Here is a 72,089-nt window from a genome sequence, read left to right on the forward strand (position 1 = left end):
CTCCTAGAGCATGGTATGAGAAGATAAACACATACTTGGTTGTAAATAGTTTTTGCAACATTCTAACTGAGAGTACCCTCTATGTATACATTGATTTTGGTCTTTTCATACGTTGATGCATGTTGATGACATGCTGCTCACACAAGCCTTAATGAGGAGAAGATTTCAACTTTTATCAAGTTTTGAGATGATAGATTTGGGCTCCTTACATTATTATATAGGCATACATTTTATGTAGTGTGATGATGGTATGGTGATGTTGCCGTCAAAGTTACATAAAGAGGCTTCTTGCATAGTTTGGTCTTGGAGACCATAAGCATGTTGCTACACTAGTAGGGAGGTGCTAGGCATAGTATCCAAGATATAGGCAAACCATTTGATGCACAGTTTATTAGCAGGCTTTTGGGTGCCTTATCTATCTATGTAATATGAGGCTAAAAATTCAATGTGGGGTCTCTCACTTGAGCAGGTTTATGCATAGTCTTGGAAGTAATCATTAGCAGGCTGCCAAGCAAGTATCCAGATACTTATAGGCACTTAATCCCTTATCCTATTCTACATTAAGGGGGGGGAATGTTCAACTACATGCTTTCAGTGATCTTGATTGGGTTGGATGTTATGACACGTGAGTGTCCACCACTAGTGGCCTTTGCTCTTATCCTGGTGACTCATGTGTATCATGGCTTAACACAAGAAGCAGTAAAAAATGGGCACTTCGAGCTGTGAAGTTGAGTACATGATAGCTTTTACAATGATTGTGAAGTGTGTATGGCTTAGACGTCTTTTGGTAGATCTTGGTGTGGATAGTAGTTCCCCACCATCTTCTAACAGCCGGAGTGCATTAGCCACTTGCAAGGAACCGAAAGTTTTATGCTCGCACAAAGCATATTGAGGTGTATTATCATTATGTCATAGAAAGGCTCATTGTAAGAGCGATTAGCTTGGCTTATGTCTCTACGCACGATAATACAACATATATGTTCATGAAGGCTCTCTCATGAGAGAACTTCGAAGCTTTTTGCAAAGCTTTGGGCTTATTACAATTTGGGGATTGATCAACCACATGATCGCTGTACATATTTACATCACTATAGGAGGGATTTGTAGCTATTTATATGGTAGTGATGTATGGACATAGGCTAATAATGGGTTGGGACACTTTTTTTCCTCTTTCTTCTAAAGTATATGTACACACACTTATGAGTGCGTGTAAGTAACCTTATTATGCTTCACTCATTCTCATCAATCTACTTTGAGTATTGTGCTTGTATCTATCTCTCCTTGCTTGTTGCATCTATGTGTGTGTTGCTATTGTGATCTCCACTACAACAACCAAGTGATGCTATGCATAATGCACATACCATGAAACAGGTAGAAGTAGAAAGTGAACAATTTGACCAAGCAAAAAGAGAAACACAAATGCTAGCCTCATAGGGTAGGCCACCATTCCTTAAAAAACTGAGTCCACTTGGACTTACGTTACTTGTTGTATTTCCTCACCCCTTCCCTTATTGCATGCAGAAGAAGGCAGAAAACCCCTTGATCCCTTGGTCATGTTAGTAATTCTAATTTTGCCCAATTGTTCCTTACTAACATGACCTTTAGATATATTAAATTTGTCTCATCAGTGATCAAAGGCCTATGTGTCACATAGACTAGCATGGTTTGGAAACAAAAGAGATGCTAGAAAGCTCATCTCTTATATTAGTTAGTCCTTGCAATACTTGACATTCTCCAAATCTTCACCCTTAATTTCAAAGCCAGCACAAGTTTTTACCCTTTTTTTTTTCTAAATCGAACGGTGAAAAATACACGAAAGGACTATTGGAAAAGGAAGACCGTAGTCTATTCTATTAAGCACAGGTTTTCCCCTTGCCATGTGTCACTCTCTCCGGCATCTCCTCTAGCCATCTGACGAGGCAGACTAGACGGGTGGAGGCGGTGCCGCAACAATGCCGTGGTTGGAGAAGTAGTAATACTTAAGCAAGTTAAAATATGGGCAGTGGGACCATGCTGAGTTGGTTGTTGGATTCATATCATCTATGTATTTTAGTAGGAACCGAAATCTACATTCTATATACACACCCACCCACCAACATACACACACCCACGCACACACACAGTCGCTCTTCTTCTCACAGAATGTTACGAGCGACCAACAGTCGGATGAGGGGGCTACACTTTCCTGGTAGCAGACTCTACTCAAATGCGTCCTCTGCATTCCAGGTTCGTTTAAACAACATTCCGATCATCATACCTAATGCTTACCGAGAGCTTCAGTAAACCAAAATTACGTACCTCTACAAAATAATTAGTATCAAAATAATCTGTATGCATGTAAATAATGATTTTGCATATGTATGCATGCGTGCACGTACGTATGTGCGCACTTTGCATGTATATATTGCATGCATGTATTTGAGTACTTATTTTGCATGGAATACCGTTGCCAAGGAAGTATAGAAGGTGGCCTCTGTAGAACAACGCTTGAAATCTTCTTGGACTCTGACGGATCAGAGAAGGCCACGACATCACAACTACCCATGTGTCCCAAGAAATGGCAATCGCCTTAAGAGCTGTGGAGGTGCTTTTTTTTTGATCTCCTTGTCAAGTGTTGAGGCACTAGGTGATCGGGTGGGGAGCTTTGACTCTCTTTTTTGTATACATGGGCCTATTTTATTTGGTAGATGTTTATTTTTTTCATGTTTCTGACATCCAATTATTCAATTATTCATGGATCATATGTACTCATTTTCAGTCTCATAGATCCTTTGGGTTTTTTGTAGAGGTTGAATAGAGTCTTTCGTTCACACACATCAAAACACAAAGAAGGAGAGAAAGATTATGCTCTAAATCCACTTAATCCTATCCGGATTAGTTCTAATTGGAAGCATCATTGCCTTGTTGTTACCGTGAAATGTTCTAATTCAACCTTAGTTAAATAACTAAGATATTTAAAACTTAATTTAAGAGAGGCTTAGCAAGATAATCAAGTCAACAAGCACCCCACCATCAAATTCTCTTGAAATGAAAGCACCCAACTACATTCTTTTATAACTCAAAGAGCATTGATTGCACACACACTCCATGCGGTTGGCACAACCCACGTGACTGGATTACATCATCCATGACCTATGGAATCTCTACATCGCTTCCTTTTTTCTCATCCATTTACATTCACCAAACTTTTAACACCCATTGTGTGCTCACCCCTTTATTCCAAACACATGGTTAGGGCAATCTCGACGAGTTGCCTGCAGTTTCAAACCTTTCTTGGGTCTTGATCACCACCCTCATGGACAATGGGACACCCTTACACCCGAGGTATGAGACACTTGGGTACAGGGAGTCTAAGCTATGCCCTCAGGACATTCACTTGCTCATGGCAAGCATGGGAACATGTGTCCGCTTCCCACACACGTTCACATCTTTGTTACATCCTTTTTTGACACATAATCAAGGCAAGGCACTCGTGAAACATGCCTCTTTTCCTCAACAGGAGATAATGATAAATTCATAATGATTAGAAATTTGATTATGTATAATGCTTGCCAAGGGAGCCATTGACTAGTGGCATGGGTGCCCGTCCAAAATGTGGAGTTGGATGGCACCATGGGAAAGGATTTATTGGACCTTGAAGGACCCTCCCCAACTTAGAACTATTTTTTTGGCCCATTTGAGGTAGCGTGCTTGGTACACTAGAACCACCTTCTACTCGGGTATGGCGTCCTGTTCGTGCCTGGATACAACACAACACACTTCATCAACCTTGTCAGCATGGCCGCATCAGGGTCCTTCCTCTTCTACTCCGGCCTCCCCATCTGTTTCTGCGAGTGCTTCACAAGACTGCACCATCATTTACCTCATTACCTCGTTGAATTTATAGAAACACCTAGTCTTTCATATGGACTTCGCAATAATTGTAGATAAAAGAAGATGACGTACTTGACATAGTGATCATTTGGAATATCGAGTAAAGTGGACAGACAGGCCTCAGAAAAGCTCAACTTGGGAGAAGGTAAGAAGTCAAAAGAAGAGATTCCCTAATTTTGTTTTCGAGGATGCAAACCTTTCTTAGGGAAGGAAGTGTTACATACCTTATATTGAGAGGGTTTTTCTTAGGACTGCAACCGCATTAGGGAGTGTGCTTGGACATGCTATCTTATGTGTACCGTAGGTTTAGGTGTGTCATAGGAACATCTCGGCTTGCCTTCGAGCATAGAACGTCCCAACTCTTAAAGGTGGCCATCAATATGGTTATACACATGATAGCATGTTAGATCTTGGAGTGTCCCCCCAAACCGATGCTTTCACAGGTGGACTATGCCCATATCCACATTCAAGACCTAAGACCCTCTCCATGGGCAAGCACAGGTGCGGCATGGCAATGATGATGTGGCGATGAGGACTTGTGGCAAGTCATGGGCATGCAATAAAACGAACCAACCAGTAGCATTGGTGCATATATATATGTGGGTAGCCAAATCGTCATATTCTTCAACTGTTGGATGAAGTTTTAGCCAAGAGTGTACATTTGGTTGTCTCACAGGGTTGCAGTTGATTGATGTTTTCACTTAGCCATATCCATTGTGCTAGAGATTGAGTTGTATTACTTCTTTCTTGCACATCATTTTGCCAATTGCCTTGTGTCAATCTTGCCAATTGCCTGTTGTCTCTGTCTCTTGGGTGCACGTCAAGCGTAGTGTCTTGTGAGAGTGGAGTGGGGCAATGTAGCCACATGTCTCCCTAGACAAGTAGCGTGCTCGAGACAACTGCTGGGGACTCTTAATAAACAGGAGTTCCTCAAGTTCTCGGTGAGTTCTAGAGTCTAGTGTGCATGCCCAATACATGCTCTTGGGTTGGATCATCAAGTCCACTAAAAAGTTCCTTGTTCATTCATTGTTACAGTCATAGGAAACCCAATTTCAAGTTTGTGCCTCCCCATAGCACTCCTCCACCCTTAGCCTCACCTTCACTCATGGCCGATACAAATCTGGCCAGAACTGAACCCTTGGTCACCGTGCCTCCACCGACCCATCTCACATATACTTGGTCTTGAAGACCCACTTGACACCAATGACTGACCGTTTTGACGGCCTCGGAACCAACTCCCAAGTTTTATTCTTCTCTATGGCATCTAGTTCCACCTACATGGCTTTCCTCCAAGTATCCTGGGCTTCCTTGACGAAAGCGGGCTCTTTGTCCCGCATGATACGAGACATCAAAGCATAGTTTACTTGTAAGAGATCCGCTGAATGACTTTTGTCACGAACTCTATGTGATCGTGGAGGTTCGTCCTCTGTGGTCCATTTGGAGGGAAGCTCCGTAACACTTTACTCCCGAAGGGTGTTTAACCACCACCTGGGTACTTAAACAGAATGTGGATCCTCCTGTTGCTGCGGGGGCTCATCTCCAGCCGCGGGCTCAACCTCCTCAACTGATTGAGGCTGTCCAGTTGGAACAATTGATTGGGAATCATCATTAGAATCATTTGGGTTTCCAAGAAGTGGCGGCTCATCAACAGTGGAAGCTGGAACATGCTCATCAAAAACCACATCTGTCAAATCCCCACGGATCCCCTCGTGATCGATCTGGGTTCGAAACTCGAATCCTGCAAACAAACGAACAAACAAACAAGCAAGGGGGTGCAGGCCTGACTCACCTCCCAACCATGACAGCCGTGGGCAAGCCCACAGTCTTGGCTGTCCCCATCGAGCCACGAGCTGAGCTAACTAGGTTGACGTACCGACCAATCTCCTCCTCGTGATGTCCCATACCGCCACGAAGCTGCCCTCGCGGGCCTCGAGATTGCTGCCGGCCTCAGCTGCATAAAGCAGGTGCATGTCTGCACTAGATCCAGGCTCCAAGACCATAGAGCTCTCACAAACTCGCGAGACTCTCTATAATATAATAACTAACCTTGGCCACTCTTTTATAGGCTCTTGGCCGGTCATCGGGCATCCACACTTGGGTGCCCGCCCGTCCTTACTTGGGTGCCCGCCCGTTAGTATATCCCTAACTCAGCTCGTCAATCAGCCTGCCTAGTTCCAAGCTTCCCCAAGCCTCGAAACTAGTCTTGCATGCGTATAGCACACGGTAGATACCCACTGTCAATCTCCTCCTCGTGACGTCCCATACCGCCACGAAGCTGCCCTCGCGGGCCTCGAGATTGCTGCCGGCCTCGGCTAAAGCACAAAAGAGAAAAAAAAAAAACACAAAAGCTAAGCCTAGCTTTTCGAGTTTTTTTTGGCTTTTGGGAAACCTTTGTAAATCCCCTCACGTGGGCTTCTTGCCACACATCTCTCGAGTTCTCAAGTTCTCAAGTTTTCAAGCTCTCAAGCTCTCGAGTTCGCTTGCACTTTCATTGTGCAAAGATCGAATTTTCTCTCCACGTACCCTCTTCACGATGTCGACCCAAGAATCAGAGTTGGAGCCCCTCGTGGAATGTGAAGGCTTGCCGGCTACGGAAGGCACTGATGCCGATCTTTTTGACGAGTTTGTGTCAAAATCAGGTTTCCAAGAGTTCAAAGTAGCTCTCGAAGCTTCTTCGACGGAACGTCAGGCACAAATCGCAGCCCAGATGCAGGCTTTGCAGAACTCCATCGCTCTCTTGACCACTACCCTCTCTACTTTCTCGGGAATGGATACCTTGGCTTCTGCTTTAGGCCCCAACATTACTCCGGAACCGTTTGGGGGCGAGCAAAAGCAGAGAACCAAGGAGATCGTGGACACGTGGCTACACAAGTGGCAAGTTCACTTTCAGTTTCATCCATATGATGATGGAAAGAAGATACAGTTAGCAGCAGGTTTTCTGTCCGGCAAAGCTTTGCTTTGGTGGAACGAACTGAACCCTAAGCCAACAACTTGGGCACAATTTGAAGATATTTTCAAGAAAGAATTCCTCAAGAAAGAGGATGACTACGATGTTGTTGCCCGGTTTTCAGCTTTGACCATGACCTCGCAGCACCTCACTTATGAGGTCTACAATCCCCACAGATCCCCTCGTGATCGATCTTGGTTCGAAACTCGAATCCTGCAAACAAACAAACAACAAACAAGCAAGGGGGTGCAGGCCTGCCGTGGGCAAGCCCACAGTCTTGGCTGTCCCCACCGAGCCACGAGCTGAGCTAACTAGGTTGACGTACCGACCAATCTCCTCCTCGTGACGTCCCATACCGCCACGAAGCTGCCCTCGCGGGCCTCGAGACTACTGCCGGCCTCGGCTGCATAAAGCAGGTGCACGTCTGCACTAGATCCAGGCTCCAAGACCATAGAGCTCTCACAAACTCGCGAGACTCTCTATAATCCAATAACTAACCTTGGCCACCCTTTTATAGGCTCTTGGCCGGTCATCGGGCGTCCACACTTGGCCGTCCGCCCGTCCATACTTGGATGCCCGCCCGTTAGTATATCCCTAACTCAGCTCGTTAATCAGCTTGCCTAGTTCCAAGCTTCCCCAAGCCTCGAAACTAGTCTTGCATGCGTATAGCACACGGTAGATACCCACTGTGCACATGACATACTCCCCTTCCTCTAAGAGCTCACTAAAAAGCCAGGGCAGCTTCGTGGCGGTATGGGACGTCACGAGGAGGAGATTGGTCGGTACGTCATCCTAGTTAGCTCAGCTCGTGGCTCGGTGGGGACAGCCAAGACTGTGGGCTTGCCCACGGCTGTCATGGTTGGGAGGTGAGTCAGGCCTGCACCCCCTTGCTTGCTTGTTGTTCGTTTGTTTGCAGGATTCGAGTTTCGAACCAAGATCGATCACGAGGGGATCCGTGGGGATTTGACAGTGGTATCAGAGCATACCTCGTGAACGAGCAGTAGGTAGAGAAGAAGAGGTCGAAGAACGGTATGTGTTAAAAAGCTTGCTGTTTTTTCTGTGCATACTGCAGTTTTCAGATTTTGTATGTGTTTTTCTTCATCAAAGACCCCCATGTTGATGGGAGATGGTAGGTTTAGTAGGGTTGATTGCTTTGCAAAGAAGAGGCCTTGTGTGCAGTCGCATAACTTGCAGGGAGAGAAAACAGAAAAAAAAAAGAGAGCGAAAAAGCATGTTGATTTTTGTTGCTTTTTGGCGCAAGAGAGAGAGAGCGAGAGAACTGCTGGATTGGAGTGTTGCTGGCGGGTGTGCATACTGGTCGAAAGAGCCCCTGCTGGCGGGCGCCCAGGGTCGTGTAGGCAGCTGCGTAACCATGCGGCCTAAGCACTGCATGACTAGGCGGCCCAGCCAGGCTGCGTAGCCAGCTAGGTAACGCCCAGCCAGGCCAAGCGGGCGCCCAGGCCCAGCGAGGCAGGCGCCTAGGCTTATGCCGCTTTGTGGCCACGCCTACGCGGGCTGGCCCAGGCGCAGGCTGGCGCGAAGGACCAGGCAGACACACAGGTGGTGACGGTAACCGTAATCTTGCATTAACTCTGCCCAACGAGCTTTCCTGCCTCTCAAATCATCCGCATCACACACATACTTGATTGACTGATGATCAGTCAATACCACAAACTTGGAGCCATATAAATAATGTCTCCAAACCTTGAGAGCATGAATCACAGCATAAAGCTCCTTCTCAAGGGTTGGCCAACGAGATTGAGTGTCGTCTAGCTTTTTACTTTCAAAAGCAACCGGTCTACCATCTTGAAATAAAGCAGCCCCGATAGCATAGTCACTGGCATCAGTTTTAAGAACATAAGGCCGACTAGGATCAGGCAATGCTAAGATAGGTGCTTCCTTGACTTTATCTTTCAAAAGTCGGAAGGCCATATCCAAATCGTTATTCCAAGTGATAGGCTGATTGGACTTACGTCCACGACCTTTCAATAAGTCGGTTATCGGTAGTGTGAGCTGAGAGTACTCCCGTACAGATTTCCGAAGAAAAACTACAAAACCGAGAAAAGAACGAAGTTGTTTCACTGTTCGCGGTATAGGCCAGTCCAAAACCTTTTGAACTCGATCATAGTCAATGCTCAATCCATCTCTAGTGATCTTGTGTTCCAAGTAAATGATGTCGGTCATAAAGAACTCACATTTACTCAATTTAGCATATAGTCGATTCTGTCTCAAAATAGATAAGACAATCATGAGGTGTCTGACATGATCCTCAAGAGTACGGCTATATATCAAAATATCATCCAGGAACACCACCACAAATTTCCCCAAATGTTCACGAAAAAGATCGTTCATCATTTGCTGGAAAGTGGCTGGAGCATTGGTTAACCCAAAAGGTAATACGAGAAACTCGTAATGGCCATACCTAGTCCGAAAGGCGGTTCTTTCGACATGCCTTTCATGAATACGTATCTGGTGATAGCCAGTACGTAAATCTATCTTCGTGAAATATTTCGCTCCTGCTAACCGGTCAATTAGGTCATCTGATCTAGGGAGAGGATAACTGTTCTTAATTGTCAGCTTGTTCAATCGTTTGTAATCTATACACATTCTCCAAGTATTGTCCTTCTTCCTCCTAAGCAACACAGGTGCACCCCAAGGTGATTTACTTGGACGGATCTGGCCCATCCTCAAATAATCTACGAGTTGTTTAGCCAACTCATCTTCCTCAGCTTGGCTCATCCTATAAGGTGGAATACTCACAGGATGAGCACCAGGGATCAAGTCAATACGATGATCTACTGCCCGTTCAGGTGGTAAACCCGATGGCAGTTCCTTAGGAAATACATCTTGAAAAGAATCAAGTATCTTCTGTAATTCTTTGCTTTCAAACACACTTAATTCATTCACATCTATGGAAGGGATGAGAAAAGAAGAAAGTGGAATCAATACACAATGGAAAGCGGTGTACAAAGAAGAATCCATTATATTTCCAAAATCAATAGTATTTACAAGAGGTCCCTGAGAGGAATGAATACAATCACCTAAAATACTATACTTGGTGTCCCTATGCTGAAAAGAAAATATATGACTAGACCAATCTATCTGGACGTCAAGAGTCTTAAACCACTCAATCCCTAATAACAAGTCTACATTTTCCAGATGCATGACATAGCATTCCAGAGTATCTTTGTAGTCCTGAATCTGGATTGGAAGCATCTCCACCTTGCGATCCCAAACTTGTCTTCCCGCAGGTAGACGTACCTCATAGGTATGGTCGCTGAGTGTCGTATCAAGACTCAATTTCTGCACAAGTTTGTAGTTAACAAAGTTATGCGAACTGCCAGGGTCTAAAAGAATGTGAATTTTATGGCCATTCACTTCTCCATAAACGCGGAGAAGATCATGCAAGCCAAATACTTTAGAATTGAACAGACAATCAGAACAAGTACTAGGGCGAGAGTACAGTAATTGACGTACCTGTCAAAGACAACTGGTTAGCTGCCTTTGGCTTGGGTCCTGCGTTTGACTTGGTACCCTTTTTGCTTTGGGCACTCATTACGCATGTGTCCTTTTTCTTCGCAGATAAAACAACGTCCTTCCTTCTTGAGCTTCAAAGCCCGAAGGACTCGTTTTTTCTTCGCTGGTGTCGAACTGGAATTCTTCGAAGGTTGGTCCGAAGACTTGCCTTCAGGCGTGTTAGCCTTAGATGCGGAGAACTTTCTTTTATGCTTGTTCTCCTGCTCGGTAACGGGTTTCGATTTGGAAGAGACCATCGTATCATCATAGATACGAGCTGAATGAATGGCCTCGTCCAAAGTTTTACATTTGTTATTTTTAACCTGTAATCGGTACGAGTCGGGTAAACCAGCTACAAAAAACCCCAAAAGAGTAGCGGGATCCATCTTTGTAGCTTTCATCTGCAAGTCACGAAACTTCTGGAGGTAGATCTCATAAGTGAGGTGCTGCGAGGTCATGGTCAAAGCTGAAAACCGGGCAACAACATCGTAGTCATCCTCTTTCTTGAGGAATTCTTTCTTGAAGATATCTTCAAATTGTGCCCAAGTCGTTGGCTTAGGATTCAGTTCCTTCCACCAAAGCAAAGCTTTGCCGGACAGGAAACCTGCTGCTAACTGTATCTTCTTTCCATCATCATATGGATGAAACTGAAAGTGAACTTGCCACTTGTGTAGTCACGTGTCCACGATCTCCTTGGTTCGCTGCTTTTGCTCGCCCCCGAACGGTTCCGGAGTAATATTGGGGCCTAAAGCAGAAGCCAAGGTATCCATTCCCGCTAAAGTAGAGAGGGTAGTAGTCAATAGAGTGATGGAGTTCTGCAAAGCCTGCATCTGGGCTGCGATTTGTGCCTGACGTTCTGTCGAAGAAGCTTCGAGAGCTACTTTGAACTCTTGGAAATCGGATTTTGACACAAACTCGTCAAAAAGATCGGCATCAGTGCCTTCCGTAGCCGGCAAGCCTTCGCCTTCCACGAGGGGCTCCAACTCTGATTCTTGGGTCGACATCGTGAAGAGGGTACGCGGAGAGAAAATTCGATCTTTGCACAAGGAAAGTGCGAGTGAACTCGAGAGCTTGAGAGCTTGAAAACTTGAGAGCTTGAGAACTCGAGAGATGTGTGGCAAGAAGCCCGCTAGAGGGGGCACCTGCTTTATGCAGCCGAGGCCGGCAGTAATCTCGAGGCCCGCGAGGGCAGCTTCGTGGCGGTATGGGACGTCACGAGGAGGAGATTGGTCGGTACGTCAACCTAGTTAGCTCAGCTCGTGGCTCGGTGGGGACAGCCAAGACTGTGGGCTTGCCCACGGCTGTCATGGTTGGGAGGTGAGTCAGGCCTGCACCCCCTTGCTTGCTTGTTTGTTCGTTTGTTTGCAGGATTCGAGTTTCGAACCAAGATCGATCACGAGGGGATCCGTGGGGATTTGACAACATCTCTGTTGACGACAACCTTGTTCCACTCCGGGTCATACAACCTATATCCTTTGGAAAGAGAGTTATATCCCACAAAAACAAGCTTCTGGGACTTTGAGTCAAGCTTTCCCCTCTGCTTCTTTGGAATGTGAACATATGCATCACTCCCAAACACACATAAATGCATCACTCCCAAACATACATAAATGGGAGACATCTGGTTTCTTGCCAAAATACATCTCAAAGGGAGTCATGTTCGGTACTGAAGTTGTTAGAGAACGGTTGAGGATATGGACAGCCGTAGCCATAGCCTCTTCCCAAAGTGGACGAGGAAGATCACGATGCTCCAACATCGTCCTCGCGATCTTCACCACAGTCTTGTTCTTACGCTCAACTACTCCATTCTCTGAAGGCGAACCTGAATTGGCCAGCTCCTGCTTGATGCCATGTTCCGCACAAAACCACACAAATGCATTGGAAGAAAACTCTCCTCCTTTGTCAGCTCAAAGTGTCTTTATCTGCAAGCCAGACCCTTTCTCCACCATCACATGCCACTCCTTGAACCGAGCAAAAGCTTGGTCCCTCTGGGAAAGGAAATAAACCCAAGTGAATTTGCTACAATCATCAACAAGTAACATAAAATACAAAGAACCTCCCAAGGATGGCGTTTGTATAGGTCCACACAAGTTAGTGTGTACCAACTCCAAAGGTTTCGAAGCCCACCTGGAAGCCTGCTTTGGAAAAGATTCCCTGTGTTGGTTAACCACGAATGCAAGAACTACAACGTCCTTGCCTGCTGCCAACATCGGGCAAGCCAACCACCATTTGGTCTTGGAAAGCTCGCCGTAGCGCATCCACATTCAAGTGGCCAAACCGAAAGTGCCACAAGTCACCAATCTGAGAGCCTATAAGAGAGGAGAGTGCTGAGAGTTTGTATATACCGTTCTCCACTCCACCTTCCCAAACAACCTGGCCTGTCTCTCTATCCCGTAGAGCAACAGAATGCTCCTCAAACTCCACTCGAAAGCCAGTCTTGCAAACCTCATGCATTGACAACAGATGAAAACCAAGTGCTGGGACGTAAAGAACACGAGAGGAATGCTTCCCCCCTCTGCCATTGGGAATGATTTCCATCCTGCCCTCACTATGAATTGGTATAGTGGAATTGTCCCCAATGAAAATGCGACCTGACTGCCATTTAAGATCCTGTAAGAAATCACGGGAAGGAGTCATGTGCCTCAAAGCACCACTATCAAGAATCCACTCCCGGGTATCCTTGGCGGTGAAGCCAACTGCCTCCTCGCTCGAAGAAGATGAAGCATCTGTGTCCAAAATCTCCAAGTGCACAAAGGTTGGAGTCTTTGCAGCTGAAGCTGAAGAATCAACACTCTTCCTGTTACTCCGCTTGGGACACTTCCTCCAATACTGGCCTTTCTTGCCACACAATTGTTACAGGACCGCTCGGCCTTCAGTTTCTCACGGTCTGAATCGGGCTTCTTCTCAGAAGACTTCTCCGACGAAGACTTCCCTTTGCCCTTGTTGTTGTTACGGCCTTTCGATCGCTGGCCAGTCAAGGCCTCAGAACCTGCGCCCTGTGGAGGGTTCGTAAATCGCTCTTGCTGGTCCAAGACCTTGTTGACGACTTTGCAAGATTCATCACCCGAATCTGAACTTCCAAGGAGATCCTCTTCATGGGTGATACCCTGTTCTACAGAGAAGCCAAGTGCTGCCAAATCCCTCTGGCCAACGTCATTATAAGGTTTAATAACCTTTGATGACTTAGAAAAAATATATAATATTATTATTGGAGGCATGCGTTTTGTTATTCTGCTTTTGGCTTTTTGGAGAAAATCGGAATCGCCTCTTTATAAAGGGCGAAGGGTGGTAGATTCGAGGCAGGTCGCCGTGTGGATCATCATCGTGTGGATCATCATCGTGTGGCATGGCGCATCCCCTTGATGTGGTCGCCGTGTGGAGTCAGCACCGCTACGCGTGGTATATACGGCTACTAGGCAGCTACCAGGCTGCTGCGCATGGGCTACAGGCGGCGGGTGCTGCGCACATGGGCTACAGGGCGGCGGCTGCGCGCATGGGCTACAGGCAGGCGGGCTACAGTCAGCTAACGGGCGCCAGGTGGGCTGTAGCCAGTCAGGGCAGTCAGGCGGGTATCAGGTGGAGGCTCTCTATGCCAGGTAGTTGCACGTATGGACACGTATGTGCTTTAGCCAGCAATGGGCGCAAGGCGGGAGCCTCTCTACAGCCAGTCGAGCAGCCAGGAGGATTGCAGGCGGCCACATAGGTGCAAGGGCTGAACAACACGCTTGACTCTATCTCTCTCTTGGAAGAAGGCGAGCTGAAGGAGGCACTGAGGGGCTAACATCCAAGGGGTTTCTCTCTCTCTCTCTCTCTCTTCGCAAGTAGGTTTTGTTTACGAGATTAGGATGCAGAGGATCAAGCTACATATGCACAGGATGATGTTCTTCAAAGAGATGTGTTGTTGCTCTTCATCTTGGACTTATGTGCATTCAGGGATGGCTTGACACGTCCTCTATCTTTCTCTCTCTAGGTTTTGGCAACCGTGATTTGATGGTGTATCTGTCAAGGAAACAGGACATTGGTCTTTCGAGAAGAAGCAAGACTTTGGTATCGAGAAAACAGGCCTATGGTTATGGGATACAGGTCTTTGGTTTCATATGGAAAGCATGTCTCTGGATTCATGTGAACAGGTTCTAGTTTTCTTGAGGTTACATGCAAGCTGTGACTATAGGGAAGGACATGTGGTTTGGTACAGCCCTACTGCTGTTTGGGAAGGGTCTGTGGGATCCATGGTAGAGATGGAGAAGACCTTTTCAAGCAGGGAGATATTGTACAGGTGTGCCTTCCCTATGGAATGCTTTGCTGTAGTAACGAGAGTTCTTATTTGGAAGTCCTGAGTGAAAGTTTCGAGGGATCCTATTGATAGAGGATTCGACAAGTTGTACTATGTACTCAATTTTTTTTTTCAAGTAAAGAAATACCGCAAGGGGCGCCACTGCGTTTTGGGGCCAATCGGTGTCCTTGTACTATTTGCAGGAGCATTCTAGCTCCCCCTGTTTGTTTCCTTTTCCAGGGGTGATGAAGTGTTTGGTGTGCGAGTGTTTGTTTCACCGCCCGTCAGATTTTTGAAGGCCGGTTTTAGCAGCACATGCTCACGACCAGCCATGGGGCAGCTCACGACAAGCAAAGGGGCCAGTTGGCCAGGTGCCTGCAGTCGGCCAGGACACCTGACTAGGTTGGGCACCAGAGCAGCAGTCGGCCAGCATCAGAGGACAACCGACAGTCCTCCACACCTTAGGGAAAAATGGGAAAATACATGGAGAGAGAGGAAGAATGGGGAAACACTAAAAACAGGCAGGCACACCCACAACAGAGGCCTTGGTATAGTGTACAGACAGGAGATGATTGCTAACACTTTGATGGGGATCTAGGTAGACTTTGGACAGAGGATGCCATGCACATACAAGGGTGCACTACTACAGCAAAGATAGATCTCAATATCTCCAAGATATGATATACAAGATATGAAAGAGAGGAGCCATTAGTAGACTATACATAGTCTCCTAGTGGTGGTGGTCGGCCATTGTCGGGGCCACCCATGATTGGGTCCAACAAATCGCGACTGATGTAAGCCCAGCGGGCGTGCAGTGTGACAGACTCAACCACGTGTCCAAGAGATAAAAATATAAAGAGAGAGAGGGGAGAGAAAAGGGAATGAGGATCTTGCACAGCACACCACATTGAGCGGGGAACAGGCCCTGCCCCCTTTTAGGAATTTATTCAGGAACAATCCACGGGCACGCTGGCCAGGATCAATACAATCAATGAATACAAAACAAAGAGATATGCTGATGTAGGATATCCAAGTCGATGTCGATGTTGAGCCACGAGATCTCTGATGCCGAGCACACCACGGGGATGACCCACAAGTATCTCTCACCGGGCTAGTACCAAATCTAATATCCAAATCCAAATCCAATGAATCCAAGTCCAAGTCCAAGTCCAAGTCCAAATCCAAGTTCAGATCCAAATCCAAGTCTGGATCCAAATCCAAATCCAAGTTCCATAAGCAAGTTCCATGTTCATGTCCAAGCTTCATGCCCAAGCTATATGTCCAAGTTCTCCATGTTCATGTCCAAGCTCATATCCAAGTTCAAATCCAGATTCAAGTGGTCCAAGTTCCCATGAGTAATCTCCACAACTCCTACAACCTTGTCGATAAAGAAAACCATGGAAAAGCTCTTTTTGGCAAGAAAACTGATAAAAAATCAAATTTTTAGGGTTTTTGAAATTTTTAGGGTTTCTGATTTTTTGGTCCGTACATGCCCGTACAACTCCGTACATGTCTGTTCGTACACGCGTCCGTATCGCCCATGCATATGCCAATACAAGTCTAGGGCTGTCCGTACATGTGAAAAGGAAGTTGGATATGGTGTTGATGGCGAAGAAGAAGCTCTCCAAGATCATAATGATGCCCACACACACTCCACGATCTCCTTCAATCTTCAATGATCTTGTTCACGGTACTACAAGAGAAGTCCAATCCTTTTTATACTTGTAAGAGACCCTGCTTTTTGCCAAAAAGCCTTCATACTTTTGCTTTGCCTTTTTATGCTTTGCTTTTCTCTTTTTGCCTTTGCTTTTGCTCTTTTTAACTTTTATTAATAAAATATTACTCAACTTTTGGTGCTTTGCTTTTCTAGCTTTAAGGCCTTGCTTTTTGGCCTTCGAGCTACTTTTTGAGAAAGCGCCTTTTAGCTTTTTGGTCCGGCTCAGACTCCTCTTTCCAATGGTGCCCTTGGCTCGCGGTCAACCTTGTTTGACTTTTTGCTTTTTATTGCTTTTTGACCAAGAATGGTGCTTTTTCTTAATCAAACCTTATGGATCCTGTTCCCATGTCTTCTTTCACCTGTCTAGTGTCCAGGCATGGATTTCATCATGTGAAATAGAGCTAGGAGGACCAAATAGTTACAACTGACCGTATTGTAGAAGTGCTCATTATATTTGTAATTACCACAAGCACATATGGAAAACATTATGCATTCCCAATCCTGTGGAAGTTGAAAACTTGGCTAATCTTCCTTGATATTTTGGGTTAACAAGTTATGTAAGGGGGCCACAAGTGACCCTCAGAGTCCACCTCTAAGCGGTAATAAGTGGTCCCTTTAAATCCTCCTTTTACATCCCATTCCATCTATCCATCTTATGACCGTCAAGTGTCCCTGCTCTCTAAGTTGCCTTCCCGAGTCTTGCACCTTTTCCATGTCTCGCGGGCTTGGCCACGTCAGTCCATCGGCTTTGCACGTCTTGTTGGCCCATTGGAATGACAATTTGTCTCCCAGCTTCATAGTTTCCATTTCGGTACATTGTTGGCAAGGTGGGGTGTGGCATACCCTGAGGCACCAACAATTTTCAAGAGGCTTGGATGCTATCAAATGCCTTCTTGTCTCATTCTTCATACTTTGTGCTTAAGTGTTGCACTAATCCCTAAATGCAACTAGCAGTAGGCAAGGGTTCAAGATTGCATCAATGGGCATGAAAGGCATACACAATGCATGCACCAGATTGATGGTGTAAGAGCTTCAAGCACGTGCTGAAAATGAATGCAATCGATCTAATGTTCAAGTAGTATACTGATTGAATTAAGTCTTGCATATCCCTAAGTGTTGCACTCTCCCTAAATGCAACTAGCATTAGGCAAGGGTTCAAGATCATCAACGAGCATGAAAGGTATACAATTGATCTAATGTTCAACTAGTATACTGATTGAATTAAGTCTTGCATATGGCAAATTTAAGAGGCTGCTTACATAAACTGCAGTCTATACCCAACTGCATGCAGCCACCGAGGGCTTGCAGTAGCATTTATCATGGCTTGCTTGATCTTCCTGCCCAAAAGCATTACAACTTGTGGCCACTTTAATACCAACGGGGGCCTGCGGGGATTTGAACTCAGGACCTCCCCTCCCCAAGTCACAAGGCACTTTGTTGGGCTATGTGCCCCTTGTGTCTTTCCTATAATGCCTTGTTTCAAATGTAGGTCTATAAATAAGTACTATTGTCATGTTGTGGCTTAAGTATTTCTGGTTCAGAAAGGTGGATTGCTGGTATTTGACTTGGCGTGCCAAGAAGCAAGAATTTGATCCTTTTGGTATCTAATATAGTAAATAATCCTTCAGTATAAGAAAGTAACGATGGGCAGTTTTTGTTCGTTGTTGGGGTTAGACATTTCAACCTCGTGTAGTGATTATTGATGTGATGTTTCAACTTCGTGCAGAAAATCGGCTTCATAGGACTAGGGAATATGGGATCTCACATGGCAAACAATCTAATGAGGGCCGGATATCAACTTGTGGTTCATGACATGCAAGTTTCTAAACTTCTACCTGGTTTGTTTCCAGGCCTCCATACATGTACTATAATTCTTTGTGGTAAGTAGATTTGTTGATATTCTTTGAGGTTATGAGGATGGATTCACAAGAGTCTGCCCGGACACGCCACATTTTCTGTCATATGCATCACATCTGTGAGTGCCACATGGACATGGATCTTACTTGCAGCCGCCTCTTAGATAAGATTAGGGGCAGAAATGAACATGTTTTATGGATTACGCGGCCAACTTGAAGAACGAATTGCATCACATCCCTATATAAAGGAGGTCAAAGGTCATTGTAGGGCATTCAGAGGCATTAAGTCGAGGCACATCCTTCAAGGAGTAATCCAACATATGGATCAAAAAAGATAGCAATTCTCATGTGCATTTTTACATGGAGAGTACCTGGTAACCTTTTGCACATGCATTAGTAGTCATGCACAATTATGCACGAGCAGATCTTAGTTGAGATATGGGAACACCATGTATATTTTCATTGCAATATACAATAGTTCAGGTCTATGGTCTTCTCTACTATGCGTTTGTCGTCTTGATAAGTGTTAATCTGTGCTAATGCTAATCATCGTGTAAGTCTTCCGCCATTAGCAGCACACATTTTACATTGGTATCACAGTGTCAGGAGTGTCTAGATCAATATCCATGGTTAAGGCGAGGTAGGTAATCAACCCATCAAGGTGTGTGTTTTCTTCTCCAAGGTAACATAGTAGACATGGATTATGTTCTCAAGCTGAAACCTAATCCTGGTGTGAGTTACAGGCTTGGGAGCAGATAATCAAAGATGTGCGAAGATATACGGAAGGTGTGGGGGTATAACTATCTCAGAGAGAGATCCAAGTACAATTTGATATCTGCAGAGCCCATGGACAAAGATAAGAAAGTGGAGAGCACACCTGAGGATGAAGCTGAGCAGAGGGAATTTCCATGGGGGTGCTGAGAGCTTCAAGGACCGAAAATGGCACAATTGACTGTTTCCCATGTATGGAGTGTAGAGTGGAGGAGGATCTTGAGGAAGTTCTAATGTTAGTGGCGGTAGAGTCAGAGCCAACATAAGAATCTATCTCTGAACACTGGGAGTTGCCCAAGCTCAAACTAGTTTCCAAGATGTTAGAGCTCGAAGATCTCTCCGAATACCGTACGGAGGAGGAGGATGTCAACATGGGCACCATTTTCTGTGCCAGTTTCCGAGGAGCTACAAGAGAGTCTCTCCGAGGAGCTACAAGAGAGTCTCTCCGAGTCCAGTGAGGAGGATGAGGCTATTGGTGTTGTGGTCACTGGTGGTTCTTCCCGAGGCAGGAGCTCCTGTAGCGTTTCTATTGGTGACTCAGCCCGTGTGTTTGGAGCAAAGCTAGAGCCTACCATTGGACAAGACCCGAGGAGCAAAGGAGCATGGAGCAAGGGTGCATCATGTGCCCTAGTGCTCCAAGTTTAGAGGAGGGAATGTCATGTGCATCACATCTGTGAGTGCCACATGGACATGGATCTAACTTGCAGCCACCTCGTAGGCAAGATTAGGGGCATAATATGGTCTGATTTGGGCAGTTTTGACAGCCCAATAGACGCCCCCAAAGGCGCGGAGGGACGTGGCTCAATGGTTGGGACACAAGTTGGGCAAAATATGAACACGTTTTATAGTTTTTGAAGATGTTTCATGACCTGGAAATGGATGGCCAACCTAAATATGATTTGCCATGACACCCCTATATAAAGGAGGTCAATTGTCATTGTAGGGCTTTCACATGCATTGTTCTGAGGCGCATCTTTCAAGTAGTATTCCAACTTCTGGATTAGGATCAGAGAAGATAACAGTTCTCATGTGCGTTTTCACATGGAGACCAGCTAGTAGCCTTTTGCATATGCATCAATAGTCACACACGATCAAGCATCAGAAGATCTTAGTTGAGGTCTTTGAACATCATTGCATATATTCATCACAAATAGTAGTTTAGGTCTATGGTCTTCTCTAGTGTGTGTTTGCCTTCTCGATTAGTGTCAGTTTGTCTTTTTGCTTAGCGTTAATCATCATTTAAGTCTTCCGCTGCTAGCACACATGTTACATTTTCACATGTTGAAATATGATTTGGCCTTCACTGCTACATGAGAGGAGTTCAATAAGCGATTGCTCTACCATTAGTTCTACCCATGAACTTTGAAAAAGAAGTGAAGAATATTCATTGTATCTCTAAAAAGGGTGTCAAGACAAGGATCAATCAGTGGAGGTCTATTACGTTGCTTGGGGCTTCCTGGAAGGAACACTCAGACGCAGGGGATTTTTTGGGAGTTTGATCAGAGGAGTTTCATGCCTCACAGTAGGGTGTTCGCTTATGGTGACACAGGAAACGGTTCTCATATTTCCAGGTTTGTGTAGTAGGGATGCCCTTTGGTCCCATTTCTTTATGTTTTGGTTGTAGTAGAGGCTATGAGTAATTTTCTTCATTCTAGAGCAGGGGTTTTTGGTCTACAGCTACTATTTGAGGACTCAGGAGGGAGGAGGAGCCTTTGAGTTGGCAGTTGACGGTGCCATGTACCTTTCTTTAGGCCTCACATGCATATTTCGGGTTGCATTAGCAGGTGCACTCATTAATTGGCAAAAATCTGTTGGATTCTGGATCAATGACTTAGGCAGACCCACGTGGGGTATGGAGCTTGGATTTACATGGATTGAGAGAGAAACCCCCTCTAGATACCTTGGCTGTCAGCCTGTCAGGTTGGGATTGATCTCTTCCATGCAGCAATTTGTGCCAGTTTTCTTGAGTACACACAAAAAGCTTCTACATTGGAGCTCTATGAGACTGGACCTTGCCTTGAGTTATTGTTGCGAATCAGGTCTTACTTGCAACAGCCTGGTGTGTTGCATCATATTGGTGCTTTTCACAAGCATGCATTGGTTTGTTGAGGAGATTGATCATGAATTTTTTGTGGTCAAGCTCGAATGGCACAAGAGATACTCGGGCTTGAGTTCCATGGGATACAGTCAGACCGAAGAATTTCTTATCTTTCTCATTGCTAGCTACATGCCTTGCAGTGGAGGAAACTGGATGCACAGCACATGGATCTTTTTTGAGGCAGGTTATAGATCCTGCTTCTTCACTGCTTTTATCTGGTATTGTTTGAGCATGGAGTAGTATGAGACCTCTTTTGCGGTAGAGATTGTAAACGGAAGGGGCAACTGAACACGGAAAATTTAATCAATCATGAAATCTGAAAATACACATATGCATACTAGATAAAACAAGATGACAAAGCTGCACAGTACACCACACTAGGGGCCAGAAGATGGGCTGAACCCCCCCCCCCCCCCCCCCCCCCCCCGCCTCTTTATGGTTAGATTACCAAAAAGGAGTCTGCTTCCAATACAACTGTGCGAGTGCCCAGGGTTCACCACTGGCTGCACCTATTTCTTCCAATACCATATGAAAACAAGAAAAACATCACAATATCTGAATTTGCCGACAATTTCAGCACAAGTGAGAATTCCCGGCATCAAGAACATGCAGGACAACTATGGACAGCCCATAGCACTCCCACATCAACCCGGGACAACTCAACATCATCATCTTCCTCCTGTCTGGCTCATAAAGCAAGTCGACCAACCCTCAAAGGCTGTTTTCAGCAGTCGACCAGCCCTCGGTAGCCACAGAAGAAAGCGACCAGCAGTTGTGCACAAGCCTGCAAACCTCCGGTCGTAGAAGCCCACGACCAGCTCTTCCTCCCTGTTTTTAATCTTTGTCCAGCCTCTATTCAAGTTGTAAATCCACCGGCCATCAGTGGAGAACATGCAGAAGGAGTCGGCCAGCTTCTCCCATGTATCCGGTGAACTTCAGTCGCGATGGATGGCTGTAGAAACTTGCCAATAGGCTGAAAACCAGCCGACCAGTCCTCATGCACTCCTGAAAAGCATGCGCCCCCCCCCTCCAATATGGAGTTTTGTCAATAATAGAGGCTTCCCCGCTGAAAATAGCCCACACGTGTGCTTTTTTGGTCTAGAAAGGGGCGCCTACATGAAGGGAGTCCAAATAATGTCCAGTGCTCGATCTTTGGCCGCCACGTGTATTAAATAAGTCCCGCTCAATGTGTACTCACTTATAATGAGAGATGACATGGGTGGCCTTGGGGAGCCTCTAGCTATATATGCAGGAGTGAGTGTGGGAGACGTGTCATGCCTCATTAGTTAGATCTTGAAAGTACTTCAAAATCTTTTTAGAGGATTTAAGAGATGTCTCACAAATGTTTTGTGTCACAATTATGACTTAAACTCTTCGTTAATTATTGAAAGGACACCAGTGAAAGGTCACACCCTGTCACATGGGTCATCACCCAAGGACACGTCTATTCAAAGAGGCACTTCTATTGTTACATGCACTGAGGTTGATCGTGGTGACGCACAACAGGGCCTTCTTTATACCATTATGTGGTGAGAATCTTTAGCATCCAATTCAGAGAGTAAAGAGAGAAGAGAAAGAGAGTGAAGTAGACGACACCTTACTGGGTCCCAAATACCCACCAACCCCCCCTGCCCCTTCTGCCCCCCTGCAAGCGTGAGTATTTGCTTATATTATTCTTTGGAGAATGTTGTACAATGCTTGAGTAAACAAGCGATATGAATGCCCAAGGCAAGGACGAGGAAGGCCGTACGTCGACTGAGTATCTACCAATCCAAGGCTCTACTGAAGACTCTTCGGGCCACTGATGCAAGTCCCAATAGCTGTAGGACTGCACATATGCTGGCTGAATGTTGAAGAGGATCTTCCTAGATAGCCTGGAGATGTTTGGATGATCTGTCGTTGCTTGATCTTGCTGAATACCTGAATGAATAAATGGTAATGATGCGACTCCTTTTATATGTCAGTAGGCTGCTGGTCGGCCAGTTGGAGGGTGTCTGCCAGTTTTGGTGGACCTGAAAATGCCTAAAATCAGCATTAAACGCTGTGCATAAATCCTTTTGCCCACCATACTGTTGGCCGATTGCTCCATGACTTGATTGGCTGCTTGGGGACAAATAGCAATTGGCCGACAGGGGTCATGAGGCTTCCTCATGCTATCGGCTGCCTCCAGAAGTGGTTCAGGGCTGTAAAACAGCCCTTAACTTGACTGTCTATTGAACCACCAACCATGGGCTGGTCCAATATGATGTTTACATGCCTCTAGTGCAAACCTAGGCTAAGGTTGACTCTACATGCACTTATCTAATGAATTCTCCATGTGGGTTAAGAGGATTGACACTTGATTGACCTCTAAGGCTCGGAGACTGACCTACGTAGCTTGTGCTTGACTGTCCTTGGACTAAGGGCTCACAATGGGGTCACGGCATACGACAAATATTCCTATAAAAAGGTATTACTTTTGTACAAATGTTGCATTGATGATCATGCGAGTGTGTTAGTGTGTACCCCAGTGAAGGGTGCACTTGACATTCCTTCCTGCTTAACTTGGTGATAGGTTCATGGCTTCCAAGTAGTCCGCCAACAAGTGGGGGTACTCTTGAAAGAACTCTTCATCCAGCCATATTGCTTCATGGGTTCCTCGGTCTTTAAACTTCGTGTAAAACTGTCGTATTCTTCGACCGGATCCATGCTTCCATTTGTGGAGGAGAATTTGTTCTTGCGCTATGACTTCAGCTTCATCGATCATATCTGGTTGTTGCTCTTCTGATATATCCTACGATGCTGACCTGCATATGGTTTCAACCAAGAAACATGAAAGACATTGTGGATAGTCCAACTTTCCAGCAACTGTAACTTTAAAGAGACATCACTTAACTTCTGAATGACTGGAAATGGGCTGAAACTTCAAAATGAAAGTTTGGGACAACGCATGCTTTAGCCGTTGTTTCATGATGCAGAGATATACCCAATCCCCTTCCTTAAAGTTGACATCTCGCCTAGATTTGTTGGCTTGCCGGGTATATGCTTCCTAAGCTCTGGCAAGGCGTTCCTTAACTGACTCCATGATTTCCGAGAATGTCTCGGTGGTTTTATTGGCCTCAAGAGATGGTGACACTTATCTCGTCAAAAGAGATGAGAACCGGTGACCAAAGGCTGCCTCATATGGCGTCCGGCCAATACTTGATGAGCGAGTATCGTTTAGGATTGTCTGAATCAATGGAAGGTATTGTTCCCATTTCGACTGTTGGTCATGGCAGTGTGATTTGAGAACGTCAAAGGCCAATTGATTGTATATTCCTATTTGGCCTTCTGTTTGAGGATGGAATGTGCTGGACAACTGCAACTTAGTCCCAAAATTGTCAAACAATGCTCTTAAAAAATGAGACGTAAATTTTGGATCTTTATTTGATGTGATAGTCTGTGACAAACCACCAATCGGGTACCAAAACTGAATGAACAAGCGAGCTATGTCCTTGGCTGTGGCTATCTACTTGCACGGAATGAGCATGCAAAACTTACTCAATTTGTCCACAATTATCATACACTGTGTGTTTCTGAGGCGGGGAGAGGGCCTACGAAGTACATACTGATGTCGTGAAAGAGTCCCTTAGGAATAGGCAAAGACTGAAACAACCTTGCCTGTTTTGTATGAGGAACTTTCACCTTTTGACATATCTGACATAATTGGACGTGTTGGTAGATATCTCGTCGCATCTTAGGTCAATAGAATGACCTCTCTAACTTCTCCAAGTTACTTTGATACCCCTATGACCTCCAACAAGAGAATCATAGGTATCATGGAGGACTTGGCGCTTTTCTTTGAATACACAAAGATGGTTCTTAAAAAGCAACCAAGAATCCTGTATACTGAAGTGGCTTGGTTCTGAATTTGTCATGACTCAATGCAAAATGAAAGAAAGAATTCCTTGTATCCTTCGTAATAATTATACTTTCTTTTATGTTTTTCATGTTTTTCTTTAAATTTAGATAAGCAAGGAAATCCATTCATTTGAATAGATTCGTGCATAGGAGCTGGCTACTGGTGAGTGGCCATAGGTCATGGTGGGTCCACACAGTGGGCTAGAACATGGATAGTGCACACTTCCATCTATATGACCTGATTGGGTGCCTATGGTCAGAACTCAAGCATACCATGGTCAAGCTCGCACACAGAAAGGATTGATGCCTGGGAGTGTGGGCTAGATCCGCCAGAACAGACAGTGACAATCGATAAGATGGCATGACCAATTAAAGTCTATGTTAGAGTGATTGTTTGATTTTCATTTTACATGAGTTAGATGCAATGGATTGAAAAACCATTACTGTTTTGTGAATGTGGACGGAATGAGCTTTCATTTGACTCCCATATTGGGGGGTCTCTAAAATCTAGGGTTGGGCCCTAAAAAATAGGGACCTCGGTTTGCCCTAAGAAGGCTAACCCTAAAAAATAGAGATTTCCTAAAATTTAGGAATCACTTACTATTTTTAATAATTTTTGCATCCTAACTGCACTTGCTAAATTTGGAGGTTTCTATTTTTTTTGGCAGTTGACACCTTACCATAGAAAGTTCTAGAAGAATGGACAAGTGTCCCAACACTTGTCACTTGAGCTCCAAGTGTTTTAGAAGAATGGACAAGTGTCCCAACTGTTACGACCCTGTGTTTTTCTCTCTGGACAACAAGCAGGTGGGGGTGGGCACGGGCACGGGCACGGGATGGACAGTGTGAACAGACATCAGTTTGGATATGAAAAGGAAACCCATATGTGTGGCCAGTCCAAGTGTGAAAGGGGACAAAAGGGATTTTAAAGTTTACAAGGTTTTAAAACCTTAGATGACTTAAAATATTATTATTATTTTTGGGCATGCGTTTTTGCTATTGTTTCTTGCTTTTAGTTTTTGGAGAAAAGCAGGTGGTGACGGCTCTTTATAAAGCGAAGGGTGGCGGAGCTGAAGGAGAGGTGGTCGCCGTGTGGTCAACGACGAGTGCCGGGTGGTGGTCATCGTCGGGCAGGTCACCGTGTGGAGTCGTCGGTTGCGCGTACGCGTGGTATAGGTGGGCGCTACTACGTACGTAGGCTATAGGCAGATGGGCGTTGCTGCGCACATAGGCTACAGGCAAGCGCTGCTGCGCGCATGGGCTACAGCCAGGCAGGCTGCAGCCAGCAAAGGGGCATCAGGTGGCTGGGCTACAGCTAGCAACTGGCGACTAGGCGGGCAGCAACGGGCAGCCAGTCGGGCAACCAGAAGGAGGCGCCAGGTGGGAGGCTCTTTGCGGCGTGGAGCAGTGCCATGTGCGGGTGCTGGCAGCGGCTGCATGTGTGGAAGCAGCCAGCGCAGACATGTCAAGGTAATTGTTGGGCTGGACAGAAGTGCACAGCTGAACAGTGGACTCTATCTCTCTCTTGGAAGGAGGCAAGCTGAAGGAGGCGCCAAGGGGCTGACAGCCAAAGGGTTTCTCTCTCTCTCTCTCTCTTCGCGAGCAGGTGGGGTTGCAAGAAATACACAGCCGAGAGACCTTTTTCTCTCTCTCTCTCTCTCTCTCATCGTGGATTGCAGGCCTTGTTTACGAGATTGGGATACAGAGGATCAAGCTGCATATGCACCGGATGATGTTCTTGGAAGAGATGTGTTGTTGATCTTCGTCTTGGACTTATGTGTATTCAGGGATTGCTTGACACGTCCTCTATCTTTCTCTCTTTGGGTTTTGGCAACCGTGCTTGGATGGTATATCTGTCATGGAAATAGGACATTGGTTTTCGAGAAGAAACAGGACTTTGGTATCGAGGAAATAGGCCTATGGTTTATGGGATACAGGTCTTTGGTTTATCGGATACAGGTCTTCGGATTCATGTGGAAAGCATGTCTCTGGATTCATGTGAACAGGTGGTAGTTTTTCTCGAGGTTACATGCAAGCTGTGGCTACAGGGAAGGACATATGGTTTGGTACAGTCCTAGTGCTGTTTAGGAAAGGGTTTGAGGGATCCATGTTAGCGATGGAGAAGACCTTTTCAAGCAGGGAGGTGTTGTACAGGTGTGCCTTCTCTATGGAACTCTCTGTTGAAATAATGAGAGTTCTTATTTGGAAGTCCTGGGTGAAAGTTTCGAGGGAAGGACATATGGTTTGGTACAGCCCTACTGCTGTTTAGGAAAGCGTTTGAGGGATCCATGTTAGCGATGGAGAAGACCTTTTCAAGCAGGGAGGTGTTGTACAGGTGTGCCTTCTCTATGGAATGCTGTGCTGAAATAACGAGAGTTCTTATTTGGAAGTCCTGGGTGAAAGTTTCGAGGGAATCCTATTGGTAAAGGATTCTACGAGTTGTACTATGTACTCAAATTTTGTTCAAGTAAAGAAATACCGCAAGGGGTGCCACTGCGTTTTGGGGCCAATCGGTGTCCTTGTACTATTTGCAGGAGCATTCTAGCTCCCCCTGTTTGTTTCCTTTTCCAGGTCTCCATGGGTGATGAAGTGTTTTGTGTGTGAGTGTTTGTTTCACCACCCGTCAGATTTCTGAAGGCCGGTTTCATGGTTCCATCGCCGGGATATCGTCGACTTTCTCAAGGAGGCGAGCCCGTGGTTGTCACATCAAAAGCTTCTACATGAGGAAAGTGAAAAGGAAGTACAGGAGACAGTGCAGGATTATGAGAGCAAAAGCTAAAGATGAAGCTCAGGAGAAAAGATACCAAAGGACAGGAAGTAGTCAGCCAGGAACAAGATGCAGTTGAAGTGTTACGGTGCAAAACATGGGTTGAAGGCTATGGTTTTCGACACTTTGTCACCAGTGGTATCTTCACGGAGGCTTCATGGGTTCGGAAGGCAGCTTCTTTCTATGTTTAGTAGTAGTGATCTGCTATGCTTCATTGGGGACTTGTGCTTACCACTTGGGTGGAGTGCAAACAGGTTTTGGGTGCCTGAGGATGTATCAGATGAGGCTCAGATGGAAGTTGAGGATGAGGTTCTTATTTCCGAGCATATACTGGCACATTAAAAAAAAAAAAAGGTAACAAGGTGAAGTTTCCTGTCGCTATCTGCTTGCCAACTACAGCTTTGTGAAGCTCCTCTTTGAGGAACCCGCGCCTCTGCAAGCATTGCGGTCCTCCCAAACCCTGAATGTTACATGAGACAATCCGCATAACTAAGAGCGATGGTAGGCAGGACTGTTGGAACTGCCCTCCACTTGAAGAGTCTTGGGCGTGCGTTTGGCTGGAGAGTAATCACTATTTGTCCTGGGCCAAAGCTGTGTCAGATGGGCATGAATCTTGCCCTGCATGTGAAGCCACTCTGTTTGGGCCTGGAATATGCATACTCTGGGCTCCATCTGTCACAATAAAGGTATCTGTATAAGAAGGAGGAAGAGGTATTGCCACTGAAACATGAAGAAACACTAAGAGGAGCACCTCGAGACTGGAGGGCACTAGCTCCCCTGTGGCCAAAGCCACCCACCTCCATCCGTGCCAACAGTGAGAAGTGAGTGAGCACGTTGGTGATACGCAGATCATGTAGATGATGTGAGAGCTACTCAGAGGGAAAGAGAAGATCATCGCGTGCTGGGGGGAAGGTCTAGAGTGATGCAAAACGACACAGATGCGAATGGGGGGCTACCATCTCCTCAAAAATACCCGCTCCCTCGGTAGGGAGGCACTGGAAGAAGCTGTAGTCAACTGGCTGCCCCAAAATTCGCCGAGGGGGGTGGGTTGTTACCTGGCCACTCTAGAGGGAGAGCATGCACCAGAGAGGCAGCAATGGTCATGACTACCGGCTTTGAGAAACGGTGGATCACGCGGCGAACTGAACTAGCCTGTTGCCTTGTCTCCACAGTGGGCGGCGGGAATGCTTTGGCAAGGCGGAAAGGGGTGGGGGGGACGAGGGCTTAGGAGGGAGGTCAGAGGAAGAAGGTTTGCGTGCGAGGGAAGGGGGGGCAGTGGCTGCGAAGTCAGGCCTGCTGGATGCTCTGAAGGGTCAGAGGGCCTCGCGGGAATTTGGATACCTGGAGAGCGGGATCATGATGAGGCAACGGTCTCTAGAAAAGGGGGGCCGGTGGTGGGTTCCTCAATGGTAAGGAGGAGAGGGGGGGGGGGGGGGGGAGGGGGGGCGCGGGGGCTGGGATGAGTGCTCGTAACAGTTCTATGGCAAAACCGTATCCTCCTGTGGCATGCTAGACTGGTACAACTGGCAGCGCTGGTTTAGAAGTCTGAGATGGTGGTTCCGTCTCGGACCGGCGGTCTGCCACAGTGCCACTCTCGTGTACAGTCCAGGGAGGCGAATGTCGAAGTGAGGAGGTGGAGGTCTGCTTTTGAGAAGGAAAGGCAAGGATGGCGGCCTCGGTTGGGGATGATGGAGTGGCTGCCATGGAGTCCTCCTGGAGGTGCGAAGACCAGAAGACGCCGACAATCGCTGAAGAGAAAGAACAACCCGAAAGCTGAAACACCCGATGAGGGAGAGGATAGGGCTAGGGCGATGAAAAGTCTCAGGCACAGGGGGGTGGGGGGGTGAGCCGGCTGACTGAAGGGGGCCAAAAGGGCAAGGAAGGCAAGGCGGAAGAGGTGCTGGAGGAAAGGAAAGGGGGCCAAACAGGAGGTGGCGGCAGACTGGAAGGAGAGGGAAGGGGGGAGCTCAACAGGATGTGGGAGGAGGTGGGCAGGAGTCTGGTGAAGGCAGAGGCGGGCTGAAGCGCAGGGTAGGAAGGGCCAAGGCAGGGGCTTAACGGGTAGAAGAGGAGAAGGCGGAGGACGGGAGCTGGGGGCGAAACCAGGTGGAGGGCGATGACAAAGGCGGCGAGAGGGAGCATGGCAAAGGCGAAGGCGACAGGTGCACTAATGGGGGAAGCTCCAACGCTCGCTTGGTTACATGACCAGAAATCTAGTCTTCCTCAGGTTAATCTATGCTCATGAAGAGTTACTCCCAAAGATATGCTAATGGGTTAGTTCACAGGTGGGAGTCAAATCTTTTGTAAACATGGTTTCTGGGTATAGCTGCATCCTGTTGTGCATAATAGTCTACAAAATGCTAAAAAAGGACATCAGCGTTCTTAGGTCAATAGAAATTGAATCTTTCCATCACGTTCTTTTCGGATCTTTGCAGTTCGACATGTATTGGAGAGGAATGATTTTCATAAAGACAAGCTACTATGCTTTTATATTTGTCATGTTCAGTAACTTATCTGATGTCTGCTGATTTTTTTTTTGTCAGAAATGATGCAGCTGTAAGTCTTTACTCGGAACGAGGTGCAATTCCTGCAAAAACACCATTTGAAGTAGCCGAATCAACAGATGCTGTTATTACAATGCTTCCGTCGGCTCTCTCTGTAGCTCTCTATCTCTAACCCATGCATAGGTCTAAAGATAATCTAGATTTAAGAAAGAAGAAAACTGATTTTGGCACTATAAGCCACAAAGAATAGCCCATATAGCTAATAAAAACTGAAAGTTGGCATAGCATTCCTAGGTAGGAATGCTGTAGAAGATTAACACCACAATCATGCTGATTTCTTTCATGTTGAATGATTTTTTGAGTCATTTTCAACTTGAATTATTATCAGTTTTTTGAGGGTGACGAAGTATTATCTCATTGTTATTCTCTATTGAAATGATAACATTCATATATAAACCTGCTAAGATAAGGTTTCATTGGTCATCCTTTTAACAAGGTTGGAATATGTCACACTTTTCATAAGACCTTGTGTTGAAATAAAAAATGCATTCCTTATTGGAGTCTCGTTGGAAGCAGTTTTTATGATTCAGACTTAAAGATATGTCACTAATATGGACATAAGAGACATTGCCTTTCATTTGATTATCTCTGGGGTGTGGGGCTGGAGCATGGGTACGGGTGGTGGGCTCTGATGTCGTAGTAGAAAGAAAGAAAGAAAGAAAGATATATTAAGCGTCTACTAAAGACCCAATGGGCCTATGAGACCAAAGTGGTACAATAATGTCCATGGCATATCTCATCATGGAATGGAAAATAAAACAGAATGAAAACATAAATATAGCTATCTCATTGGGGTGATACAAAACTGTCCATGGAAACTCATCATGGAATACTAAGAACATAAAAACATGGGAGCAACATCAGCTCCGAGTAGATGGTATACCACTCTCCAAAATGTCAAGCATGGGGTTGATGAGTATGGCCGAGAGGTCTCCCTCAGCTATGTCACGTGGAAAGGTAGCTCGATGGCAGTGGAACATGTTCTGGATCTGAAGCTGATGAGGTGATCGTGGCCGACGGGGGGGTCGAGGGCGTTGGGCACGTTGGAGTGCAGAGGCTCGGTCTGAGGTAACTTCTCTCGGGCGAGGTAGGTCCAAAGCAGCTCGTGGAGGGTCCACAAGATCCACTATGTGGTGTCCACCTCCTAGGTCCGGAAGAAATTGGTGATGGTTGGCTGCCAAGGGAGGGGGCGGGGTGGCTGGGGCCTGTGTCTCAAGAAGGTGTCCTTGTGTCTGCGGAGCTCAAGCAGGAAGAGGCCCAGGCAACGCTGGTCTTGGAAGTCAATGATCCTAGAGAGTGGACTGAATCCCTCACGAAATAGACAGTGAAACCTACCGCGGATCTCATAGTATACTGGGCAGCGGCATATGTAATGCTCCTCCGTCTCAACCTTTGTGTGGCATAATCGGCAAATCCTCTCCTCTTTGGGTGTACGTACAAGCTTCCCGGCTCTGAAGATGCGCTCAGCTCTACCTGTCTCCACTCTAAGGCGGTGGGAAGAAACCCGTATCTGGCCAATCGCAATCTGCATGGCATGGGACATGTGAACACTCAAGTAGCCCGACTGCTGGATGAATCCATCCTCAGTGAGTGTGAGGAAGTGGTCTCTGTAAAAGTGCATCTTCGTGGGGAGCTCCGGGGGTGTGATCCATGTGCAATGTGTGTAGAGGCTAAGAAGATCTGACCGGATAACCCGGTTGGTATCCTCGTGAGACAGCCAGAAAAAAGGGGAGTCCAAACTGTACTGAAGGGGGGGTAGGCGGTCCATGCAGAGCCCATATATTGAGAACCAAGTGGAAACTAGTGCATACCATACTCCAGAGGGTCCCTCAAGTGCTAGCTGTCTGGAGGACTCCAGGGCAAGGCTCGGGTACCTGTGGGGATCCATGTGATTGATGCGATGAAGGTACGTGACTGTCTGGAAGAGTGCCTCCACTACCATCGGGGCTGCAACAAACTCTGCCTGGATAATCTGGTGTGGGACTGATGGTTTGCTGCGGATCATACGGGAGAACATCATGACCTGGGGCCTCTCAACTCGCTGCCAATCCTCATCGGATAAATCTGGCCCCCAGAAAGCTGCTCCATACATCAAGGCTGGTGTGACGAGGGTGTCAAAAAGCCCGTCCTTCGTCTTGGGCTTTTGGAAATGTGCCTGGAAGCATTGCTGCTCAAGTAAGCTCAAGGCTGCATATCCCTGCGTCACTCTAGCATGTGCTGCGGGAAGCATGGTAAATCGTGGGCCACTGAAAGTGACACCAAGGTAGACATTGGATGAGACAATCTCCACGGGATCCCCTCTATATGTGAAGCTCAATCTGGATGTGATGGGGCGAGAGGTATTGAAGACCATTACCTTGGTTTTACCAAGGTTAACATAGAGGTCCTGCTGAGTGCAAAAGAAAGAAAGAAAGATATATTAAGCGTCTACTAAAGACCCAATGGGCCTATGAGACCAAAGTGATACAATAATGTCCATGGCATATCTCATCATGGAATGGAAAATAAAAATAGAAAGAAAACATAGACATAGCTATCTCACTGGAAACTATCCATGGAAACTCATCATGGAATACTAAGAACATAGAAACATGAGAGCAACATCAGCTCCGAGTAGATGGTATACCACTCTCCAAAATATCAAGCATGGGGCTAATGAGTATGGCTAAGAGGTCTCCCTCAGCTATGTCACGTGGAAAGGTAGCTCGATGGCGGTGGAGCATGTCCTGGATCTGGAGTTGATGAGGTGATCGTGGCCGACGGACGGGGGGCCGGAGGTGTCGGGCACGCTGGAGTGCGGAGGCTTGGCCCGAGGTAACTCCTTTCTGGTGCGGTAGGTCCAGAGCAGCCCGTGGAGGGTCCACAAGATCCACTATATCGGTGTCCTCCACCTCCTAGGTCCAAAAGAAATCGGTGATGGTTGGCTAGCGCGGGAGGGGGTGGGGTGGCTGGGGCTGAAGCTCTCTCAAGAAGGTGTCCCTGTGTCTGCGGAGCTCAAGCAGGATGAGACCTAGGCAATGCTGGTCTTGGAAATCAATGATCTTGGAGAGTGGACCAAATCTCTCACGAAATAGACAGTGAAACCTCCCGCGGATCTCACAGTATATTGGGCAGCGATAGTGGCATATGTAATGCTCCTCCATCTCAACTTTTGTGTGGCATAATTCGTAGATCCTCTCCTCTCTGGGTCTCCATATAAGCTTCCTGGCTCTGAAGGGGGGGTAGGCGGTCCATGCGGAGCCCATATACTGAGAACCAAGTGGAAACTAGTGCATACCATACTCCATTGCTAGCTGTCTCGAGGAGTCCAGGGCAAGCCTCGGGTACCTGTGGGGATCCATGTGACTGATGCGATGGAGGTATGTTCCTATCTGGAAGACTGCATCCACTACCATCGGGGATGTAGCAAACTCTGCCTGGATAATCTGGTGTGGGACTGATGGTTTGCTGCGGATCATATGGGCAAACATGATGACCTGGGGCCTCTCAACTCGTTGCCAATCCTTGTCAGATAAATCTGCCCCCAGAAGCCTGCTCCATACATCAAGGCTGGTGTGATGAGGGTGTCAAAAAGCCAGCCCTTCGTCCTGGGCTCTTGGAAATGTGCTTGGAAGTACTCTCGCTCAAGTAAGCTCAAGGCTGCATATCCCTGTGTCACTTTGGCATGTGCTGTGGGAAGCATGGTGAAGCGTGGGACACTGAAAGTGACACCAAGGTAGACATAGGATGAGACAATCTCCAGAGGATCCCCTCTATATGTGAGGCTCAATATGGATGTGAAGGGGCGAGAGGTATTGAAGACCATTACCTTGGTTTTACCAAGGTTAACAGAGAGGTCCCGCTGAGTGCAAAAGTCCTGTAAGGCATCCAACTGTCTCTGAAGCCCCTAGGCTGAGTCTGAAAGGAGGACGATGTCATCTGCAAAAGTAGTATGGGGATCAATATACCTGCCAGTGTGGGACCAGCCCCACCTAATCTGTCAATGAAACTCAAGATCTCATCAATGTAGAGGTCGAAAAGAGTGGGTGATAGAGGGCAGCCCTGTTTCACCCATAGTCACAGGGAATGGGCATTTTTAGACTTGGGAATGTTGGGGATGGCAGCATCTCCCCATTCCCATCCCCGTCCCATGTCACTCTATAGTCACAGGGAATGGCCATTCTCAATCTTTTCCGTCCCCGTTCCCCGTCCTCATTTTGCGTCCCATGTTGATGTGACTATGGTTTCACCCCAATAGTGCTGGAAATCTCCTGTGATGTACCTCTTGTGATGAGAGAGAGAGAGAGAGAGAGAGAGAGAGAGAAAGAAAGATTTTATTAACGTCTTCCAAAAGACCGAACTCGGCCTATGAGACAAATCGGAGTACCTGTATGGGGTATCCTCTGTCATCCCAACAAAATGAAAAAGTACTGAATAAAAAAGCTGAATCTGGGTGTGCAGGGGATGGAGCTCTATTACTAGGAGAATGCAAAGCTATATGCATGGAGTATACAATCATGATATGCAACCTAGCTAGCTCCATCCTGTACCATACTGGGGGTATAAAATGGTATACATCAATGAAGGGGGTGTCCACAGCTCCCTGAAGAACATGCCTGGGTGTGCTCTGAAGCGAGCCAGTCGCTCTGCACCCTCTCTGTGAAACTGAGCTCTGATCTCTGTCATCTCTCTCTGGTATAGGCGTGGTGTCCGAAAGCCAGGTGTCCTCTGTCTCCTGCGGGCTCTAAGTGTCTCTGCTCTCTGGAGAGTAATTCCCTGCCGTGTAGGGGCTGGGAGGGGTATGGATCTCTGAAAAAATGTAGTAATCTGTGTCTGTCGCCCCCCCTCTGGAGCTGTCTGAGCCTGTAATAATGTCTCTCTGTGGCGCTGTATGTCTAGAATGTATCTCCCCAGTATGCGCTGGTCTGCTGTCTCAAAGATCTGGCGTAGGGAATGTGGCTCTCTGAATAAAATGGGATATCTGTCTCTGATGGCTGTATATGCTCTGCATCTGCATACATAATGCTCCTCACTCTCCACCTCCTCTCTGCACAAAGGAGGGCAGACAGGCAGGAAGGCGGGGGCGGGCTGGGGCTCAGGAGAAGCGGCAGGCGGAAGGGCAGGGCATACAGGTGGCACAGGAGGGCGAAGGGGGGGGGGTGGGGGGTAGTGCGATCTTCTTGTTCTACTGACACAATCTCTTACAACATTTGATTGCTTAGAATTATGTTTCTCTCTTCCCCTTTCTCCTTCCTTGCATGTTAATTTGTGATTAAGCACTTCATTGGTGTTAACAACTCCTCAGCTGTACATGTGTGGTTTACAGTTAGAGTTAAGGCGAGATATCTTTTTCTCCTTTTGGGTCTCACTTTGCTTGTCTCAGGCTTGGGCATGGAAGATTCTTAGTAGCCTTAAAGTCTTGCAGGCTTAAACATATAACTGGTAAAGGATGACACTTAGGTAGGCTATCTAGACAAAAGCAAATAAAAGCACTCGGCTTTGAAAGCATGTTTTTTTGGTTGATATTTGGCTTGACTTTTTTCTATGAAAAAATCTGAGCGACTGAGCATGCACAAACTGATATCATGGCCCATCTCAACTTTCTGACCTGCAATGTTCACTTCTCCATCACAGGTTTCTGAGGTGTACTTGGGACGTAATGGATTGTTGTCAAAAAGGAACAATGTCCGACCATTTTTGCTGATTGATGCATCCACAGTAGATCCTCAAACTTGTCATAAAATTGTTTCGATGGTCAAGCAGTGCTCTCTTTCAGAAACCTCCAGTAAGCATGTTCTCTTTTGATCAACCACATGGTTCGAATCAAAATTTTGTAAGTTCAAAGAAGCTATAATGTTACTAATCCCTCAGCTGTTCATTTAAGTTAATCATGTCAAACTTTAAAATTTAGGACGAGCACTTGTAAATTGCAAGGAAAGCCACACAGGCAAAAGACTGAGAAAGCAATGGATGAATAAAGTTATTGTGGCCCATAAATGTGATTGTTGTTGTCTCCCCTGATCCCAAGGATTAGGCTTGAAACAATGACACACTTTTTCTTTTGATTGTTTATCGGTTTTTATTGTTAGAAAAGGAAAACTAGTGTATATAGGGTTTGCTTAAAGAAGGGTCACACTATAGGATCTGCTGATCCTGGGCAGAGAATAGATCTTTCTATTAGTAGAAAGATGTATGAATGCATGATAGTGGATTACGGCCCTCTGTAGAGGAAATGTATAAGGGGAGGGGAGTGCTCCCTCCATTGCAAGACACTACATCAGGGGAGGAAGGAGAAAGAGCCACATAAGGGACTGTAGTGCTAAGAGATGCCTGCATTTTGCCACTGGTGAGGAAAGGTCCGATGGAAAGAAGCTACTCAATCTTGACGTGAGAGTCACCCTGGAGGACCTCGAACAACCACGCATGTGAGCTAGAATAGTCTCGGCGAGAGAAGCGACAGCCCTCCATGGCCTGGCTACATTGTGCTGGCCGGTTTAGGGTAGCCAACCCTAGCCAACTGGACAATTGGACCAAGTAAGTCTCGTGTCCGCACATGGCTATCCACTAGCCGCCCAAGTCCACCAGAACTGGTTCCCCACACATAATACAAGCGTATGTCCAGATGCCCAAACTTTGTTAATGTATACACAAACAAGCAAGACATCGGACTATCTCCGCACCGTCTCCAATGGAGCTGACAACATCAAGATGTCTGTCACACATCCGAGCACACTAATTCCAACAGCTAATGCTGATGACATATCACCTTTTTTGTCCCGGAAAAACAACCCACAATTCAGGCAAAAAACAGAGAATGAGAGGGGGCATGGGCCATATATTTTTTATGAGACCCCTCCTTTTTATTTTGATTTATGTGCTGAAAGAGGCATGGTTAGGATAATCACCTTTGATGAGATCTTGTATGCCACTTCATGTAGCAGTAGGTACTGATTGAGAGATTATTGGGAGCCTTATGGCTTGGCAGGCTTGGAGGTCAAGTTGTGTTGAGGCCATTTGGGCTGAACTTGCTCATACTGTTGCTGCCATTTGGGGCAAGGTCCAGAAATCCTCTAGAATCGCAGAATATAATTGCAAAATCTTCAGCATCCCTGCATGATGAAGTTGCATTAATAGAGGAAAGAAATGAGTAAAACAAAAAGAGGAAGGGTTCAGGAATCCTCTAGAGTCACAGAATATAATTGCAAAATCTTTGGCATCCCTGCATGATGAAGTTGCATTAATAGAGGAAAGAAATGAAAAAAAAACAAGAGGAAGGGTTCAGGTGAATTTTAGAGATTGAAGCTCTGATTGATGCTGCCCTGGATTGGAAGAGGGAGTGAAGAAAGTAGGAGTAAAGAAAAAGAGTTTTAAATTTGTCTGAAGCTGGCTCATCTCTAACCTTAAATCAATTTGTCAAATTTACAATCCCTTCTTTTTTGAAGTGGTGTTAATAAGCTATAGTTGAGATTGTAGCGTGAGGTTCACTTTTCCTTGTGAAGGTGCAGGACTTCTCTCGCCTCTCTAACTTATAAGGCATTATATGTACATTCAGCATTCCTTTTATAGCCGGCAAACCCTTTATGAGTCAATGTTACTCAATTTTAAAATTCTTGATGTAAGCATCAAATCCATGTGTTACTATTGAGATAAGGATTACTTCACAGAACTTTTTGTTTTTGTTCTGTAGGAAATATTGGAGGTTTGAAGCATCCTATTATGCTTGACTCGCCTGTGTCTGGGGGAGTGCTTGGGGCACAAGCTGGAACCCTCACATTTATGGTCTTATTCATTTTTTAAATTTCCATGAAACTCTAGTTATTTTCCCAAGTCACTTGTATTGGAGTTCTTGTTTGTTTATATCCACGTTATCTCTAGCTTCTTCTATTATAGGTTGGTGGCATAGAGGATGGCTGCAAAGCAGCAAAACCACTGCTTGATTGCATGGGAAAGCATGTTTTGTACTGTGGAGGCTCCGGCAATGGTGCGGTAAGCATGAACATCCTACTCTTCATGACAACAAATAGAGAGTGTGTTAAGAAAGCGACGTGAGGGAACCAATTTTATATATCATGCACATTCACCATGTGTGATTGGCAGGTAGGTGACATGGTCTTACAAGATACTTCCGTGTGACAAGGTTTGTGAGGGACTCCTAAAAGCCTGCCCCACATTGCTGACCATGGTGATCCTCTCACAAATCACGGTGTCTTTAGGGCGTCTCTCATCATCCACCAGGCCATCTTGTTATCATTCCCTCCTTTTTGCAAAATGCCAATTAGCACTAATGAGCTAGAGGGTTGATTATAGGGCATCCGCTCAAAGGCCATTCATGCCCCAAAATATCTTCAAAACCCTCTGAGAAACTGAGTCATCAGTGTAGATCTACCCAGGGCCACGCTGTCTAGGATAAAAAGTCGTGAGGAAATTTGAAGTGAATGTGATGAGGTGGTGCCTGCTCGTATGCAAAACACACCCCACCTTTTGAAAGCCTACTTGTTAGGCCATGGACCTTTGGAGAGAATCTGAAAAGGTGGCCTCCTCCTCCTCCTCTAGAGGGCTGAGCTGAGCGGAAGTGGTGGTGCAGGCTGGGCGGTTGATGTCCTCTGGGCACGAATTTCGGGCACTAGAACTGCCGGCTAGGAACGGGGCAGACAGAATTGACGGGTGCACAGGCAGAGACATAGCCAGAATGCGACCTTGAAGAGGGTGAGGGCTGCGGTGTGCTCTGGTGGGAACAAAACCTGCTTGATACCAAATGGTTTGCTGCAGCAACAACACACGCCTACACACACAGTTCAGCAAGTACACAGTTGTGAGAGAGGGAATCACACAACTCGATATTGGTAGCATTAGATAATGAGTGGTGCCAAGTAAAAACCATAAAGAACACCCAAATAAATCCCCCCTTGATACCAAAAGTTGGGCTAGGGTTTGCAGCAGCAGCACACACCCACACACACAATTCAGCTAGTACAGAGTTGTGAGAGAGAGAGAAGCACACAACCTGATAGTGGTAGCATTAGATAATGAGTGGTGCCAAGTACACACCATAAAGAACACCCAAATGATAAAGACTTAGGAGGGTGTTCACATGCAGGGGGGAGAAAGCCTCCTATTGAGGGAAAAAGTGCCCTGGCTATACTAGGTGTGTTCAAACTTCACACATCACTACCATCTGACAAATGTCTGCATTCCTTTGGCAGTTAGCCCACCACAGCCTTGTAGTCGGCACTTGGTTGGCCATTAGAGGACAGCCGGCGCACTGTGCACGTTTGTATCATCTCAAGGAGTCCAAGGAGTTCCAATGGCACTGCCTTTGGGATTGCTCCAAAGTGCAACAGGTTTGGCAAAGGATTCTTCTGATGCGGTCCACACTGTGCATTATCATCTGGGGAGCAGTTGCCTAGCGACATAGGCCGGCTTTACCCTCTTATACTCATTGCGGATATATGTAGTTCCTACTCCCAACCTATCGTCAGAGACCTGGTCTCTAGGCACTAGTCAGAGATGGGAGATCATCAACATTGGTGCTTGGGATATATGGCGGGCCCGATGCAGTGAGGCCATTGAGGGCATTCTCATCTCCCCCATCCTGTTCTCCTTGATCAGGACGGTGAGATCTCTTGGCATTACAGGCCTTCTTTTTGGCTTTTACTACAGCCCCCTTCTTGCCTCCCCTCTGCCCATATTTTTTCTTCACCTCTTTTGAGGGTCTGAGCATGTACATGTAGCCTTTGGCTGTTTGATTTTTAAGTAATGAAGGATCTTTTATAAAAAAATAGAGCTATGGAAATGGATTATTTATAATTTCAGGCTGCCAAAATATGCAACAATCTAGCCCTGGCGGTAAGTATGGCGGGAATCTCTGAAGCCCTTGCTCTTGGACAACAATTGGGGATTGATGCACGTACTCTTTCCAAAATATTCAACACCTCTACAGCTCGATGTTGGAGTAGGTAACCACTCTCTCTCTCTCTCTTTCTCTCTCTTTGATCCCCTTACATTGTATCATTGTAGCATTGTATCACTAGCACTTACATAGGGATGTTTTTTCCCCTTTTTTTTTCCCTTTCTGCTCTAGTTAAGTTTGTAAGAGGATACAAGGTGCAGTGTATGCGAGAGAACACTCACAAGTAGGATTTTTCGTAGTATAAAACTTTAAAACTCAAACTGCACAATAACAAAGATAGAGAAGAATACCGTACTACTGAAGTGATACAATAGATGGCAAAGCCCCACATCCGTGTTTTCCTGTGAAGGGAACTTCGATGGCTAATCTGGAACAGCTAAGATGGAGGCTGTATGCTAGTAGAAGCTAGGGAGTAAATTCACAGTGAGTGATTGATGAACTATGTAGAGAACGGGGTTGTCCGTGTATCTATATAGGCCTGTATACGTGAGGCGACCATGACATGACCACGTAGGCCTGCAGTCATAGCTGGTGCCATCGTCCATGATGTAGGCTTGGCCCATAAAGATGAACTAGAAATTGCTATGCAGTTTCCCCACCTCCCACGGCCACCTAGGTTCATCTTGGGCCCTATTCGGGCCTCGGAATGTCAGGACGTGGTGTGCAAGAGTAAAGTCTACCTGCTCCTTGTGTGGATCATTGTAAGATAATGGTCCAGTGTAGCATGTAGCCTATTTGGCAGTGTGCCAAATCTAATCCAAGCCGTCTCTAAACCGTCTAGCCTTCTAGGCCACCTTCGCATGTGAATATGAGGGATGTTGGATGACCGGGCTGGTCAACCATGGCTACTCCTCATAATGGGGCCGTTCAAACATGAGCTAGCATCATGTGCCTGGGCAATACAGCATTGATATCCAACAAAGTTTTTTTATTATGTTTTTTCCACGATTGTTTCCCTTCATGGACACATTGTAATAGTTTTGGTCTCATAGACCCTTTGGTCTTTTGTAGATGTCAATAGAACTTTCTCTCCCCCTCTTTTACCTCGTCTCCCCCCCCCCCCCCTTTTCTTTCCATGTTTTTGGACATTCAGTCTACTAATGGATCACATATATGACCTTTTGGTCTCATAGACCCTTTTTGGTCTTTAGTAGACATGAATATAATCTCTCTCTCTCTCTCTCAAAACATACTGGACATGAGCATTTAGTCGCTCAATCACTTCAGTTTTTCCAAATTCTTGGAAAACTTTGTATTGTTGACTGATTGGGTGGCAGTACTCAGAGGATGTTAATATAACTTATCTATCTTGCACCTACATGTGCATGTGCTTTCTATCAGATCTTTACTGAAATTGAGTAGCATTTTCATGAGCGTTCTCCTTACAGCTGATTTTTACAAGGATTACGTGCACATGCACCTCATACATGCATTCTTGTTTTCTTCAGTGCTAGCGTGCAGATTTTGGTCATCCCATTGGCATGAACGTTGGTCATACGTTCCACGCCTTAAGCAAAATCCCTTCATGCATGCATTATTAGGTTGTCTCTTTTGCACTTAACATCTCGCATTATCATGCGTAAGGGTGTGCCTATATCTGATGTGTTGAATGCTCATGATTAGTGAGTAAAATGTCTCAATTATGATTTTGGCGTGTTTTTCTTACTGGTAGTGACACTTACAATCCCGTACCTGGGGTGATGGAAGGTGTTCCAGCATCTAGAGACTATAATGGGGGTTTTTCCTGCCAACTGATGGTAAGATTTTTTTCACTTTTTACAAGTTAAGGTTTTCTTTCACTTGATAAGCTTTCCCTTAAATCTCAAACAGTGCTTAAAAAAAAAAAGAGTTGGCAGGGATTAATGTGGTCAAGAGGATGAAAGAAGCCTTAGTTACATCTCATGTACAACCAGATGAGATAGCGCAATTCTCCTAAGTTTACAAGGACTGTTTTAGGAGTTGCGGTAGGGACTAATGTTGATCAAGAGGATGAAAGAAGCCTTAGTTACATCTCATGTACAACCAGATGAGATAGCGCAATTGTGCTAAGTTTACAAGGACTGTTTTATTCACTGTGTGGATTCTTTCTCTGTGATTAGAAGAAGGATTTGGGACTTGCGGTTGCTGCTGCTGAGGAAACCAGAGCACTGACACCCCTGGCCAAACAAGTCTACAGCATGTATGTTGTTTACCCAATCTTTTGATATCATAAGTCACCACTTTAGTGTTTTTCTGCCATGCCGAAAAAATAAGCACAGGACATAAGTACGAAAGTACCATATGTGCAGGTACTCTACATTGTGTAAGGATGGAAAGGATAGTAAAGACTTCTCGAGCATCTTTCAGTTCACATATATGGGGGCTTCAGAGGAGTCACTAGACTTGCCAAAGCAATCTACTAAGGACCAGTAACCTGCTGTCTATGTACACATCCTCTCAACAGTTGTAGCACATCAACAGTCGTGAATCAACCCTCAATCAAAAGGTAACACCTTATAGAACATATTTTCACGATCTTTCATTGAACTTGGAAATGACATACCATATGGCGAAATTGAAAGCACCTTAGTCCATATTACACATGAGCCACCCAAGTTGGTACACCTTTGGACACAGTTGAACCATGTCATGTCTGGGATGGGGTAGTCCTCAATGATATCATGACATTAACCTTATGAATGTGCCATTTAATTCACATCAATGAATTCATCAAATGTGTATTGGGAGACTTGAGCCACCAAATGCGATGTATCCCTCAAATATTTTAAGTATTTGATTAGCCTTGACAAACGAAGACTTTAGCAATGTGTTTTACATTTTTGAATCCTTCGTCTTCCAGCAGTTGCGAACTATGTGGCGGCCAAGCTGTCGACAATAATAGCACTTGCTATTTTGTTTGAAAAAGTTAAATTATGTTCATATGAAAGCCTTAAATTCTAGTTTCCTCTCTATTTATTTTAGTGATGATATGTTTCTTCAAAGTGAGTTGGCGTCAAAACCTAGTATGTATCTAAGGTTCATAACATTTGGTGTTTCAAACCCTAAGTTCTAAAATTCTTGGAACTAATAGGGCCGTAAAGCTTTGCCATTCTATGACAACACGCCATCGCCTTCCGAGCAGCAAAATTGGTGAGCCTTCCCTGTACTCATGGCCTTCCGATAAAGCTTTCCTTTGTTGAATCTCCCCTCTTTCGAGAGGTTGGAAGGGGAGCTGGTTGTAGTGCACTCTAGGGTTTCCTGGTTGGACTGGAGTGTGGGATTGAAAAGGAGCACAGTGGCTTGAATTGGTGAGGGCAAGTCTTCTGATGGCAAAAAGAGTTGCAGCACGATGGCTTGGATTCGCAAGGGCAAGTCTGAGGGCAATGGTGATGAATGTTTGGAAAATGGACCTGCCGAGAATGACCTATCTTAACGGCTTTACCCCTTCAGCAGCATTTTTCTCATCATTTATTGTTTCCTGCAACGCGATGTAAAAGACCTGTGATTGCCAATCTTGGGAAGGACACGTTCCTTGATCGTAGAGGAAGTAAGCCAACTTCCTCCCCACATGAACTGTGTATTAATACGTACAAGTAGGTGACCCGCACATTGTTGTGGCCAGGCTATACAACTAAAAATACTTTTCCAAGCATCCTGAGCTAAGTGTGTCTTCTATGTTCTGGACTTTTTCTGCTATGACTGTGAGTTGGTCCTTTTGGATCTGACCTTGTGCTTTTTGCATCATTTTTGTCACTTGATCCTTGATCTTCTGATGTCCCTCCCACTTGATACGCTTTTGCTTTGTCCTCTGAGAGTTTTCTTGATTCAGGTTGGTAGACCCCATGGGCCTTGTGACAACCAGCACCTATGGAGTTCCCTCTTGCTCCTTCGGCAAGTCTGCGGGACATTATTCTACACATTTGCTTGCCCTTATTGCAATTCTTGCTGATGCCTCTGCCATAATGGACATTCTGATTTTTTGTGCTCTAATTGCATGCCGTTGTAGCATTGCTATCCTCCTAGTGGTCTAACATTTCCTCTTTCTCCTCCTTAATCGTAAGGTCGCCTTTTCTGTGGTACCGGGGCTAGAGGCTCTTAATTGCTATCTGCTACACACAGGCACAAGTGGTTGACGGTTCTATGAAGTGAGCTTTGAGGGTGTGAAACTTCACGACATAGTCTCTACAGGTAGACATTTTTTCTGTGGATTGCACAACTTATCTAGAGTGTTTTATCCATACGAAATCTGAGCAAGAAAGCTTCTTTGAGGTCATCATATGTGAAGAAATGATTTTGATCATGTTGTGATAGACGAGTCATTGGCCTTTTTGCCTAAGAGGATCCACAGAAAGCTAATATTTTCCATCTGCCCGAAAGTGCGAGTTTCATTTCATTGGCTGACCATATGTTTTCAAATTTTGCCGTGTGTGTCCAGTGAACTTAGGGTATTTCATGTTGAGGTTTTGCTATTGGTGCCATGTGTGGTAGCGGAGGTAGCAGTGGGTGGAGGATGTGGCGGAGCCTGTTGCTGATGGTTGCGGCGTTCTAGACATGCCAAAAAATGTTGGTTTCCAAGAAGTTTCATGCAACCTCAGCTGCTTGTTCCTCCATGAAGTGATTATTGTCATGTTCCCCAGCTTGGCGTTGCTCGTCCGCCATAATTATGGGTGCTAGATGACGGTGGTAGCCTGCCGAGATTCAACCATACACTAGCCATGTTCCGACTGCTATTGATCATAGCCCCTTTCATCCCAAAGGGTTTGGAGGTTGTTAAGTTCTTATTTGGTTATGGATCACTATACCTAGGCATTCCACTCAACAAGTAGAGAAAGACTAGTATTTGATGCACCTGCACTGTATATGGGAGCAATAAAGAAACCATAGTAGATAATTGTTCTCTTATGAGCTCCTCTGATTAAGGCCAGCAGGATTGCCGAGTGTGTTGCTACCCCAACATACTGCTCGTATAATGCCTATCATTAAAGTAAATGCGAGAGAAACTGAAGATTACTCAGATTTCTATACAATGGACATCAATAACTGCATAGAAAGCTTTAAGATAAGTTAACAATCCTCACAACTATGAAAGTGGATTTTGGAACAACATAGAAGAAACAACCTAGAAGCATCCCCATACAAGGTTGGCCAGTCGCTTATATCTTGCATGGCAGCTTGGGCATCTTTTATAAGATTGTACCAATGGCACCAAGGTGACCTTGTAATCATGTCCATTCAATTACAACAGTGGCGTATAATTGTTGCCAGTACAAGATAATGATTATAGTGGTAAAAAGTGAGACCAAGTGTTATCGATCTAGCGGGTGTTGGTTGCTGGGGTAGAACGAGCTTATAACATCTCGACGGGGATTGTTCAAGTCGAGAGCTTACCTTAGCCTTGTTGAAGCATGTGTCATTCGGTCTTGCCTTCGAGCTACAAATGCAACTTCCCATTGTGGGTGTGCAGCTTGTCCATTGCATCCTCACTCCATTGTCACACTGAAATGGTCCTTGCCAAAGGGGTGAAGGGAGAGATCTCAATGCCTAGATGGAGGTAAGAAGAGATCCGTCTTCACGGTGGTTCTCTCTCACAAAAGTCAGGGGAAGAAGAAGAAGCTATTGTAAGAAGAAAACTTACAATCAAACCTATCTAGGATGCATCCATCAAGCAAGCAAGATTCAATAGCATGCAAGCAAGCAAGAAGAGGGAAGAAGGAGAGCTCACAAGAAAACTATAGCAAGGGAATGATTGTGTCTTGCTTATTGTTATAAATGACTTATATACAAAGGACTAGTTTTCACACTTGGTTGGTCAAACTTAAAAATGGTTTGGCCTCAATTACTAGTCTTAAGCAACTATGTACACTAAGTACATCGACTTTCCCTATTTGACTTTAAGCGCATGGTAAGGCTACTTTATATGTTTCAGCACCGTCTTACAAAAAGTTATTGCGATTGGTTTAGGAATTGGACTACCTGTGCGATGTACCTACAAACAATTCTTTTTTTTTTTCGAGAAAAGATCCTTTCATTAGTTATATAAGATCCTTTCATTAGTTATATAACCTACAAACAATTCTAGTTGTACCAACTCTACCCTCTGCGGGGAGCACTCTACCCACTCAATGGGGAGCCAACATAAGCTGTAAAAGGAGGGTGAGAAGTTTACCTGCACTTACTGTCTTGTCTAGAAGATGTGGACTTTGGCATTATGTTGATCGTTTTGCATGTCGGAATGTCGGTAGCATCCTGATGTAGCTTCTTCTCGTCGCTGGCTTTGTGCGGATAGCGGTTTCACGTTGCAACTGATGGTAGTGTTATTTTGTTGACGTTGGCGTTGGTGTATTGATTGGGTGCTTGTGAATGTGCCGGCTCCTTGAGATTGCCGACAGGTATGGTTTGTCGGTGAACGGGCTTTGATTTAGATTGTTGGTTACTTGGCTTAAAGTCTCGGGGCATAGGTTGGTGAAGAGGATGGGGAGGCCGGTTGCTTTTGGGTCCTGCACAAGCTTGAGACCTGGCCTACTTCACAATAACACTTTCCTCATGTTTATGGTGTCATTAAACATTTGCACATGTGCTTGAAAGATAGCTTCATTAAAGAACATGCATGAAGTGCCTCCTCCCGCTCTCTCTTGGCTTATCCATAAATGCACTCTACCACTATCAAGCTCTCTTGTCAAGCTCGCTCCGCTGTCTGTCACTCACATATCAAAGGCTAGGTATGTGCTTACCATGTTGACGTCCTGATAGATTACATCACTTCCCCAATAAAAGGTCGAAGGTCTATGTGTACTCAACCCAAGACAAATTACACAACACCATCATTGCAACATGCTATAGAAGAAGGTCATTATCTTGTGAGCATGAGCATTCATTATCCTTTAAGAGTTGAGAATATATCACACTCACTCTTGTGCTCTCTATACACACACTCTTCCTTTTTGTACCTAAAGGAAGATAAAGCATGTAAACCATAAGTGATTGCATTTAATGGGCTACAACATTGGAAGGAAAGAGATCTTGCCCTCTCTCAACCTCACATCAAACTTTGTCTCCTGCATCCCTTTCTTTCAACCTTTGCATCCAAAAAGAGCAAGACATCACAGAACTAGGGTGGCTAGTGGCACAACCCAAGTGCATTAACTTTCCCTCAGCTAAGACAATGATGCCAGTCTTGGTTTTGGGCAACGGTTAGTCTGAGGCTTTTATGGTTGTTGTCTTTACTCCAGGATAGATCTCCAATGCATGCATGACAATATTTTTGTTAAAGTGGCCAATATTATAGACAATGGCATTGTGTTTCATATTCTTCATGTAGCTTACCATGACAATGTTCTTGGTATCGGTATTAGTGACAAAGATGTCAGGAGTCTCGTCCAACATTTATGCCAACATCATAACCCTTACCAACATCACCCTACCCGCAAACAACCACCACTTTACCAGCTATGAGATCTGTAGTGGCGCTCAGGAGTCCATTCATGTAGATAGTGACAGCAACCATAAAGGTTATCAAACTAACTCTTGGTCACTAAGTCATTGACAATAATGGCCCCAACCAGAAAGGTCATGAAACTAACTCTTGGCCCCTAAGTCATTGACAGAAGAGGAAAGATCCACTGGCCCCAACAGCGTGCTCCTTGTGTTTAAAGGGAAAGGAGTGCCGAAGCGTCACCTTGCAGAGGGGAGCACCTCTGAGGGGAGTTGGTACCTATTGGGGCTGAAGCACAGAGCATGAATGATATCGCCTGCATCAAGTGAATACAGGCGTTTGCTTTCGGTAAGATCCCAAAACATGGCAATGCCATCGGCAAGGCTTATGCGAAGCTTGTAATTGCTTAGATTCCATCCTTTGTCAGAACAGTCCCATGAACCGGACACAATGATGGGGTTAGAACTACAGGTGCGAATAGACGACACCCATCCAGAAATGGGCATCAACAACTTGGATGGTGTATTTGCACTCACCAAGGGTGTTGCACAACTTGACAGGGTTTCACTGGAGGCGGAGATGCACACCACTTAGTCGCTGTGCCCCTAAAGTCATGCTCAGGCATGGTTTCTGCCACCAAAGCAAATACACATCGACTCCTTGAACTGGTCTAGTTGCGCACAAACACCACGCAGGGACACAATCATAGCTGCAACGAAGGTTTATTGAATCATTGTTTGTGGTCCGTTAGCCATTTTAGGAATGCTACTGTAGCCTTTAGGGCTTGCACCTCAAGCTCTTTAGCTGCTTGCTTTGAGATTAAAGCTAGAGCTTTCTTCTTATTGTAGCCTTTGTTTTGATGTTCCATTTGCTATAGCCCTTGTCTTGGCTTGGAGCCTTGTGATGGCATTAAGGGGGATTGTGTGGATTAGTTCTCCTTATACAATCAACAAGTTAAGGGTTGTCAAAGTAGCTGATACTTTTGGCACTCAGATGATTGTCACTATATTAGAATAGTCCTTATAAGCATGATTGCACTGCACTTCTAGCCTGTGCCACCCTAGCATGGCGTCGGAGTGTTTGGAGCACTCTAGGGATTTGGTGTAGGATGATCCTTGTGAGGATGCCTATAACATGGTGTGGGCCTTCACATCAAAAGCATTGCTCATCAATGGCCTACGTACTATATTGTTGAGGCATCTTACTCTTTGTTATACCATAGCTTCAAACAAGGAGGCATAGTCTATGGTTGGAGCCTATATTGCTCGTTGTAGGGGTCTTGTTACTCATAAGACTCATAGCCCTCCTATTCCGGATTCTCTGCATCTGTAGGTAGAGTCACCGTTTTTGGAGGAATGGGTTAAGGTGGTAGTACCAAAGGTGGATATGGAAAATGTGGCAAACTATATATACATCTTGCTAAGGGGGGCATTGGAACTTATGCTCATTCAGGAGTGATGGCTGGGGATGGTAAGGCTAAGGGCTACCTTGAAACTACTTGCATCTATCATGGTGCCGAAGTTGCCGAAGTCCACCTTGCCAGGTTTCCTTGGTGCCATAGTAATGAGTTGTATCATGGTTCTTCCCTTGGCATTGGCAATGAGCACAGTGAGCACAAAAGTGTTGCTATATTCTTGGTCTTAGCAAAACAGACACTTCGTGCTTGTATGGTTTTGGTGATAAATTTCACAAAAAACCGTATCTCTGCATGGGAGTAAATGAAGAGTGTTTGATTTAAGCAACTGGCTCGGGTTGTCCTTGAGGTTTCCCTTGGTGTGGCCTTGCCAATGCTGGCCTAATTGGTTGAATAGATTATCTGGCAACTCGTCCATGCTCATTTTTTTGAGTTTTCCTCATAGTTGGCCTTTTTAACAAGTAGGTTTAGTGCCTTGAACCATTGGCTTGCTTTTTCTTTAAGGTAAAGTCTAAACGAGAAAATCTTGGTGGAATCGTTAATCCTTCCCATGGCTTTGCAAATTTGATTGAACTTCTTGAGGAGCTAAATGAGATCTCTTGTTCCATCAAATTTGGTCATCATTCTTGAGATAGGGATTGGCTTGGTCTTGCCCAAATTTAGACCTCTGGGTGTTATATTTGGAAACCCGTCTTCCCATTTCAAACACCTATGGGTATTATATTTGTGACAACCTCCTTTCCCATTTCAAAATGCCATCCTTAGCATGTCTTTTGCATATTCACATGGCAGTTGAACATAAGGAGATGGTTGTGCAAAACCTTCTCTACATTTAGAATTTCATGCCCATTGGGGTTGGGTTGTATGGTTTTAATAGCACTAGTCCTATGTTTGCCCGACTCTAAGGCTGCATGCTTTACAATGGCTAAGGACACATCTGATTGCCCTTGTAGAGCACCTAGGTTGGAAGTAGTCCCTATCACTATGGTTCTTTGCCTTTCCTTGCATTTCCTATTCCCCATCCGAATGGAGAGAAACTAGAACTTTGTTCCATGGTGAAGACAATTCCAAAATGGGCTCCTTTTAGGAGGTGATACTCCTACTTGCAATGTGTGTGCTGATAGATAGGTTTGTGCCTTATGGGTTGCGTGCATTGTGTGTGCTAATAGATAGGTTTGTGCTATGGGTTGCTTGCCCTCATGGTGCTACAAAGAGACATGTCCCAATTTCCATAAAGTGCAAATGGTGGTTCTGGGACGGCTTGTTGGTCATGGCCACCTTAGGAAAAACCAAACTCGCGGTTGACACCAAAAGTTTGAAAAAGTGTGGCGTCCCCATTGAGAGAGGACATGGTTTGAGCACTTTTAGCTAGACATAACCATTATGGTCGTGGTCCTATGGTCCTATTCCTACACACTCTCTCTCTCTCTCTCTCTCTCTCACACACACACACACACACGAGCTTCACCCAAAGATGGACTAAGTCAATGCTCTTTTCATAAAATTTATCTCTCTATTTACTGAGCTTGTTGGTGAATCTAGGGCTTGGAGGACTATGGCACCTCCTGTTTCACAGATATCATGGTTCCTCCATCCATATATGTGTTTATTTTGCTCATTTCTTCCTCATTTGAGGTAGATTTGAAGGAGTCTTACCTTCTTAATATAGGGAAGCACTTGATAGTGTTGGTTATTTGATCGGTGGACCGAAGGCTGGGCAGGTTTGAGAAGGTATAGCTTAATGCACTAGAGTCGACTAGATTATTGTTCCCAACAATTAGCTTGGGTGATCAATTTGCATAATTAAAGGGCTTCTCTCGGTTGAATCGATCTTTACCACTCATAGAGTGGTTGATGGTTGGCTAGACAACACAGTTTTTAGAAATGCCATTATTTGGAAATAGTACTTTATTGAGATAATGTGGCTCTGAGATTGGCCAATCAAGCAGGTTTGAACATAAGTTCCTCACTCCGCATCGATAGAAATTATGAAATACATGAACAAAAAAGCACAACTTCCTCACTCTAATCCACACAAAATGGACCTTGTAGCTTATGTTTTCGGAGTGGATTACACTCGTAACCACAATTACTAAGCTATTTCTTGGCTTAATGCAACAAAATTAAAGCCTTAGGCTTCAGAATCGTGCAAATGGCCAAATAAATTTTTCCCTTCTAAAGATGCAAATAGAATGAACTAACCTAATTCAAAACAAGCTTCAAAGACAAATCAAACCACAATTGCTAAGCTATTTCTTGGCTTAATGCAACAAAATTAAAGCCTTGGGCTTCAATATCATGTAAATGGCCAAATAAAAATTTTCCTTCTAAATTATGCAAATAGAATGAACTAACCTAATGCAAAGCCAAATTAAACTAACAAATCCAACTCTTCTAATGCTCCAAAGTTGAAGCTGGAGTGTGACTTCCTAATCAACACCAAACAATATTGGGTAATCTCAATAGCTTGGAATGATGGAGCTAATCCCTAGGCTAATTTCCATTGTAAACCTTGGAACCTCAAGATAAAAAGCTTGTAAGAAAATCACACCCATATAAACTAAATGCCCTGACATGAGTCAAATAATCTACTTCATGTATTATATAAATGTGCAAAGATCTCTAAATATTGACTAGGATCCATGTCACCTTAAAATTCATGCATTAGTTTAGCCACTTGAGCTAGCTTGATGTAGTTTTCCCTAGGATCTCTTAAGAATATTTGTTCCAGATTCTCTTGCCAGTACTCTTATTTCTTGTGTCAAATTCAATATAACTTCTATAACTAGAGTTAGCTTGATCTAGTTTCCCCTAGGATCTCCTATTTCTTGTGTGAAATTCAATATAAATTCTATAAGTAGAGCTACAACTAGGGGTATTTGTAAAGATGGTGGTATTCATCCATGTTGAAGCATTATCGATACATAAGGTGGAATCATTAGAGTCATCCCAATTTCTAAGGTTTCTACTTTAGGTCTTCCAAACCATCATTGTCGGTATAACAAGTGGTGAAACATTTGACAAGTTCACACAACTTCTTTAACCATGTGGGAATGAGATCATGCACTACCTCTCTTAAGATGTAAATCTTTAAAATTTGCCTTCTATTTTTCTTCTCATTTTGTGTCAACTCCCAATAATAATCCAAAAGCTAACAAAATATGACAAAGTGATGGAAGACCACCAAAAGCCAGCAAACTAATTCATCAGAGCAAATAAGTTAACATGAATCAAAGTGATAGGTTAACTTCTTAATAACAAGAAATACTCTCTTCCATGCATAAATGACCATAAATGACTAGCACACTGAAGCTATATGAGAGCCAAAATCTAGACTAACAACCTATATTTGGTTTTAGCAAGAAGGGAGATATAGTGATAAAAGGTGAGGATCTCTCTCCCAGATAACCTCCACGTGCACTAAGAAAGCGATCCAAGATACACCCAAAAAATTCAAAAGCTCATGCTTGAGAAGATGCATCATGTTATTAATTCAAAACCCCATAAAACAAAACATAAAATAGTGTCGAATGAAGAAAACACAAAGCCACACCCTCAATTATCAAATGGTGGTAGAGATCCTTTGAAGAAACGATGTCCACACTTTTCACATTACTAAACCAATGTCCACAATGGTCACATTACTAAACCAATGTCCACACTTGTCACATTACTAAAACATGTTGTGAGAGGAATTAAAAAATGGGCTATTACACAAGGGATGCTAAGGAACATCTCCTACCTTATCCATATCATAACCCTCTTCTACACCAACCTTAAATCCCAAAAATCATCCCAGTATACTCACTCTATAAATTCTCTTCCAATTGATACAAACATCCACTCACAACTTTCAATGAGCATATTCACACATATATATGATAAGACAAAATTTCTCTTAGTTAATTCCCATTAAACTTCATGCATACCTAAAGCATGTTAGATTCATGAACTATGATTAGCCACTCAAGGATAACTTTGATGTAGCATCGAGAGACCATCTATATATACCAATATTTAAGAGTCATGATTCCCAACATCATAGGCACTAGCCCCTTCCTTTAGGCTTCCTGATCCCTAAGTCAATATATGAAAAACCCAGTGAAGGTCACAAGCATGAAGAACATGATTAGAAGCCAATGACATCATAAGCAAAGAGAACTTGTGATCTTATCCAAGACAATTTAGATCCAAAGAACAAGAAAAGGGTTCAACTAATACTATTACAAATGTTAGATCCAAACCCTATAGTGTGCACAAATGGGAACATAATACTACGCATTACACTCATCAACCTCATCATCACCACCCCGATGCTATTACTCATCCCTCTCATCATCATCACCCTCACCACCTTAAAATCACCCTCATGGGGGGAGCTCCCAAGAGGATAAAGAGCTGGTAGTGTGAACCAACTAGGTAGGTATAAAACCAAAAACGAGGTCATGATCTCACAAGTGCCCATAAAATTCACTCTCATTGAAGGCATCATTACTCTCGATGATGAAGACAATACACAATATGCCACCATAAAACAGTAGGACAAAGAACTGGTAGTGTGAACTAGCCAAGTAGGGAGAAAACCAAAACAAGATCGTGATCACAAGTGCCCATAAAATTTACTCTCATTGAAGGCATCATTAGTCTCCATGAAGAGATCATTACTCTCCACCATGAAGAGATCACACAATATGCAACTATAAAACATGCAATGTTTGAGGGCCTCGAAATCCACAATATATATACATATACATATATATAATTAATATATATATATAATATTATACGTTTTCAGATATACATATAATGTATCTACATAGATATATATAAATGTGTATACATAATCTATGTATATACATATATAATAGATTATCCATATATATATATACATATTGTATTATATATATATATATATATGTAACCCCCATTTGGTGCTCTAAGCTCAATATACAAGGTTCTCTCAGCATTGGCTATGCTAGAGAGATAGTGCCACCATGCGCATTTTCAGGAGCCTCGGACGAAGGGGTGGCTATTTGACACATTAGGCACACCGATACTGATGTATGGAGCAGCGGTATGGGCGCCAGGCCTTGCTACCCATTGGTGGACATAGATAGAGAGACCACAGGCCCTCATGATGGCACGCATGATACGCAGCAAACCGTTAGTACCTCATGACATTATCTGAGCAGAGTTTGCTGTGCCTCCTATGATGGTAGAGGCCATATTCCAGACTATATGCCTGCTAGACAGATTCAGAGAGATGCCACAGGACAGATTGTCATACAGAGCTTTTGAGGCATCTAGACAGCTGGCTGAGGCAGGAGACAGAGGATCATGGTATGCACAGGTCACACATTGGATCTCACAGCATGGCCTAGACATGGATCATCTACCACCATTCCAGTATGACAGGGATGCACCACATATCCGTCTCTCTCATAGTGAGAGGAACATAGTATTGAGACAGGACCTATGGCAGCTCTATACACGAGAGACATGGATATCGCCTACACAGCCTCTTCCACCGAAGATGCTGTACTACAGAGATCACTTCATGAGTATCACTGATGATGGATTTATAGAGAGGCCTAGATACATGGAGGGCTTTTTCCCACACGGCTGGTCAGCTGAGAGTCTCATCACATCGATTGGAGATCGAGACTGGCAGAGCAGCATGGATCCCCCGAGCTCTCACAGTGAGAGGAACAGAGTTCTTTGGCAGGATTTATTGGTAGCGATACACTCAAGAGACTTGGATTACACCCATTCAGCCTCTACCGTCGAAGATGCTATACTATAGAGATTAGTTTATGCGTATCTCAGCGGATGGATTCATATAGAGACCTGGATACATGGATGTGTACATGCCGCAGAGTGCCCGAGTGGCAATTGGCCAGCTCAGAGTGTCATCACACCAGCTTGAGATTGAGGCAGGTAGGGTAGCACGGATCCCCAGAGCAGAGAGGATATGCAGCTATGCCAGGAGGAGGTTGAGAGTGAGGAACATTATGTATGCAGATGTAGAGCATATAGTGTCATTAGAGAGAGATACACCACCATCTTCAGTGGACATCCCTCACTCCCCCGCCAGATCATGGAGTCTGTAGACCATCACAGATTTGGCCAGTTCTTGCTAGAGAGCGCCACAGAGAGGCACTGCTACTACGGACTCATACCACAGGGAGAGGTGGGCGACAGCTCCAACTCATTGATTTCTTCTAGAGATCAATCCCAGTGCCTACCTTGACACATGAGGGGGTTACAATTCAGCGCGATGCGGACCTCCGAGCTAGATGGAGACTGAGAGCACCAGGCTACCAGACTCCCAGACTGCATCAGAGGGAGATCATAGAGATATGGGCTCGACATCAGCACCATATCCAGGAGCGGCTAGCTCACTTACACTCACACCCGGAGATCATGCTCCGAGGTATTTTTGCCTTGCCATTGCCTATGTATCACATATTATACCCCCATTATGGTACCTGGTTGGAGCTAGACAGATTTGCATTGCATTCTTGTATACCCTATGCATATAGGTTGCATACTGAGCCTCTAGCAATAGTGCTCCATCCATCACACTCCCCACTAGCTCAGTACTTTCATAGTTTATTTCATGTTCATTTTGTCCTTTTTTTTCTTCTGGATATCCAGAAGACATTGACAGTTGTACATTGATTTGTCTCATAGGTCGAGTTCGGCCTCTAGTAGACGTTAATACAGCTTTCTTTCTCTCTAGGATATCTAGAAGACATTGACAGTTGTACATTGATTTGTCTCATAGGTCGAGTTCGGCCTCTAGTAGACGTTAACCAAGGTGATGGTGTTTAACACCACAGCACAGTGGGTTAGGAGGTCAGTACCCACCTTTACATATGGTCAGGAGACAGTGGAGTATACAGATGCATATACTTACGTTGGTGTGGTTTTTAGTGGGCCACTATTTTCCTTGAGGAGAGCAGCGGAGACCAGATTGACTAGAGCTTATGCAGCATTGGGGAGACGAGAGGATGTGTTCACGCAGGTTCAGTTTCAGGAACCTCGAACAAAGCTCTCGCTCTTTGACACTTCACTTCAGCCATGCTGTATGGAGTGGAGATATGGGGACCCTCAGTGGATCACCACAGCCAAGCTGGTAGTACTGATGGATGGAGACGTATGGAGAGGCCCTTGGTTTCTATGATTTCCCGGATGATTAGGGCCAAGGCCTCCGTACCACATGATATTATCCGTGCAGAGATGGCTGCCCCCCCATTGGTAGTAGAGGCACTCACTCGATCAGTCTCCTTTATACATAGCACTTGGGCTCTCCTTAGAGACAGATATGCTCGCTTAGCCCTGGAGTCTTCACGACAATTGGCATCACAGGGAGACGAATCATGTTGGTATGCACAGATGACAGCTTGGTTCCAGCTGCATGGCTTTAGTATGGATAGGCTACCTCCATTTCAGTACTCCCTAGATGCACCCTCCCTCTCTCTCACACGGGCAGAGATTACCAGACTTATCAGGCAGGACTTGATTCAGCTGGACACTAGGAGGACATGGATACAGCCCCGACACGAGCTTGGTACGAAGATGGCTTTCTATAGAGATCATCTTCTCCAGCTCACGGAGGATGGGTTTGTGATTAGACCCAGCTACATGGATACTCATCTTTCTCATAGGGTACGGTGTGCTATTGGTCAGATGCGCACATCCTCACACCAGCTAGAGATTGAGACTGGTAGATTCAGAGGAGTACGAGCTGAGGCCAGGATTTGTCAGCTATGCCAGATGGAGCCAGAGACAGAGTTACATTACATATGTCACTGTCCAGTATATTATGAGATACGAGGCTGTTTTCACTGCCTGTTTAGAGAGAGGGTTTCGGACCACTTTCTAGAGTCATGAGATACCAGGATCAGAGATGCCTCGGATTATACTTGCTGGAGCTTCGTAGACATAGAGAGGGTCTCTTGAGAGGGAGGGGATCAGAGAGGGAGAGACACCCCTACAGAGGCAGATTACAGATTTCTTTCATCCAGAGATTGAGCAGTCAGGCCAGCAGGCATTGCAGATAGCCCCAGAGTATAGCCGCACCAGAGGTACACTGATTGATCGAGCTATAGAGCTGGGGCGGTCCAGGCGCCCCAAGATGAGAGGCCCATCTCGACATCGGCGGAGACTACAACAGAGGATCAGGACCATACTAGCACGGCATGGGAGACGTCCAGTCAGAGTACTCACCATGGAGGACATTGAGGATATCCGCCATCGACCGATGATAGTGATGTGTATGGTGCTTACCTTTGTTGTTGGAGTTTTCCTCCCAGATGTTATCCATTAGGAGCTCCTAGTACCGTACTTTTCCTCATAGTTGTTTCAGTTTCAGTTAGTTGTTTAGTTGTTTTTAGCTTTTCTTACACAGACACTGTATCAGATCCACCAATTGTTGTAACCTTTTTGGTCTCATAGGTCATTTTGGCCTTCTGAAGACGTTAATATATCATTTCATTTCTCTCTCTCTCTCTCTCTCTCTCTCTCTCTCTCTCTCTCAGAGTGCACCCTCCTACCATTGCGTCATTGCCCCTTCTACCAACATCATCCTAATCTCTCTCCCAGTGCACCCTTGTGCCCACCATGAGTGTGTCTCTTGCCTCTTGCCAATAGTCACCCTCAACATGTGCACCTTCAACCCCAATTCAGCCCTCTACTCTTGCCCCTCCTCTATTTGTGTGTATCTTGTCGCCTTTGCTCTCTCTCTCTCTCTCTTTGAATGACGCTTTCTCACCTATTACCAGTTGTTCTCCCTCTTTTCTCTATGATATATTGTGTTGCCTACTCGTGGACTAATGGTTGAACCATCAACCACCATAAGCCACTCCCACCCTTACTTTATTGCACATCAAGCTAGCTCCCATCTTCACCTATGTCCTTGTTTGAGCCTAACACTTGAGAAAGGAAACAAGTAGTTCTGAAGCCAAAATGACCAGATTAAGTAGGTCGGATGGCTTTCAAGGGGAATTGAAAAAAAGCTCTTAAAAAGATTGATGCCCAAGTAAATGCAAGTACATAACTAAATGGACATAGTGTGCTACTTACTAGAGACTGCCTATGGTAGTAGGAGGCTTAAAGACATTTTGACTATCCAAGAAGATCATTGCAAATGGGAGATGATAGAAATACAAGAGGAGATGATAAAGATGAAGGAACAACAAACTAGACAATTAGATGGAATGGTGAAAGAGATCTCCATGCTCAATGGAGAAATACAAGGCTGCAAGGAAGGAGAAATCAGAGGCTATACTACATAGACTTTAGAATGACCAATCACAAGCTATATTATGCAGGCTTTAGAAAGACCAATCACAAGATCATGACGAGCTTACGGCGGTTAACCACTCCTAGCTCAGGCAACACCCTAACACCCCTCCTAGATCATATGCATGCAACACCCTAACACCCCTCCTAGCTCCTCATATGTTTAATAGGGACCTATCAGAGGGATTTCTCCCCACCTGGTCATCACACACTATTGCGCCTGTCCATAAGGTAGGAGACCCCATGGATCCTAATAACTATAGAACCATTATGATCGGCCATATCTTGACCAAACTCTATGGATCTATACTTGAGTTTGAGTGCAATACACTAGTAGGCAGAGAGGGATACAAGGCACTAGGGCGGCAGGCATGATTTAGGAGGAACTTGTCCATGCTAGATCACATATTCATGGTATGGGATATCATCAAGTAAGCCTTGGTAGATGGCAGAAGCTAAAGCTGTAAAGAGCAACTCCACAGAAGAGGTGGTGAAGTTCCTCTTCAAGGACATCATTGCTAGGCATGGGTTGTCAGTGGAAATAGTCACTGATTAGGGCACACATTTCATGAACAAAGTGATGAAAGGTTTGATATGGAGAGATACCTGATCAATCACAAAAAGTCCTCACCCTACTACCCATAGTGCAACGGCTAGGCGGAATCGACCAACAAGGTTCTGACCAAAATTCTTAAGAAAATTGTAAATGCTAACAAAAATGATTGGGACCAGAAGTTAGATGCCACCCTATGGGCATTCCGCACATCCTACAATGTCTCAACTGGGCAAACACCATTCAGGCTGGAGTATGGGTTGGAAGCAATTATGCCTATGGAATTTGTGGTATCCAGTCTAAGAGTGGCCATTCAAGAGAAGCTGCCAATGGAAGAATCTCAGGAGCATAGAATACAAGAACTTCTAGCCTTAAGGCAAATCAGCTCTCTAAGAGCGGAGATAGTGCAGTGGAGAAGAAAGGCTTGGACTGATAGGCATCTCAAGTGTATAATTTTTGAGAAAGGAGATCTTGTATTGGTCTACAATTCCAAGCTGGGACCTCACCCCGAAAAATTCAAAATCTGGTGGCTAGGACCATTCATAGTGAAAGACCTGGTCAGCCACAGAATGCCTTTACCTTAGAAAACTTGGATACCACACCTTTTTCAAAGATAGTAAATGGCTTCAGGATGAGAAAATACAAGGGACACCACTAGTGAGATCATGTTGTGGCATGATCTCACTAGTGGAGGTAGATGCAGAAAAATTAAAAAACCACAAAGCCATGGAAGGGTGGCCAGATTGTAAAAGCTCAAATCTCAGCAACCAATCAAAGCTAGGAAAATAGAAAAGCAAGTAACCAAGCGTGTGCTAGTCCGATCCATGTCAACAACTCAAAAGGCTACGATGTCGGCATAAGCAACTGCATGGAGGACAAGTGTCACAACATCATTAAAACCCCACTTGCAAATGGTAAGTCAAAAGACAACAAGAATGTTTTAATACCATTAAGCCAAGATAGCGGGCATGATATGAATCAAGGATCACATCACATCGAAAAGTGGGAAGCCAAAAACAACAACACCCCAAAAAAGGAAGCGAAAAGGAGAAAACATCGCAAAAAGAACACAAGGAGACTAAATACGCACATTCACAATCCTCCCTCTTGCTTACAACTCTCTCACCCATCTGTAGCACTTTCTTAGAAGACAACATAATGGAAACTGATAAATCAATTTTTGGAGACCAACACAATGCACGTAGAGGGAAAGGAGCCTATAAAAGTTTAAGAGCTCGCAGTGTATCATGCACTGGGATTGCCAATGGATGGTGCAATGGATACAAATTTGAAGCAAAGGGTGGAAGAAGAAATTCCTAAGACTAGAAACATGCATCAAGTGAAGGATGTGTCGAATGACACCCAATGGGAACAGTTCACATTTTTCTTACAGAATGTCATGTTCATGGGAAAAAAGGAGGATATATCCAATAAAAACTACAGACTACTTAGAGCAGCAGAAGCAGGAGAAAAAATAAAGTGGGCCGCCATTAACAAAGAAAATCTGGCAAAGAGGGCTGGGCTAAGGAGAAACAACCCATAGTAGTAGATGCACACCTACGAGCAATTGCTCAGGTTGCTAGGTCGGTGGATCACTGGACAGGAGACGGCCATGTCAGACACCAACATAAGGAAGCAAGAGGATCCTCCAAAGCTGCCAAGGTAACTTTCAGTTTGTTTGAAGATGACAGATGATGAGGAGGAATGGCAGAAGATTTCCCCTTTACATGCACTATGTTGGTCTCCAGAAATTGATTTATCAGTTTCCCCCCATCCTCGAGGTCTTGCAGCTCCTCCCTTGGTGTTCTAACAAATTTTCAAACCCACACTTCTTTACCCACTCCTAATGTTCCTTCTTCCTCATATTGGGGATGACCATGGGCATGGAGAGACTTTTCTTAGGCCTTTTGTCTGGCCTCTGAGCCTTGTTGATCTTTGGCATGGCATTGTCTCCTAACAAAGTGCTGCAGATGGGTAATGTAAGCAAGAGGGCAGATTGTGAATGTGCGTGTTTAGTCTCATTGTGTTCTTTTTTGCCATGTTTTCTCCTTTTCGCTTCCTTTTTTGGATGTCATTTTCGGCTTCCCACTTTTTGATGTGATGTGACCCTAATTCATATCATGCTCGCCATCTCGGCTTAATGGTATTAAAGCATTCTTGATATCCACCCGACTTACTGTTGTGAGTGGTGTTTTAATGATGTTGTGACACTTGTCCTCCATGGAGTTGCTTATCCCGACATTGTGGCCTTTTGAGTTGTTGATGTGGATCACGCTGGCACACACTTGGTTACTTGCTTTTTTACTGTCTTGGCTTTGACTGGTTGCTGAGATTTGAGCTTTTGTGGCTTGGCCACCTTTGCAGATTGTCCTTTGTGGTTTTTTAAAATTTTTCGCATCTACCTCCACTAGTGAGATCATGCCACATCGTATGCTCTGAACCGGCTCTTGGCCTTTTGCTTCTGCTTCTTCCTGTGTAGTTACCACCCGTTGGCCCTTGTATTTTCTCATCCTAAAGCCATTTACTGTCTTTGAAAAAGGTATGCTATCCAAGTTTTCTAAGGTAAAGGCATTCTGGCTGACCGGGTCTTTCGTTATGAATGGTCCTAACCACCGGATTTTGAATTTTCTAGGGTGAGTTCCTAGGTTGGAATTGTAGACCAATACAAGATCTTCTTTCTCAAAAATTATGTGCTTGAGATGCCTATTAGTCCAAGCCTTTCTTCTCCGCTGCACTATCTCCGCTCTTAGAGAGCTGATTTTCCTTCTTCCTCTAAGGCTAGGAGTTCCTGTATTCTATGCTCCCAGGGTTCGTCCATTGGTAGCTTCTTTTGAATGGCCACTCTTAGGCTGGGTACCACAAATTCCATAGGCATAACTGCTTCCAACCTATACACCATCTTGAATGGTGTTTACTTATTAGTTGAGAATTTGTAGGATGTGCGAAATGCCCATAGGGCGGCATCTAACTTCTGGTCCCAATAATTTTTGTTAGCATTTACAATTTTCTTAAGAATTTTGGTTAGAACCTTGTTGGTCGATTCCACTTGGACGTTGCACTATGGATAGTAGGGTGAGGATTTTTTGTGATTGATCATGTATCTCTCCACCATCAATCCTTTCATCACTTTGTTCATGAAATGTGTGCCCTGGTCATTGACTATTTCGACCGACAACCCATGCCTAGCAATTGAAGAGGAACTTCACCACCTCTTCTGTGGAGTTGCTCTTTACAGCTGTAGCTTCTAGCCACTTGGTAAAATACTTACACAATGATGTACTCATATCTGCTGCCTTTTGTGGGTGGCTTGATTGGTCTAACAAAATCTAATACCCACTTCATGAATAGAGATAGCGGCAGTATAGGTGAGATGGGCAATCTATCAGAATCTCTGGGTTGACCCTTTGTTGATAGACATCACAGTTCTTTGCTTCACTATTGGCATCCCTCATGATAGTTGGCCACCACGCCTACTTGCAAAATTTTTCGGGCTGTTATTTCTCTGCCCATGTGTCCTCCGGTGATACCACAGTGTGCTTCTCTTAACACCGCTTGCTACTCATGATCCGAGACACATCTGCATAGGATATGGTCTATGCCTCTTTTGTAGAGATGCCCAGTAATCATGGTGAAATTTTTGCTTTTTAGGGCATATCTCTTTTACCTGTCAGCGGTGTACCCTTCTAGAAAAGTCCCATCTTCCAGAAACTGCACCATGTCATAATACCAATTTTCTTCTACTTCGGTTGCTGCTACTGTGAATAAGTTGGTATCTAGGAGTTGATCTTCCACACCCTCCGAGCAGGTAGGTTCTTCGGAATCTAGTCTAGACAAAAATTTTGCTACTACATTTTCTTTTCTGGGTGAAGACATTTTGGATATGGCCTCCGCCTTAGCCGGATCTATAGCCAATCCTTGGGCTGACACAATGTGTCCTAAGAGTGTTCTGGATTTTACTGCAAAAGCACACTTGGCCGATTTAACTTCGGCCTTGTATATTTGCATCTCTATAAACATAGCCTCAAATGATAGATATGCTTTGCCTTATCTCTGAACATGCTGAAATCATCCACAAAAGCTTTCATTAAGTTTGTTAAGTAGTTATAAAAAATTTCTTGCACCATTCTGTGGAAGGTGGCAGGTGCATTTTTAAAGCCAAACATCATAACGGTTGCCACAAAGACACCCCAGTCAGTATTGAATGCAGTGTCTTCTAGAGCTATCTTCACCTGGTTGTACCCACTAAAACCATCCAAAAAAGAGTACATCTCCTTTCCAGCTACCTCATCCAGCAAAGAGTCCGTGAATGGAAGTGAAAAGGATCTGAGTTAGTTGCACCATTCAGCTTGCGGTAGTCCATACAGATTCTGATTTCATATTCTTTTTGGGGACTAATACAATCTGGGATATCCAGGCAGTTGTCTCCACTGGCACTTCTCCACTGGCACGATGAAACCCACTCGTAGTAGTCTGTCAATTTCTTCTTTGACTTGCTTTGCATAATTTGGGTTCAATCTGTACCTCTCTTGTGTCTGCTGATGATGACAGGTATGACTCTCTCTTTTAGGTTGATGCTGTGCTGAAAGAATTTAGGGTCAATGCTCTCCATGTCTTCATATGACCATGTAAATACATCTTGGTATTCTTTTAGTAGGGACACCAAGTCCTGTTTGAATTCTTCTTCTAGTTCGAGGCTGATCTTCACATGCTTTTCCTCTTTTCCATCCCCTAGATTTACCTCTTGTAGTTTGTCCGGGGCTAACTTTTGCAACATTGTTTTTCTGGTTTTCCTTTTGCTTTTGCACCCAATATCGGATATCCTGGAACTCTTCGTCTTGCTCCAAATTCCAGGCCCATTTGATTTCTTTTGAGGCTTTTTCCTGCAATGTTTTGCTCAATTTTGAGCCCTCTGTCTTTTTAGAATCTGCTTCTTTTCTCTCTTTTTTTTTCTTTTTTTTTTTTGATTTTCTACTACGTTTGGATTTTCACCATTTGCTTCCGCATAATGCCTTATTACTTCATCCACATTTAACATGTATAAGGGTACCAGATCCGGGTGTTCATGGAGAATTATGTGCTCTTCAAAGGCTTTTGACATATTGAATGTTTCACCATGGACTGGCCTCTGAGTAGGTTCCACTAATCTCCTTGCATCGGAAAGATCAACATGTACTTTTCGCTTTCCCTTTCTGTGATAGTGATTCTGTTCCTGCCCCAGTCCTGATTCACCTTGCCATGTCTCAACCAAGGCCTTCCCAACAACACTTGGTAAGATCCGGTGTGGTTTTCTGTGGTAATAACCACCAAGTTGATGTTGAAGTCAACTTGTTTGATTTTCATTAAGACATTTTTAATGATTCCTTTAGGCACTACTACCCTGTTATCTACCATTCTTATGTTGAACGGAATGGGCTCCCGTTTGAGATCCAATCCCAATTTGGTTTCCTCAGTGATGACATTCACTCCGGATCCTCCATCCACAGCACTACATCATTGATGAGTACATTGTTCTCACTTGAATTGAGACTTTGGCCACTTCATCATCTTTGGATGTTGGGGGTTCTTCTGCTTGCATATTGCTGTATTCTGAGGTTTCTTCCTGTATTCTGAGGTTTCTTCCTCGAATGAGTGCTTCATTTCCTTGCTCAGTCCTTCAATGCCTGCCATCAAGATTTTGGCCTTGAATCTTGGACATAAGTCCAGCACTTGTCTTAGCTAGACCTGTCTATCCATAGCATTGACATTACATTGGTTTGTAACCAGTCAGCATTCTTTTGGCTTTTTTTCGGGTATTCCTTATTGAGGTGCTCTACATGCTAGCTTCCATTTTTTTCGAGAAATCTATAATGATTTCATGTGAGATTTCCTCCTTTTGCTTACCTTGACTTCTCTCTATTTCCTTAGTAGTTTGAATCCTTACCTTTTCCTGCTGTTCCCAGTCCCCAGAGATGTCTCTTTCACTCCTAAATTGGCAAAATGGAGAGTCCATATTTGTGCTAATGAATTGTGACCACTAATTAGGCCACCACAAGCTCCCAATTGAGCTCAAATATGTATTGCTTTACTTGTTACATGCATCTTCTTCAAGGGTGCTTTCTTTGTAAAGTTTTCCTCAAGAAATCATAGGTATATAGACCATGTGAAAACCTTCTATTACTTCCATGTCAATGTTACACATCTTCCATGAGTGAGTCTTGATGAGCATTGACCCTTCGGAAATGCTCATCATGGACTTCTTCCAATCCCACAACCACTTGCTCCTTCTTGGACAATCTTTTCATCTCGTACATGCTCTTCTCCCAAGTGCAATGAATTTTGGGATCCACATGTCCCATTACTATAGCAACCCTTCTTGCAATGAGCTTCCCTGTATGCTCAACACTGAAAAATTTGAGGCAAAATCACAAAACCAGCCTTCTTGATGTAATCTCTTCTTGCCAGCTTCTTTGATGATGATGCAACCTCCAAAGTCTTTATATTGCTGAAAATCTTCATTTCCAACTTCCATAGGTAGCTTTAAATCTCTAAATGCAAGATTCTCTTCTTGCAACTTCATTGGCTAGCTCCAAATCTTCCTCTAAATGCAATTTCTAATGATAATGAGTATGCATTAATGTTTTCTTAATGAAAATACTTAATCATATAAGATCTAATAAACAAGCCCATAAGCAAGCTAACATGAATAAATCACACCATGAATAAGAGCCCAAGTTGGCTCTAATACCATGTTAAGAATGCTAAAACTTGGGATTAATCATGGTGGTACACATAATTAACAAGATTAATTAGGGTGGATTATACCACACCAAAAACTCCATGATGAGAGAGAGACAAAGTAACACACTCACCAATCAATCTCTATTGCATATTGTCCATACAATGTGGCTTCACAAAGTAGATTAATTAGCGTGAATTATACCACACCAAAAACTCCATGATGAGAGAGAGACCCAAAGTAGCATACTCACCAATTAATCTTTATTGCATATTGTCCGTTAACAATGTGGCTTCTAATATAGATAGCCATTGTTCGTTAACAATGTGGCTTCTAATATAGATAGCCATTGAGTAAATCTCTTTACATGTGGCACTCTGTTTTCCACATGAGTTTCCACCACCACACATACACCACACACTCTCTTATTTTCTCCCCTTCCAACATAATATTCTAATGTGTTCATATTACACATTCTCCACTTGCCCAAATGACTTTACTAAGTCCACTTTTACTCTCAATTTTGCATTGGACTCTTCAACATGAGTAACTATGAAGGAGTAGCATAAATTGGGATACTAAAGCAAAGAGTAGACTATGGTAAGATTAGTTTAAGACTCCTCAATGAAAATCCACAACCAAGGAAGAGAAACCTAAACCAATCTAGAAGAGAAGATGAGTGCTAGCGCAAGAAGCCACAAGAACCTCACAAAATATGGAGAAAAAAGGCATAAGAACCTTATTGCATCAACATTAACATCACTAAACCAAAACCAAAGGCTAGAGTAAAACAGGTAAATGCTTGCTCCAAAGGAAAGGAAAAAGTAGCAAATACACAAGCACCCATTCATAGAACAAAGGAATGGAACCACAAGATCATGCTACAATGTCAATGGACATCTTAATACACTGAACGGAGGAGGAATTACAAAGTTCAAGGCAAGAGCTAGAGAGCCTCCAAGTACACTTGCCATAAAACTAGGTATGATTGGGTTCAAACATCCAACACAATCATCACGATGCTAGAGAACCAAAAAGAAGAAGGTCAAAAGCCATCTTTTGAAAAACTAGTGAGTTTTTCATGGACATGAAAAACTCAAAGGTTTTTTGTGTCACATGGAGGAACACATAAAACCTATTTTGAGGACCTCCTTAGCATATACATTAACTATAAACAAATAGAAAATGAAGGAGATGATCAACCGTGAAAAACCAAGAGTTTTTCATGCCTTTGAAGCCAAGAAGGAAAATGTGTTTGTTGGTTACAGATCATGAACCTTTTCTAACATTAACTAAAGCCTCCAAAGTCGAAACATCTAAGAATATTTAGTTTTTTGCACCATGAAAAACTCATAGTTTTTCATAACATGAAAAATAACCTTGCATTTTTACATCTCCATGTATTCATATGTTTTTGAACTTTTTTTTTTTGCTAAATGCACTTCATAAAATCAAAATAAAAATCAAAAGACAAAGGATTTTTTTTGAAAAAAAATTCATTCCATGAAAACTCTAGTTTCACAGCCCCGTGAGAATGGAAAATTCTCAATATGCCGCATGTTAATGAGTTTAAAGAATGGGCACCTGCATCATGACACCTCAACCACCCTAATCGCATTATCATTCCTTCGTAAGAAAGCAAAGCTTTAATTTTTCTTCTTTCCATATTTCCATCATTATGTTCTTCCTTTCTTTGCCATCACCAGCTGCTTGTTGCTCGCTTATATTTACCAGCATCTTTCATCGCTTGTAGGCTGTTGCACCTCATCTTCTCTAATACCAACTAAAGTTCTACTACATCTAGCACCCAGTCATCTCAAAAACATCATGTCATACGATATCGCTAGGTGCATGTTGGTATTTATGGAATTTGGACCTTCCATTCATGTGTTCCATTCTCTTCTCATCTATGCTTTCATATCATACCACTCCATGTCATAACTTAAAAGTCCTTATCTTCTCTTCCGTATCATACCCCTCTTCTCATCTATGCTTGCATATCATACCACTCCATATCATAACTTGAAAATTGTAAAAAATGAAAACACTAATCTTGAGCAAATACTAACATGTATACATCTTCTTCCTATTTTCACTAGATATAGTGACTCATTTCACTTTCAAGTCAAGTTTTCATGTTTGAATAGTTTTTCATGACCAATTCTTTTCTCTCAAAATGGTCCAACACAAAAATTCACTTGACCATCATCTAATTAGACTACCCAATTAAACAGTCTAAGGGCAAAATCTCAACGTGAAAAAAATAAAAATTTTCATGCCTAAGGAATTTCTCTAGTTTTTTGGGCCAAAGTAATCATGATGCAATATAGCCAAAAACCTTATTCCCTTAGTCATCATACTACAGAAATGGAAAAAAGCATGTCTATTTTTAATTGTGAAAAACATACACTTTGCTAACACTTATGCACAATGATCTTTAATTCTTTGTTATGTAAGCTAACAAAATAAGCCTCACAAAACTAAAGATGCAAGGAAATGAAACAAGGCCTTGGTCCTATCACAACTTAATGTTTATAGGATGATTAGTTTGTCTATGTGTGAATAAGATGGGTCCTAAGAAGGCAGAGTCTCATTCAGAACCCCTAACCTCAGATGAAGATGTAACAACCCCTTACAAGCCAAGGAGGAGAAAGCATAAGAATTCTACCTCCATGTCTTAGAAGAAGACACACCTACATGGACCAAGTGGTAGGACACATTGTGCAAAGGGATGTGGGCACTCTATAGGAAAAAGTTCACTTTCAATACCACTCCCAAGAATGCATATTGTACTTGGAGGACGCAAAAGTCAAAGCCAAGCTGCAAGTTGTGGGGTTAGATAGGTATGCCCAGCACTTGCCCAAATATATCAACCATGTCTTATGTGTAAAATTCCTCTATACTATAACCAAGGGACAAAATCAAGTGAAGTGACTCACTCGGATGGCAGTAAAGTCCAAGTGACTCACTCGGATATGTACACCAAGACATGCCATGTGGAACACACATGCCATGGAGATCATGATTAGACAGATCTGAGTATGCTCCCATTGCCTTTAGAACGTAGACAGGGAGAGGTGAGCTCATTGCTTGTGTTAAAAATTGCTAAGCTAGGGAGACTCATGCAAGTCAACATCGTGATATTTGATTAAGGAGGATAATCAATACTAATAGAGATTAAGAAACACACAAAATAAGCATGAACAAGAGTCTACTTCTCATTGCAATCCACTCAAATGAGTGTTGTGAGTACATCATTTTAAATCTCTCATGGAGCTCCCAAAATCACAAGCTATGTGCACCCTTGTGCCACCCATGTGTCACATTCCATGTGCCACCTTGTGCTTTTCATGTGCTACCGTTTTGACCATTGACTTCACCTTTTACATGTAACCATACAAATCAACCTTTGATCTAGGACCCTTGGTCTTTCTTCTTCCCTTTTTAATGTGTATGCTCTCCACCTTTCTGTACACTTGTTACACTATGGCACCACATTTCTCAACACCCCCCCTTGGTGCCATATTCTTAGGCTACTGTAAGGTTGTTAGATGTGAGGTGTTACAAAATGTCATCACCCCCACCTAGTGCAAACATAGCTACTTAAGGTGGTAAGGTGTGATTACCTACTCTTAGTTTGTTAGATGTGATTTGTTTTTACTCTTCCTATCTCCCCCTATGTGCTAGATAAAATGTGCTACTTTGGCACTTTAAATAGCTACTTTGGCTATAGCTTTCAGTTGGAGTGCATCATATGGCCTTAGAGGTTGTTTACAACACTTTTTGTAGAGATAAGAGGGGTGAAGAATACATGCTACTCATGCTCTTTTCTACCTTTAAAAGATTTCAATTTTTGGGTTTATTAGCTTGTTCTTGTCTTTAGACTTAGAGGCTTTGAGCTTGGTCTTTTTGTTTGTGAATGACTCAGTGGCTATGTTTGCATTTCTTGAGAGCTCTTTCTTTGCCCTCACATAAACATCCTCATTCCACGCCTGCTCATTTGGTTGTGTTACATCAAAGGTTACATTTTTTCTCGACTCATGGCCGAGACATTGCCTCCTCATATTGGCGGCATTTACAAAGATTACAAATTTTTGGTGAAATATTTTATTGGTGATTTGCTGATGTAGATCCTTTTGATGAAGTGCATGAATGGCAATGATGTTGACTGTGCTAAAGAAGCCCAAGAAAGTTTGCATATTAATCCCATACACACAAAAATGTATTCACTCATGTGAACAATTCCTTAGGGTGTGTTATACCCTTAATGTGTGAGCCTATGTGAACACCCCTTTATGGATATTTTATCTTTAGACCACATTTTTAAATTGCTAAAGGTTTTAGCCCTTAGGTTTTTTTTATAAAAAGACTTTATCTTCTTCTCGTACACGATTGCTGGTGCTCCTCTGCTGCTTCAAGGAAAGCTGTATTTTAACCCTTAGGTTTCTCAAAATAAAAAATAAGACTTTATCTTTTTCTCTTACACGATTGTCGGCGCTCCCCTGCTGCTTCAAGGAAAGTTGTATTTGTTGCACTGGCTATGATGCCATTGAAGGTCTCTTGTAGTGGGATGCACTATAGTTTGTTGAGTTGGTGGTGGTTGGTGGCAATGTAAATTGTGCGCCCAGTTAATGGAGGTGTGCTGCCTTATGGAGAAGCCCTTCAAAGAATGTTGACAAGGAAATTGTGCCCAAAAGCCTATGATGCCTTGGTCTGCTGGTCTCTTCTATTTACCCTTTGTCTCTTCTAGAAAAGTGTCTAAGGGTGGCACAGAGATTTATATGTACTCGAGAGAGCATGTTACTATGCTTGTAAGAGGGAAATGCTATAGCAAAAGGCCACCATAGTTACACAACCAACCAGTGTTGTGCTTGTTATTGTCTGCACTTTGAGGATGCTTCAATTAAGCTACCACTTGTGGATAATAGGTGTCCATGTTGTTGGTTGTTGTTACAACTCATGCAATGTCATAGCTTCTTTTGATTCTCTGCCATGTGTTACAAAGATATGTTTCTTCCAGCTTTCTTTGTTGCTTTCTCCTCTCTCTCTTTCTTGTTGGTAAACCAGCTGCTGTAAGAGACACAGAAACTCACAAAGACTAAATTCCTAATGGCAAGAAAGAAAAATAAAAAATAAAAGAAACCCTAATCACCCAATGCCAATGCTAACTACCCTCTAAAAAATACTTACTATGGCTAACCCTAGGTACCATGTTAAAAATTGCTAAGCTAGGGAGGCTCATAGCAAGTCAACATGGCTATATTTGATTAAGGAGGATAATTAATACTAATAGAGATTAAGAAACACACAAAATAAGCATGAACAATAGTCATAGCAAGTCAACATGGCCATATTTGATTAAGGAGGATAATCAATACTAATAGAGATTAAGAAACACACAAAATAAGCATGAACAAGAGTCTACTTCTCATTGCAATCCACTCGAATGAATGTTGTGAGTACATCATTTTGTATCTCTCATGGAGCTCCCAAATCACAAGCTATGTGCACCCTTGTCTTGTGCCATCCATGTGTCAATCAATGCTCACATCCTATGTGCCATCTTGTGCTTTTCATATGCTACCTTTTTAACCATTGACTTTACTTGTTTACATGTAACCATACAAATCAACCTTTGATCTAGGGCCCTTAGTCTTTCTTCTTCCCTTTTTAGTGTGCATGTTCTCCCCCTTGCTCTACACTTGTTGCACTATGGCACCACATTTCTCAACATTGAGGAGTATAAAGGATTTATACCCTCTACTCTACGAAGGTCCAAGGTGGGGGGAGTACTACATACTATGAGATTCGGGGGAGATTCCATTTCATCGTCCTATAGGGGTTTTGTCCATTGTCTCATATCATTTCCTTCCCGACTAAATATGTCTAGGCATATACTTGATGGAGCTTGGTATACAGAGAGACACTCCTTAGAGAGAGTAGAGTTGAGCCTCAAGACACATCACATTTGACCATCACTAGCTTCTTCCAGGCTCAAGATGGTAGTGGCAATTTACAACCCAGAGAGGCACCTAAGCTTGTAGAGCCACTCAGGAGGACCAACCATAGCCACCACCTATAAGACCACGACAATAACAGTGAGGACGTGCTTGATGTCCACTCAGCCCTCCACATAACTCCAAATTTGTGAGATTCTCTAGCACCATAGGAAATCCCCCCAAAAAGTCGTGGGCAGGACGAGCCTCATGATAACCATCAACTCTACTATGCTGGACATTCTACATGGTTGAGGAGTATCACACCCACGTGAGCTCTTATATCATGGTTGAGGAGTATCACACCCACGTGAGCTCTTATATCATGTCTAACATTGATATAGATATGTACTCTCACATGTACCCCTGCACATGGAGATGTACTCTACTATGGTGGACATTCTACATGGTTAAGGAGTATCACACCCACATGAGCTCTTATGTCATGTCTAACATTGATATAGACATGTACTCTAACATGGATATGTACCCCTACACATGGAGATGCACTCTCCTGTGCACTTACATATGGACATGTACTTAC

General features: G+C 44.1%; 1 protein-coding gene and 1 pseudogene across 5 annotated transcripts; one reads left to right on the top strand and one right to left on the bottom strand.

Annotated features, from left to right (window-relative positions):
• Nucleotides 1-1,909: 1,909 nt before the first annotated feature.
• Nucleotides 1,910-45,233, top strand: LOC147639761 (6-phosphogluconate dehydrogenase family protein). Of its 5 annotated transcripts, none has more exons than XM_086773642.1 (10): nucleotides 1,923-2,226; nucleotides 18,053-18,141; nucleotides 30,241-30,355; nucleotides 35,875-36,025; nucleotides 37,928-38,019; nucleotides 38,131-38,226; nucleotides 40,054-40,196; nucleotides 41,823-41,907; nucleotides 42,250-42,329; nucleotides 42,439-45,233. In XM_086773642.1, the coding sequence occupies exons 1-10, from the start codon at nucleotides 1,996-1,998 to the stop codon at nucleotides 42,560-42,562; spliced, it is 1,206 nt and encodes a 401-aa protein (XP_086629768.1). In that variant the 5' UTR covers nucleotides 1,923-1,995; the 3' UTR covers nucleotides 42,563-45,233. The 5 variants fall into 5 exon arrangements, with proteins under 5 accessions (XP_086629788.1, XP_086629795.1, XP_086629768.1 ...); XM_086773678.1 differs by having other exon boundaries at nucleotides 1,926-2,226; nucleotides 18,053-18,164; XM_086773669.1 differs by lacking the exon at nucleotides 30,241-30,355 and having other exon boundaries at nucleotides 1,922-2,226; nucleotides 18,053-18,164.
• A 1,937-nt stretch (nucleotides 45,234-47,170) lies between these two features.
• LOC147639762 (adenosylhomocysteinase pseudogene) lies at nucleotides 47,171-47,700 on the bottom strand (annotated as a pseudogene).
• Nucleotides 47,701-72,089: the final 24,389 nt, after the last annotated feature.

This window comes from Cibotium barometz, chromosome 3, assembly GCF_041138505.1.
Source record: "Cibotium barometz isolate CiBa-2024 chromosome 3, ASM4113850v1, whole genome shotgun sequence".
Taxonomy (NCBI): Eukaryota; Viridiplantae; Streptophyta; class Polypodiopsida; order Cyatheales; family Cibotiaceae; genus Cibotium; species Cibotium barometz.

Bases quoted from the DNA above. Each gene is read 5' to 3' on its own strand.
- LOC147639761 (XM_086773642.1), top strand. From the start codon at position 1,996: ATGGGCAGTGGGACCATGCTGAGTTGGTTGTTGGATTCATATCATCTA. The intron at 18,142-30,240 runs GCAAGTTTCTAA...TTTTTTTGTCAG, and splicing joins CAACTTGTGGTTCATGACAT to AAATGATGCAGCTGTAAGTC. The intron at 38,227-40,053 runs GTAAGCATGAAC...TTATAATTTCAG, and splicing joins GAGGCTCCGGCAATGGTGCG to GCTGCCAAAATATGCAACAA.